We start from the raw sequence: 72,089 nt of genomic DNA, 5'->3' as shown, positions 1-72,089 counted from the left end.
GCCTCTGCTGTCCCTCATTCCAAACCCTGGGTAAGTGCCTGAAAACCCTGGAATCTGGCACCGCTTGGAGTTTGGGGTGGCAAGCGACATTACAGAAATGGAAACCAGTTGCCACAAAACACACCCTCCGCCGCTCGTTAATTTGCTGCATGCTTGGTGATTTTACACATCCAAAAAGTTGTACTTCAGGGTTTTTTTTCCCCCTGTACTGGGATAATTGCATATCTGTAACTGGGAAGCCACTTCAGAATCTGTAGAGAAATCAAACTCTTCCCTAAAGAATGTAGATAAACCGGAAAATGCATCTTCCTTGCCATCTCCCGCTATTTAAACCACCAGGAGCACAGCTTTCCTCGCCATCGTGTGCACACACATATTATTGGGTGTCTTTCTGATCCTACTTATCCCCGGGAATTTCTTTTAAAGCTTGCGTTTGGAAAGCCATAAATATGAAGTAACTGAGTGGATTTTATGTCTGGCACAGTACTTAGCAATGGTGTCATCACACGAGGTGCAGCCTAGTTGAAGGGAGAGAGAAAACACACACACACACACACACGAAATAAGATACTGAAACCTGAAAACCAAGTGTAACTAAGAAAGAATAAAGACAAATCCTTACTTACTTATCAAACCTTTACTAGGGATTTTACAAATAAAACCATAAAAGAGAAAATCACATATAAGAGCCTTGAAATATATATAAAAAGGCAGCAGTTAGCTACATAGACTGATTGTGTGTGTGTGTGTGTGTGTGTGTGTGTGTGTATATATATATATATATATATATATATATATATATATATATATATATAGTGTTAACCTGTAAAGACAAATCCAACCGCACAAGGTGCCACTGAAATTTGAGACCCCAAGATCCACCACTGACTAGATGATAGATCTATAGCCATAAGTGCTGTGATCCAATGGCTGCCCTACGTATACAGTGGACGCCTAAAATGTACAGAATATATTTTATTGGTGAACCGGAAACAGCATCCACACCTCTCTTGAAGAACCCTGAGTTTTCTTCTACAGTTCCCCATGACATATTGTTGTGAACAGGGATTTTAAACTCTGACAAATATGAAAGATCAGGAAAGGGGGCTTCTTTGAGTTGATAAGGAGATGAGAGTTTGGTTGTCTCAAATTAGACCTATTATAAATGGGGTTACCCAGTAAAAGCAAGCACACACCTCTCATTGAGTTTGTATACATATTTAAGGTGCATATGTAAGAGGCTCGTTTATATTTTGGGAATGCTTCATGTTCTTAAAAAGGTAAAGGACCCCTGACAGTTAAGTCCAGTCGCGAAGGACTCTGGGGTTGCAGAGCTCATCTCGCTTTACTGGCCAAGGGAACTGTCTGCAGACAGTTTTCCGGGTCATGTGGCCAGCGGTTGAGCAAAAAAAAATGCAACATGTGAATTGATCCTAGATAGCACTGAATAAATGATTAAATGGCAAAGAAATAGGAGTGTGCTTAATTTCCCAAAATACAAATAAAGCCCAGCAGGATGAGCACAATATAAAGGCCCATAGCTGATCTAATTTGCACCCTGTTGAAGTACAGTAGAAACTCTCAATGCAGAAGCCAGCTTTTCCTATAGTGAGACAGATCCTCTTGCCCCAAGAGAGGGATAAGGACTGATCCATTGACTATGAATTTAATTTATCTCAACACCTTTCACTAGTTAAACAGCTAGGAAGACAGCTTTGTCCAGTATGTGTGCATACACATATTAGTGTGCGCTATTTCCCGTACCACTTATCCCCGGGAATTTACTTGGAAGGTAGCTTGTGGAAATTCATAAGTATGATGTGATTCTTTGGATTTTTACCTCCCGGTCAATGTTTAGCAATGTAGTCCTTCTGTAAGCCGTGACACCGAGGGTTAGGCAGAAGGACGGCGAAAGAATACGTAACAACATTCAGAGAGGGGAGGGGGAGATGGATGAAAAGCTCATCCGAATCATAGCAGGTCAGACCACTGACCAAATTAGGTGCTGCAAATGCACAGCAAATGTGATAAAACACTGTGTCTGCTCTGACTTCTTCTCCTCTGGATCAGGCCAGTGTCTCATCTAGCCCAGCATCCTGTTCTCACAGATGCCCAAGGGAAGGAGGACCTGAGCACCACAATAGCCTCCTCTCCCTCTGTTTCCGGCAACTGGTGTTCAGAAATGTACTGCTTCTGACAGTGGAGGTGGAACATAACTGTCAAAATGGACATGCTAGGGATCTGTGGTCCTGAGAGGTACAGTGGTACCTCGACTTACGAACGACTCGACAACTGAATTTTTCCACTTACGAATGGGGCAAATGGCGCTTACGATTTTTTCGCCATCCGAATGGAAACCGCGGCAGTTTTAGATAGGTTTTTTCGACTTACGAATTTTTAGATGGGGTTGCTTCGACTTATTAATTTTTCCATTTCCAATGCATTCCTATGGGAAATCACGTTTCCAATGGCGCTTTTCGACTTACGAATTTCTCGACCTACGGAGGTGCCTTTGGAACGGATTAAATTCGTAAGTTGAGGCACCACTGTATTGTGCTTGGGATTTCTTGATAAATACTTTTCCGTGTTTAAGACTCCCCCCGTGTATTTTGGGGGACTCAAATTTAAGAAAATGGGGAGAGATGGCCCACAGTTGTACAGCTTTCTTTTGGGGGGGGTTGCCAAAAATCGCTCACCCGCCGTACTGACCCTGACAATCGCAGCCGTCCACTTGCCACAGCCAATCTCCAACAGACCCTTCACCAGCAGAAAATCACTAACCAAACTGAGAAAAGCTGTTTGTTGACAATCGCGCGCGTCCCAGAAGATCCGCCGCCAATGGCACGCCCAGTTGCCGCAGCAACAGCCAATCCAAAGCAGCCCTTGTAGCAGGCCAACAATCATCCACCAAATCATCACTGACAAGCTCCCGCTCACGGCTGCAGCCAATTACCCGTCCCCGTCCCCCGTCCACTATCCGTGTATAAGACGAGGCACGTTTTTAAACATTATTTTAGAGTAAAAAAAAAAATTGTCTTATACACAAAAAAGTCCGGTAAATGCTTTGAACATGGCGTTTCAGGGCAGAGTTTTAAATGTGAAGCTACCAATTTGGACCGTGACTAGGTATGCGGGTGTAGCCTCCCTTGCATCATGTTTAAACTGCTGGCATCCGTCTGTCTCGAGAGACAATGGCGTGTGCCTAGGTTTGTTTGTTTTTTGTTTGCAAGCCTGGGTAGTGTGAATGGAGGTCCTGGACTGCCCAGATGACAAGACCCTGCCCAGCCTCGCTGATGTGGTCCAAAGGAAAGTAGGTCCAAAGGAAAGTGAGCTTCCTTGAGTCTTGCACTGGGAGAAAGGAAAAAATAACATAAATTTTAAAATTCCATAAAAAAATTCCTTCAGTAGCACCTTAAAGACCAACTAAGTGTTTATTTTGGTATGAGCTTTCGTGTGCATGCACACTTCTTCAGATACACTGAAACAGAAGTAACCAGACCCTTATGTATATTCAGAGGGTGGGGGGTGAGGTGATGGGAATGGGTGATGGGCTGATAGTAGTAAACCTGTTGATGACTGTTAACAACTGTTAATGAGTGCAATTGGTCTTGCGGGGGGGGAGCAAGGACTGAGGTGCTAAGGAAAACTTGATCATGTATAATGAGATAAGAATCCTATGTCTCTGTTCATTCCAGGTGGCTCCATGGTTTTAAGCTTGCTAATAAGTTGCAATTCAGCAACTTCTCTTTCCAGTCTGTTTCTGAATTTTTTCTGTAATAAAACAGCTGCCCCCACCCTCTGAATATACATAAGGGTCTGGTTACTTCTGTTTCAGTGTATCTGATGAAGTGTGCATGCACACGAAAGCTCATACCAAAATAAAAACTTAGTTGGTCTTTAAGGTGCTACTGAAGGAATTTTTTTATTTTGTTTCGACTCAGACCAACATGGCTACCTACCTGTATTTAAAATTCCAGACATCTTCATGTAAAACAACAACAACAACTCCTCACATACTGTCTTCACCTGGGTTCTTAGAAAATGGTCTCCAGTCCAAGTAGATAAAACTATGAATAGATGGGTCCAAGTTCTGACTCAGAATAAAGCAGTTCCTTGTGTGATCCTTCGTACACATCATACATGTATTTTATTTTATTTTAAATTAATTTTCAATATCACATCAAATAAAATAAACATTAAAAAATAAAAAATAAAAATAAATTAAAAACCTTACAATACTGTTTATGCATTAAAAAAACCATCCAAATGTTGGATTTCTCAAATCCCTTGACTTCCCTCTGCCCCTTCCCATGGTTCCATTATTTCATCATTAATTCATGAATGTCTGTGTAATATTATTCATCTTATTGTATCCAATTCTATCTTTTATCATCATATTGCAAATGTTTCTTAAAATCCTGCCAATGTGTTAACTTGTACACATTGCTTTAATATATATGCAATAAAAACTTCCCATTCATTTTTAAATTTGTTACTGTCTTGATTTCAAATTTTCTCCATTAATTTAGCCATTTCCACATATTCCATTCATTTATTTTGCCAGTCTTCTTTTGTGGGGAGCACACAGCATACATTTAAAGGACATGAGTGCCTCAAAGAATCCTGGGAATTGTAGTTTGCTAAGGGTGCTAGGAACTTTATCTATTTGAAGGGTAAACTAAAGCTCCCAAGATTCTTTGGAGGAATCCATGTGTTTTGAAAATGCATGGTATATACACAGCCAGAGACTGGGCATATTGTGAGTTTTTGAGGGATGTTGTTGTTGTTTAGTCGTTTAGTCGTGTCCGACTCTTCGTGACCCCATGGACCATAGCACGCCAGGCACTCCTGTCTTCCACTGCCTCCCGCAGTTTGGTCAAACTCATGTTCGTAGCTTCGAGAACACTATCCAACCATCTTGTCCTCTGTCGTCCCCTTCTCCTAGTGCCCTCAATCTTTCCCAACATCAGGGTCTTTTCCAAGGATTCTTCTCTTCTCATGAGGTGGCCAAAGTATTGGAGCCTCAGCTTCACGATCTGTCCTTCCAGGGACCACTCAGGGCTGATTTCCTTAAGAATGGATAGGTTTGATCTTCTAGCAGTCCATGGGACTCTCAAGAGTCTCCTCCAGCACCATAATTCAAAAGCATCAATTCTTCGGCGATCAGCCTTCTTTATGGTCCAGCTCTCACTTCCATACATCACTACTGGGAAAACCATAGCTTTAACTATACGGACCTTTGTCGGCAAGGTGATGTCTCTGCTTTTTAAGATGCTGTCTAGGTTTGTCATTGCTTTTCTCCCAAGAAGCAGGCGTCTTTTAATTTCGTGACTGCTGTCACCATCTGCAGTGATCAAGGAGCCCAAGAAGGTAAAATCTCTCACTGCCTCCATTTCTTCCCCTTCTATTTGCCAGGAGGTGATGGGACCGGTGGCCATGATCTTGGTTTTTTTGATGTTGAGCTTCAGACCATATTTTGCGCTCTCCTCTTTCACCCTCATTAAAAGGTTCTTTAATTCCTCCTCGCTTTCTGCCATCAAGGTTGTGTCATCTGCATATCTGAGGTTGTTGATATTTCTTCCGGCAATCTTAATTCCGGCTTGGGATTCATCTAGTCCAGCCTTTTGCATGATGAATTCTGCATATAAGTTAAATAAGCAGGGAGACAATATACAACCTTGTCGTACTCCTTTCGCAATTTTGAACCAATCAGTTGTTCCATATCCAGTTCTAACTGTAGCTTCTTGTCCCACATAGAGATTTCTCAGGAGACAGATGAGGTGATCAGGCACTCCCATTTCTTTAAGAACTTGCCATAGTTTGCTGTGGTCGACACAGTCAAAGGCTTTTGCATAGTCAATGAAGCAGAAGTAGACGTTTTTCTGGAACTCTCTAGCTTTCTCCATAATCCAGCGCATGTTTGCTATTTGGTCTCTGGTTCCTCTGCCCTTTCGAAATCCAGCTTGCACTTCTGGGAGTTCTCGGTCCACATACTGCCTAAGCCTGCCTTGTAGAATTTTGAGCATAACCTTGCTAGCGTGTGAAATGAGCGCAATTGTGCGGTAGTTGGAGCATTCTTTGGCACTGCCCTTCTTTGGAATTGGGATGTAGACTGATCTTCTCCAATCCTCTGGCCATTGCTGAGTTTTCCAAACTTGCTGGCATATTGGGTGTAGCACCTTAACAGCATCATCTTTTAAAATTTTAAATAGTTCAGCTGGATGAGGGATGAGTGAGATATAAATTCTACAAACAAATAAAATAACATATTCCCTCTCCTTACACACACATGAGAGAGAGAGGTTCTTTCTGCAGTTGTTCAAATAACTGTTGTAGAGTAGGAGTGGTGTCAGATGTCTGCAAGCTTCTATCTACTTTTTTTACTTTGCCTTTAGAAATATTGTTCATTGCTATAATTAGATGTACAGACCCTTGCGCTTATTCCACAGATATTCTTCCTTGGAAATTATGTGCAATGCTCTCACATCTGTACCAAGTCAACCATGAGGGATAGAAACTTGTGGATTTAAAAGAAAACCCTGAAAGCAGAGATCTGGGGCATTCGAAACATCTCTTGCCACACAAACACAAAAACTCCTTCAGGGACTGAATCACACACACCTCCTTCGTGTTAAGGTCACAAAAAGCGGGTGCGTCTCATCAACGCATTAACACAAAATATCTAATTGGCTTAATTTTTTAGTCTTAAGGCAGACAATCAAAACAACCCCACATGTACACTCGTATTTACAACTCCTTCTAGCGGTTGATAAAAAAAAAAACACCAGCGGCGAAGCAGTTAAGCTATTGGCAACAAGCAGTTCCTAATAAACACTCAGCTAATTCTGTAGGAAAAGCACTAATTAGAAAAGCAATAATAATCGGTGTAATTGCTCTAAATTACCCTCCAAACAGAGAAGTGTGTTTGGGTACCATAAACGCAGCTGCTGGAGGCCAAAGCCAGCTCCACTTCTCACGACTGCCCTCTAGAGGTGTTTGGGAGGGGGGAAAAACCTGGGAGCCCTTAGACGTGGAACAAAATATTCCGACACGAGGGCATCCGGTGGGTGTATCAGGTAGTTGGGTTTTCAAGTGGTTTGGAAGGGGAGGGAAAGAGGTCACATTAAAAACAATACAACAACACCAGCAGCAGCCAGTGATTAGTCACACAATTCACCAGCCGTATTGAGAACGATTTGGAAGCATCAGAATTCAACTAGGAGAGTTCTGACTCAGAATAAAGCCGTTCCTTATGTGATCCTTCGTGCAAAGCACACAATTGAAGGACATGGCTGCCTCAAAGAATCCTAAAAAAATTCCTTCAGTAGCACCTTAAAGACCAACTAAGTTTTTATTTTGGTATGAGCTTTCGTGTGCATGCACACTTCTTCAGATACAGTGAAATAGAAGTCCCCAGGCACTTATGTAGAGAAGTGCCTGTATCTGTATTTCACTGTATTTCACTGTATCTGTATTTCACTGTATCTGAAGAAGTGTGCATGCACACGAAAGCTCATACCAAAATAAAAACTTAGTTGGTCTTTAAGGTGCTGCTGAAGGAATTTTTTTATTTTACTTCGACCCAGACCAACACGGCTACCTACCTGTAACCAGAATCAAAGACTCCTGGGAATTGTAGTTTGTTAAGGGTACTGGGAACACTTTGAAGGGTGAACTAGAGTTCCCAAAATTCTTTGGAGGAAACCATGTGTTTCAAATGCATGATGGCCTCCAGTCCCCCCCGGCCCCCCGGCATGTGGCGCTATGAGTTCATGCAATGCCCCTGCTTTCACCATAGACCCCTGACCAGCAACTGTGTTCCTCTGATGGGACATCGCTAGGAGAACCATTTGCCTACAGATATGTGTGACCCACTAAAAACTGGCCCCCTTTAGCATTGCAGTTCCGGATTTCTGGAATGAAATTAGGCAAGCGCTTAGCATTCTTACCTTTAGGAGGCTACAAGAAGACATCTTTTTAAAGGGAGCCTTCCCTGAAGTATGACTCAGGCATTTTATAATGAAGGAACGTGATTTGATGTTTGTAAGGTATGTTTGCTGGGTATATATAATTTGCATATAGTTATACACTCTGTTTTCTAATAACTTTGTAGCATACCTCATCGGAAACGTTCCTTTAGAAGCTGTTTATGCATTCTTAAATAAACAAGCCTTTGCTGATAAAAGAATCCAGAGAGGAAGACCAAACATATGTCTGTCCACGCGAGATCTTGGCCCAAAGCTGAATGATGGAGCATATCCTTTCCCTATAGAAAGTCCCAGGGTGAGTTTGTGTGACTTCAGTTTGCAGGGTGGGGGGGATTACCCTCCAACTCACATCAGCCCCAGCCAGCATGACTGATGGTCAGGGATGATGGGAGTTGTAGTCCAACAACTTCAGGAAGGACCAGTTGGCTATCCTGATTCTAAAGATCCAGGCCTGCGAAAGGCCTCTGTCCGAGATGTTGCTTGTCAGAGGAGACAACACCGGAATAGGTGAGCAGTAGTCTGTCAGGTTCTGATGTTAACAGGCTCAAATGTGCTCCAATAATTCTTCTGCTCTGCTCTTAGGCCAATGGCAGCTCAGTTAGCAGCGGAAGCCTTCTGCCAATCTCCACAACACGGTCAAGATTACCCTCTCCTTGTGTAATTATAAGCCTCCGATGCACCTATCTATGCAGCAGGGTTATTTATCATGGCTTAACGACCCATTAAACACATACTGTACTTCATGAAGTGCCAAGACCGCTTACAAACAATTACAGCCTCGCTACGAGAGAGCAAAGAAGAAATGCGAGTGAAAAATCAACCGGCCTCTGCATTCAACCACCAGTTGCAGGAAATTTTGAGCTATGGGCCTCCAGAGGGTGGCATCTTCTGAAACGCCACCTCTTTGGAAGTCATTTATTAAGTAGTAGTAGTATTTCTACTACAGTGGTACCTCGGTTTATGAACACAATTGGTTCCAGAAGTCTGTTCATAAACTGAAGCGTTCATAAACTGAAGCGAACTTTCCCATTGAAAGTAATGGAAAGTGAATTAATCCGTTCCAGATGGGTCCGCGGTGTTCGTAAACCGAAAATTCGTAAACCGAGGTGTTCGTAAACCGAGGTTCCACTGTACTCTTTTGTTGCTCTTTGTTTTTACTATTATTTTTACATTTATATCCCATTCAGGCCTCCCAGTGGTTTACAGCCTTCTGGCAATATGCAAGATAAATTTTACAGCACTGACGTGAGCTCTCCGGGGTGCAAACTTGGGCAGTGTGTTTGGAATGCCCTGGGTTGCCCAGATGATGACACACACACACACACACACACACACACACACACACACACACACACGTCTCACTGATGTGGTCCAAAGGAAAGCAGAGCAATAGGTTGGGCACCAGCTTGGTGCCAGGTGTTGCCGCAAGGAAGCGTACAAGGTGCCACCCAACCAGATTTATTTTTTTGTAGGGTTTATTCCTTGGATTTCACTTGCTTTATTGACCGGGGGCTACCGTGGGTGGTAGCTGACCAGTGAGACACAGTGATCCCCTCCCAGCAATGAAGACAACCCGCAGTGCTCTGAAATATTATAAACAATTGAAATCTGCACATAGAACCATCTAAATGCTACCAAAAACACAGCAGCACAAAGTCAGTATTAAAACCACCCTAATGCCAGTAAGGGGGAAGGAATTTGGTGCAAGTATAGATCAGGGCTTTTGGTACCATCAACCACAGTCACCATGAAACAAAATTTGAAAAATTCCTTCCAGTAGCACCTTAGAGACCAACTAAGTTTGTCATTGGTATGAGCTTTCGTGTGCATGCCAAACGTAGCTGTGGGTTAAACCACAGAGCCTAGGGCTTGCCGATCAGAAGGTCGGCGGTTCGAATCCCCGCGACGGGGTGAGCTCCCGTTGCTCGGTCCCAGCTCCTGCCAACCTAGCAGTTCGAAAGCACATCAAAGTGCAATTAGATAAATAGCTACAGCGCAAAGGTAAATGGCGTTTCCATGCACTGCTCTGGTTCGCCAGAAGCGGCTTTGTCATGCTGGCCACATGACCCGGAAGCTGTACATGACCCGGAAGTGAGATGACAACCGCAACCCTAGAGTCGTCCGCAACTGGACCTAATGGTCAGGGGTCCCTTTACCTTTACCTTTAATGCCAATAAGGGGAAAGGAATTTGGTGCAAGTATAGATCAGGGCTTTTGGTACCATCAACCACAGTCACCATGGATATTGTAGGGCTGGGAAATATTCAGAGAAGGGCAGCCCCTTATCTGGGGGGTTGTGCGGCTCCCCTGTAAGGAGAAGGTTGCCAATTTCGGGTGAGTGAGAAGAGATATGTATGAGGTATATATAATTATTCATGGGGTGGAGAAATTGGATAGAGTTTTCCTCCCTGTCTCATAACACTAGAACTTGTGGGCATCCAATGTAACTGAATACAGAGTCCAGGATGGACCAAAGGAAGTACTGTATGGTATTTCTTCACACAGCACAGAGTTAGACCATGACATTGACTTATGTTAGATGTAGTAAGGACAGCCACCATCTTCCTGCAGGGTCCAGGGTCAGGAAGTTAAGGGGTAAAGGAATGTGATACAAAAGAATGGGTTTCTCTGCTAGGGCCGCCATATTTCAAAAAGTAAAAACTTCTTTTAGGAAACCACCGAAATTGTTGGGCTTTTTTTTTTTTAGACAAATGCCAAAGTTGTTGAGCTTTTTAAAATTATTATTACAAAGATAACCATGATTTTTCGATTGCTTGCTTAAGATCCAGGACAAAGCGCACCGCCTTTTGGAAAATTCCCCCTGGACATCAATTCTGCCTTTGAAATCCCAGTACTGTAAAGTCCTGGAAAATCTGGACGTATGGCAGCCCTTCTCTCTGCAGAACATGTAAGAGGCTGCTGCTCTCTGAACACACCAATGAGGGAGTAAGCCCCTTGAACACAGCGGGGCTTACTTCTGAGTAAATATGCCACAGACCGCACACCCTCCAGGCATGAAAGTGGCTTGCATTTTTATTTGGGGACTGGGTTTTTCTTTCGGCTGAAAAGGTTTCCTCCCTTTCATTTTATACGACCATCACAAAATTAAACCAATAATATTGACGGTAAAAAGAAAAGGGGGAAACGAAAGAGTCAAGACGGCAGCAGGGTGATTCCCTCTTCCCCTATTCATCCCTGACAATAAAGAGGAACATTTGAGAGAGTGGGTGATGCAGGTTGCCGTCACTCCATTGAGACAGCAGCTCCCAAGAACCTAAGAGATACTTCTTCTGTTTTTTATTTTCTCCGCAATTAGTCCTCGTAGATACATATTAAATGCCTGCTGTTTCTTTTACACACACTTTCTCTTTGCCCTCCTCTCTCCCCCCCCCTTTTCCAGACGCCCTCTTGTGTCTTGAGATCTCTCTTATTGTGCCTGGCCTGGCAGAGTGGAAAATTTAATTTGAAACTAATTAGCTTTGAAGTTGGTGAACATCCTCAAGTTACGAGGCTTCACCTTTCCCAAAGCACGAGAAGGCCCAGGCTCACCTGTAGCCAACATTTGACAATGCCGGAATCAGGGGGCAGAGAACAAAAGACTCGGGATGGGCTATTGTGTCGGCTGAGAGGTCGAGGGTAGTTTATGACAATGCTCTAATTAATAGTTTATTACCCGTAAATGACCGAAGGGGTCGCTTTTGTAAGCATTTAGTATTGTTAGCTAAAGGTTTGGTTAGCATGCCAAAAGATCTTTATCCGCACAATCAGCTTGTTCCGCTTTTCTTTGACTTTCAAACAACATGGGCCTTCGAGGTCCTTACTTTTGAGCTTCTCTGCACAGCCGGTTCTATTTGTGTCAACAACATTTCAGGTGAAACCTAAGGAGGACCCGGGCGCTCAATGGCGTCTCGGTCACGGAAAGGTCACTCCTGAATGGAAGCGGTTCGGGCTCCCTGGCTTGGCGGCCTCGCCAACACAAAGGGACTAATTCTCCCCACACGCTATCGGCAGGACCTTCACCTCTGACCCAATGCCCCTTCGGAAACCAGAGTCCTGAGCTGTGGTGGCGGACAGGCCGGACAGAGCCGCTCAAAGCCAAAACGATGGGGTACCTTCTCTTCAGTATTATTTACGCACCTGCTTCCTTTATTCGGAGCAAACCTGTTGATGCCCTCAAGGGAAGGGACGGTATGAAATAGTTCCAAAAATATACACGGTTCTTGTGGGGCTTCCGTAACATCTGCGCACTGAGGGCAGCTATGCACCAAGCATTTCAAAAAGAGAGGTTTACATGCACACACCGAAATCGTACGGCGACCAGAAGACACGGCTCAATTGGCAACGGATGAGAAACTGAGCTTCCCTGCTCACAAGAAAGCGGGGAAATTCTCTGATATATGGACTCCTTGCGTGACATACGTCTCACGTGTGACATCACAGGTGTGCAATGCACATCACGCGTGTGACGCAACGCTGCCCTCCCTCCCCCCCCCAATCTTGGGTCCAAGCCAGTGCCTCTGGATCTACAGATGGAGGGTGGTATACAAATTTAACTAATAATAATAATAAATCACTCAGAACACACGGTTTGGAAACATTATGGCCTATTGTTGTGGAGTTCTTTGGTGATCTTCCGTTATCGATTCTCCTATTGCAGACCCTCCAAGTGTCCCTATTTTCCAGGGGCGTCCCTGATTTAGAGAAGCCATCCCAGTTTCCGATTTGATTCCGGAATGTCCCGGTTTTCCTGAGGATGTCCCTATAATCATCGGAGAAATGTTGGAGGGTATGGAGTTATCAGACTCCTGAGCCGTTTGAAGGCAATCCTGTATTGGGAAGTTTTTTTAAAAAAAAGTTTAATGTTGTATTATGTTTTTATATGCGTTGTGCAGCTGCCCAGAGCTATTTTCATTGGAGAAATGTTGGAGGGCATGCTATTGCAGTTCTGCCGCCTGAGGCAGCTGCCTCAGCCCACTTCATGGGCCCTGCCCATCACACCAGTATTGAATATAATAATAATAATAATAATAATAATAATAATAATAATAATAATAATAATAATAATTTATTTATATAAACCCTGCCCATCTAACTGGGTTTCCCCAGCCACTTGACAGTCAAGTTGGCTTTTATACGTGGAATGGGGAAACCGCCATCTTGCCTTTTCACCTCAGGCTGGCTAAAGAAGGGGGTGGGTTCAAATTCCCATTTGACCATGAAGCCCATCGAGTGACCATGGGCCAGTAACTCTCTCTTTCTCGGCCTCACCTACCTAGCAGGGCTGTTTTGAGGACAACATGGAGTCAGATCCTGATACGGGCGATTGTGTTGAGACCTGGCACTCTTTTTATAAAATACTCAAATGACTGGCACCCATTAGCTATAACACCCTGTATCGTCTTTTGAATGTGTTTGTGGGAATGGGCAGGGGGGGGTTATTGGTTTGTGGTGGAGAGCTGTTGTTTTGTTTTTATTATGTATGTTGTGTTTTTGTCTTTTCTTATTATTTTGTGAACCACCCTGATATCTATGGATGAAGGGCAACATGTAAATTCAATAACTACCGTGAGTAAACAACAAAGGTTTCTGGGGGAATTTAAATATTCATGTTTATATTCTTTTTTTCTTAAAAATTAATCAAATATTTTAAATAAAAATTTAAAAATTGAGTCAGGTCACCATAAGAAATTCTTTTTTTCTGGTATTACTGCAACTTGCTTGTTTGTTGTTTACACAATTTCCATTCACCTTACTGAGAAGCATAGGCCAGGCATCCCCAAACTGCGGCCCTCCAGATGTTTTGGCCTACAATTCCCATCATCCCTAGCTAACAGGACCAGTGGTCAGGGATGATGGGAATTGTAGTCCCAAAACAGCTGGAGGGCCAAGTTTGGGGATGCCTGCTCTAACTGCTACATCACACTGACCAGGGATCAGAGATAACATATGTCCAGCAACAATAGGAGGGCCACAGATTAACCACTCATTGTCTAGAATCTGGGGTGTTCCTAACACCGGGGGGGGGGTAGCTATCAGATCAGGTTAACCCAGAATAGCGAAAGCCCAGCATGGTTGCCCAATGCCCTTTTCAACGATTTGCTCAGGACTGGGGCATCTTCCCTCTGCTTTGATGCGAATATAGATTTGTATACATATACAAGAGTGTAATAACCTTGAAACAGATTCTTCTTATTTTTCTCCTCTCCATCTAGCAGAATACAGCCCCATGCAATAATGGGGTTTGTAATATAATGATACAGAATCAATACCGAGATTGGTATGCAACTGTCAAGCTCCTCGTATAAATCCCAGCTTAGTTTTCCTTCCGTTCTGTTGTTCATATTTATGGATTGATTTGCAAGAAATATTGCAAATTATAAGAGATCAGGTCTGCCTTTATCATGCATGGACGCAATGGTGGGGAAGACTGTTGCAAATACAGAGGAGGAGAGAGAGATTTCAAAGAATTCAGCACCACCTATTGTTAGAGGTTGGTAGTGTACGGCTCCTTTCCCATACCACCTGTTTTCTTTTGTATGTACACTTAGGAAACTGCAATACCTTAGAACTGTAGAGTTGGAAGGGACTCTGAGGGTCATCTAGTCCAACCCCCTGCAAGCAGGAATCTCAACTAAAGCAACCACAACAGGAGGCCATCCACCTTCTTCTTAAAAACCTCCAAGGGAAGGAGAGTTCACCACCTTCTGAGAGAAGACACAGAATTAAATATGGACCAGCCTTTGCAACCAGGTGCCCTCCAGATATGCTGGACTACAAGTCCCATCAGGTGTGCTGGCTGTGGTTGATGGGATTTGTAGTCCAGCACAGCTGAAGGACACCAGGTTCCCAAAGCCTGGATTGCACAGTGAATGGTCCTGGCAGCGGGGGAAGCAAACCAGGGTGGATTTAATGATTTAAATCACTAGTCAGTAAGACTTGGTTTAAATCATTATTTTTTATACAAAGACTCATTCTTGCTCGTATAATCTTAATATTTACAACCAGATGAAGGTTTCATTTTCGGAATAATAAATTTTCAGAGTAGTTTTTACAGTTATATCAAAAAATTACTGATTTGGTTATACTATTAGAAATACATAGACAGATAATTATGAAATTTTTGTGAGGTTTGATAAGTTAACTGTTTATATTTGGACAACTTTTCTGCTGTACTTTATTGGAAGGAGAAAAATAACCATCTCCTTAATAACAATTTAAACAATTCATTTAACTAAGACAATAACATTATAGCATATGTATCCATGTTTGTTAACTGATGTGGCTAAACAAAACAAAACAAAACTTAGACTGAGTTTTAGCACACATGGAAAACTTATAACAAATATTTATTTCCTGATGAATAGGCCTTTGGCAGTGAGAGATTTTACTTTCTTGGGCTCCTTGATCACTGCAGATGGTGACAGCAGTCACGAAATTAAAAGACGCCTGCTTCTTGGGAGAAAAGCAATGACAAACCTAGACAGCATCTTAAAAAGCAGAGACATCACCTTGCCGACAAAGGTCCGTATAGTTAAAGCTATGGTTTTCCCAGTAGTGATGTATGGAAGTGAGAGCTGGACCATAAAGAAGGCTGATCGCCGAAGAATTGATGCTTTTGAATTATGGTGCTGGAGGAGACTCTTGAGAGTCCCATGGACTGCAAGAAGATCAAACCTATCCATTCTTAAGGAAATCAGCCCTGAGTGCTCCCTGGAAGGACAGATCGTGAAGCTGAGGCTCCAATACTTTGGCCACCTCATGAGAAGAGAAGAATCCTTGGAAAAGACCCTGATGTTGGGAAAGATTGAGGGCACTAGGAGAAGGGGACGTCAGAGGACAAGATGGTTGGACAGTGTTCTCGAAGCTACGAACATGAGTTTGACCAAACTGCGGGAGGCAGTGCAAGACAGGAGTGCCTGGAGGGCTATGGTCCATGGGGTCACGAAGAGTTGGACACGACTAAACGACTAAAGAACAACAACAACAAAGGCCTTTGGACTATAATGTGACTTAAATAGAAAACTATTTTTAGAAAGATTTCCCCCCCCAAAAGCATTTTATTCTAAAAATCCAATTTAAATTTCAAAAAATGTGATATAATTAAAAATCACTGGTTTTTATCCACCCTGAAGCAAACACAGAGAAAGAATTGGGTTTTGGACCATTCAGTTGCTAGCAGGTGGATTAGTTTGAAGAGTACAAACACGACAGCCGACTAAGAACATAAGATGAGCCTGCTGGATGTCCCATCAATGGTCCATCTACTCCAACATCCTGCTCTCACAATGGCCAATCAGATGCTTGTGAAAAGCCAGCAGGCAGGACAACCCATTCCAAGGCAAATGGGATGTGTTGAATCTTAATGGACTTCATCCCTCTCATTGTATGGGCTGGTAACAGGCAAAGCAATCTTAGAAGTGATTAAGTGGCAGAGCGCAAAATATGGTCTGAAGCTCAACATCAAAAAAAACCAAGATCATGGCCACTGGTCCCATCACCTCCTGGCAAATAGAAGGGGAAGAAATGGAGGCAGTGAGAGATTTCACCTTCTTGGGCTCCTTGATCACTGCAGATGGTGACAACAGTCACAAAATTAAAAGACGCCTGCTTCTTGGGAGAAAAGCAATGACAAACCTAGACAGCATCTTAAAAAGCAGAGACATCACCTTGCCGACAAAGGTCCGTATAGTTAAAGCTATGGTTTCCCCAGTAGTGGTGTATGGAAGTGAGAGCTGGACCATAAAGAAGGCTGATCGCCGAAGAATTGATGCTTTTGAATTATGGTGCTGGAGGAGACTCTTGAGAGTCCCATGGACTGCAAGAAGATCAAACCTATCCATTCTGAAGGAAATCAGCCCTGAGTGCTCACTGGAAGGACAGATCCTGAAGCTGAGGCTCCAATACTTTGGCCACCTCATGAGAAGAGAAGAATCCTTGGAAAAGACCCTGATGTTGGGAAAGATTGAGGGCACTAGGAGAAGGGGACGTCAGAGGACGAGATGGTTGGACGGTGTTCTCGAGGCTGCGGACATGGGTTTGACCAGGCTGCGGGAGGCGGTGCGGGACAGGAGTGCCTGGCGTGCTGTGGTCCATGGGGTCACGAAGAGTCGGACACGACTAAATGACTAAACAACAACAAAGTGGCAGATCTAAAACCTCGCCCTGCTCTCATCAGCGTGGGAGAAGGTGGGCTGAGTGTTCTACTCTAAGGAGGATGTCAATGGTGCCTTCTTACCTGTGGTTTCCTATTCTCTGCTACCATCATGTGGTCGCTTTGTGAAATGCAATGCAATTGGTGCTGAAGTCATGCTGGGATCAGAATTTGTAGGACCTGCAAAAGGGTGGTTTTCGCCCCGCTGCAAAAAAATTATCTTTTAGACAGAGATGCTTTCGCACAAATTTATATTCCAAGGGAAGACTACAGGGGTAGCTTCTGTCTCAGGCACTGGGTGAGGATAAGAGACTTAATTTCTTTTTTTGTGGGGAGGGGTAATTTCAGTTTCGCCAACTTAATGGATCACCTAGAAGGATGAATATTTTTTGGCCTCTTATTTCAATTTCAGTTGACTTTGTTTCAGCAGCTGCTCCGCTGACAGTGTCAAAGCCCTTGGCTTCAACTGAAGATGCGCTTTGTGCATGCATGTGAATGGGTTTCACACGCAGAAACACTGCACCATGGGCTCAGTAGTCATCAGGTTGCATAAGCAGTGCATCTCGGTCTCATACATGTATTTTGCTCATAAGAAAGGGGGGGAGGAATATTTCATAGGCCAGACTTAGCGCATCATCCCAGCTGGTTCAACTCCGAGGCTTGAGTATCTCATATAGATGATTGTAAAACAGCAAGGCAGAGGGGTTTGGAGACTTATTTTGCAACCGCAAACATTGGCACCTGCCTTACCTTTTTTTTCTGCCTACAAGAGCCATTTAGTGCTGGCACCCACAGCACTTTTATCAATATATGACTACCAGCACCTCTCTTTTTTTTAACAAGATAAAAAAATAAAAAAGCACTACTAGATTAAGACCTTTAGAGGCCATAGGCACTTACAAGGTTATTGTGTCCCACCCATATGCAATTCAAAATAAAAGCAATACTAAACCATAATTATCTTTTTTTTCCAAAATGTTACAAAATGTACATGCCTGCTGAAATTTTAAAAAGCTTCTTTCTAGATCTTCTGATCGCAAGAGTCCGAATATGTTCATCGAAACTGACTCAGTGAAGCATGTCTGCTTCCATACACAGCAGAGAAAGTGAATCAAGTTTCAAATTTAGCGGTAATTCCTGCATTTCAGGGGATTGGACTAGATGACCCTCAGGGTTCCTTCCAACTCGAGAAGTCTATGAATATATGATTCTATATGGGGCCACAGCTCAGGGGCAGAGTATCTGCTCCACATGCAGGAGGTCTCAGGCTCAATCACCAGCATCTCCAGGTATGACCAGGAATGATCCTTGCCTAAAATGAAAGGCACAAATACAGGATGGGAGACACCTGGCTTGAGAGCAGTACATGTGAAAAGGATCTAGGAGTCTTGGTAGACCACAAACTTGACATGAGCCAACAGTGTGATGCAGCAGCTAAAAAAGCCAATGCAATTCTGGGCTGCATCAATAGGAGTATAGCATCTAGACCAAGGGAAGTAATAGTACCACTGTATTCTGCTCTGGTCAGACCTCACCTGGAGTACTGTGTCCAGTTCTGGGCACCACAGTTCAAGAAGGATACTGACAAGCTGGAACGTGTCCAGAAGAGGGCAACCAAAATGGTCAAAGGCCTGGAAATGATGCCTTATGAGGAACGACTTAGAGAGCTTGGCATGTTTAGCCTGGAGAAGAGAAGGTTAAGGGGTGATATGACAGCCATGTTCAAATATATGAAAGGATGTCATATGGAGGAGGGAGAAAGATTGTTTTCTGCTGCTCCAGAGAAGCAGACACGGAGCAATGGATTCAAACTTCAAGAAAGAAGATTCCACCTAAACATTAGGAAGAACTTCCTGACAGTAAGAGCTGTTCGGCAGTGGAATTTGCTCCCAAGGAGTGTGGTGGAGTCTCCTTCTTTGGAGGTCTTTAAGCGGAGGCTTGGCAGGCATATGTCAAGAATGCTTTGATGGTGTTTCCTGCTTGGCAGGGGGTTGGACTGGATGGCCCTTGTGGTCTCTTCCAATTCTATGATTCTACGAAATCCTGGAGAGCAGCTGCCAGTCAGTGCAGACATTACTGAGCTAGATGGCCCAATGATCTCAGTATAAGGCAGCTTCCTGTGGCCCAAAGGGCAGCAAAACTGAAATGCTGAGTAGAAGGCTGGGTGAATTAGAAGGGGTTGTGTCCTTAAACAGACAGCATTTCAGTATCCCAATGGAGAATGGGAGGACAAGGTGAAAAGAGCAATAATTTTGCCCGTTGACTGCCTTCAGAGCTCTTTATCTTGGCATTCTTGATAAATTCATAACTAGATTTTTATTGCGCAGTTGCCTGGAGCAGTCCATTAGCTCCCCCAGTTGAATCGCAACCCCAACTATACCTTATCATTCCATCTCCTTTGCATTTGGCATGATGCAAGTGTGCTAATTATCCAGCCTCTTTCAGTAGCTTCACTTTGCCCCCACCCTGTGCAAGGGGCTTTAAAAGATAAAGACTTCCAAGGCTGCCGGATTCTATTTTATTTAAAGGCACAGTCACATGTGAATTTGCACTCGGAGCTGTGACGTGGTATATCAAGGCCATCAGAAGCCCATCAGACATAACTTTACCTCTGCAGGCAAGGCTATTTTAAAATTCAGTTCCCAAAAGCTGGTTTTTAAGTCACGTTTGACGTCTTCCACTATCTTCTAAGCCAACATGGTGTTTGTTCCTTTAGAAGCTTTATCACCCTGCTCTGTAGTAAACTATCCAGGCAGTTGCTGGGAATGTTTTGCTTCCCCTGTGAAATGAAAGAAAACATCCAACAGAAACCTAAATAAGTGGGATGCTAGCAGAGAGGAGCATTTTTCTAATCCTGACCTGGTAAAAAATATTCAGTGCTGTCCATCCAAACAGACCCAGAACCTGGAGAATGCCCTGGAGCAGATTTGGGGACCTGTGGGGACCTGCAAGGAGAAGGATCTGGCACATTCAGTGGAGATTCATTCACAAAACGCTGGATGTTGCCAATAATGCTTAAAGGGACCCCTGACCATTAGGTCCAGTCGTGACCGACTCTGGGGTTGCGGCGCTCATCTCGTGTTATTGGCCAAGGGAGCCGGTGTACAGCTTCCAGGTCATGTGGTCAGCATGACAAAGCCACTTCTGGCGAACCAGAGCAGCACACGGAAACGCCATTTACCTTCCCGCAGTAGCAGTTCCTATTTATCTACTTGCATTTTGACGTGCTTTTGAACTGCTAGGTGGGCAGGAGCTGGGACCAAGCAATGGGAGCTCACCCCGTCGCGGGGATTTGAACTGCCGACCTTCTGATCGGCAAGCCCTAGGCTCAGTGGTTTAACCCGCGTATGCTTAAAGGTAAAGGTAAAGGGACCCCTGACCATTAGGTCCAGTCGTGACCGACTCTGGGGTTGCGCGCTCATCTCGCATTATTGGCCGAGGGAGCCGGCGTATAGTTTCCAGATCATGTGGCCAGCATGACAAAGCCACTTCTGGCAAACCAGAGCAGCACACGGAAACGCCGTTTACCTTCCCGCTATAGCGGTTCCTATTTATCTACTTGCATTTTGATGTGCTTTCGAACTGCTAGGTTGGCAGGAGCTGGGACCGAGCAATGCTTAACCGTAGTCAAAAGGTTCTGAAGAAGTGTGCATGCACACGAAAGCTCATACCAATGACAAACTTAGTTGGTCTCTAAGGTGCTTCTGGAAGGAATTTTTTAATTTTGTTTCATAGTCAAAACGGATGGTGGTTTCTTGCCTTCAACTGGGCTAAAGTTCCCTGGGTTAAAACAGAGAAAGGCATGGTTTAGGAAAGGCCAAGATACCCATTGGGTGTATATAGGGAGAAACCAATGGGTGTGGGTGTAAGTGAAACTCTTAAGCATGTCTTGCGCATAAGAACCAACTGCTGGATCCAGTCCATGGCCCATCTAAGCCAGCATCCTGTTCTCACAGTGGGAAACCCACAAGCATGTGGGAAACTCACAAGCAGAACCTGAGCACAAGAGCACTCTCCCCTCTTGTGGTTTCTAGCAACTGGCATTCAGAAACATTACTGCATGGAAGCAGAACATAGCGATCATGGCAGATAGCCACTGATAGCCTTATCCTTCATGAATTTGTCCTTTGTTGGCATCCATGTGTCTCAGAAGACAATGGAATAGTGTGCCTTCGAGGTTGAAGTCAAATTGTTGGAGAGTTACAGCGCCTGCTGTGGCTGTAAAGAGACATGCTTTGTTGCAGCTGGGGCAGATGAAGGCCTCTGTTTGTGCTGTTGCAGATGCACCACGGAATTTCTTCTCTCTGCGCTCCTCCCAGTGGTCATTCCTCCACTGGTCACTGCTACGGAGGTACAACCTGCCTGTTTTGTCACCAGGCGCTGTGGTCACCTGCAGGGGATCCCCACAGAGCCGGCATCTCCAGGTATGGCCAGGAACGGTCCTTGCCTGAAATCGGTCCTTGCCTGGTCGGTGCAGACATTACTGAGCTAGATGGGCCAATGATCTCAGTATAAGGCAGGAGGCGGCAACCTGCGGCCCATGGGCCACAAGTGGCCCACGGGGGTCGTTTAAACGGTCCACAAACTGCCCCTGAACTGAGCCACCCGCTCTGCGAGTCCCTGCGTGCTGCGCTAAACTTGTGCAGTGCGGAGCAGGGACTCGCTTCTGCGGCACTGCAAATCACATATGCGCAGGTGCAGACACCACAAATCACGTCTGCGCAGATGCAATCCAGCCTACACAGCAATCTTCACTGAAGTGAACCGGCCCAGGCGAGGTAAACTTTGCCAACCCCTGGTATAAGGCAGCTTCCTGTGGCCCAAGGGACAGCAAAACTGAAATGCTGAATAGAAGGCTGGGTGAATTAGAAGGAGGTTGTGTCCTTAAACAGATAGCGTTTCAGTATCCCAATGGAGAATGGGAGGACGAGGTGAAAAAAGCTATAACCTCATAGTGGGATTAATGTTGCCAGCCGCCACGTCTCATTTAGTCTGCCAGTGGGCCTGGTGCCTGAAACCAGCTCTCCCCAAAAGATCCTGCCATCTTCCATTCTGTGGGCATGGCCACCCCAGTGTAGAAAAGCTACCCAAGTTCATGGCCATTGCTGACTCCTGTGGCAGCAGAGTTTAACTATGCACCACATGATGAAGCACTTTCTTCTGTCTCTCCTAGATCTTCCAGTGTTCAGCTTCGTTCGATGTCCGTGAATTCTAGTGTTATGAGAGGGAAGAGAAAAACTTTTCTCTATGCCTTGCATTATTTTATAAATTCCCAGTCACTTCATAACCTTGTAGCTGCAGGGCAGATAGAATACCCGTATATAATAATAATACAGTAATAATAATAATAATAATAATAATAATAATAATAATAATAATAATACATTATTTATACCCTTCCCATCTGGCTGAGCTATCCCAGCCACTCTGGGCAGCTCCCAATCGAGTGTTAAAAACAATACAGCATTAAATATTAAAAAAACTTCCCTAAACAGGGCTGCCTTCAGAGGTCTTTTAAAAACAGGATAGCTGCTTATTTCCTTGACATCTGATGGGAGGGCATTCCACAGGGTGGGCCGCCACCAATACCGAGAAGGCCCTCTGCCTGTTTCCCTGTAACCTCACTTCTCGCAATGAGGGAACCGGCAGAAGGCCCTCAGCATTGGATCTCAGTATCCGGGCTGAATGATGGGGGTGGAGACGCTCCTTTCAAACAGTTCTCCAAAGCGACTAACAGATATAAAATCAAAGTCCACACTTTGTCCAGCGCCTTTTTAGCACCTACTAAAAACATTTCTACCCAGATGTGTAGAATGACATGTTTCAGTTAGTTAGTTTAGTTCAGTTTTAATTTAAATAGTTGCTTTTAACTGTTTTTACAAATAGTTGTATCGCTTTACACTTTTGTATTTGCTTTACACTTTTTGAGTTCTGTTTTGTTTTTACAATCAAGCAACACATCGGTTTCATGAAAGGAAGAAATAAAATCACAGCAGTGAAAAGAATAAAACACCGCAACAGAACCGGAAGCCAACAGATTATCCCCTGGAAAACCACATTGTCTACTTACTGTCTGAACACCAAAGATGTTGCAGAGGAGGCCCCTTGGGATTCTTTCCTCTGCCGAAAAGTTCTTGCTCCCAGTTAAAAGTTAACCCTCCCCTGTATTACAGATGGGCTTCCAAGGATGATATTTATGAAGGGGAATAAGCAGATCTCAAGGCAAAACAGGCTCAGATATCCACAGCAATCTGGCACTTCTCGTCCTGGTTTCAAGGTCACTGTTTATCCCATGGGTTTAACTGTTCTAGCTGCACAAAGGGACACAGGCAAAGGCCTAATCCAGGCCCTCAGCAGCAGGTAACAGCTCAGCTGCAGAACACGCTTGGCACAGAGAACATTCCAGGGTTAACTCCCAGCATCTCCATCAAGCAATAGTACAGAACCCCTCACCACATCTGGGGGCAGGAGGCTGGCTTAGGGGTACAGAGAAGGCCCTGTGATGTTCAGTTCTGTCCTCCAACACGAGTTGATCGCCCTACCCACCCACCCACCGCTGTAACAAATATTCCAGTGCAGCAGTGGTATCACCAGCGGCAGCAGCTACACTTTGGAACTCCCTGCCTATTGACACAAGGCCTTTGCTGTGCCTTTTCATTATCTGCTTGCAAGCCTCTCTAGAAATGGAGCTGCAGAGGATGGCAACGTGAAATGGGCCTTTTCTGCAGTGGCTCCCCATTTGTAGCATGCTCTCCCCAGGGAGGCTTGCCTGGTGCCTTCCTTATACACCTTTTGGTGCCAAGTGAAAACATTGCTCTTCAACCAGGTTAACATCCTATACCCTTTTAAATGTGTTTTGGGGGGGGGTGTTTATTGGTTTGTTTTTGCTCTAGTTTTTATTATGCATCTTGTCCTTTTCATATTGTATTTTCATGTTGTGAACTGCTCTAAGATCTAAAAATGAAGGGTGGTATACAAATCTAAAAAATAATAAAATAATAAAAGTTACCATACAAGTTGCTGGGAATCTCAAGTGGGGAGGGTGCTGTTGTGCTCAGGACCTGCTTGTGGGCTTCACATAGACATCTAGGTTGACCACTGTGGGAAAAGGACACTTCAGTAATGGGTTTTTGGGGTCTTCTTATGGAGGCAGACACATCACTTTACCTAATGATAGGGCCGGTCCTCCATTAATTGCTGACTGCTACTGTAGGGCATAAGGAACGCGGGTGGCGCTGTGGGTTAAACCACAGAGCCTAGGGCTTGCTGATCAGAAGGTTGGCAGTTCGAATACCCACGATGGGGTGAGCTCCCATTGCTCAGTCCCTGCTCTTGCCAACCTAGCAGTTTGAAAGCACGTCAAAGTGCAAGTAGATATATAGGTACTGCTCCAGCGGAAAGCTAAACGGCGTTTCCATGCACTGCTCTGGTTCGCCAGAAGCGGCTTAGTCATGCTGGCCACATGACCCAGAAGCTGTACACCGGCTCCCCCGGCCAGTAAAGCAAGATGAGCGCCACAACCCCAGAGTCTTCCGCGACTGGACCTTATTGTAGAGCATGCTAGCTGTAGGAGCACTTCCAACAGTGGTTGAAAGCAGAAAAGAAGTGGCATAGTGCTTTGTGTAGATACACAGTTACATCATTTGACAGATCACTTAGCTGCCAACCATGTGGTTTGACTAAAGGAAGAATTCCATCCTTCCTAAATGAGCTGTGGCTCCCTTATAAATATCTCCTTTCATGATTTCAACATGCATCTTTCATGAAATATGGATTTCATTTTCTTCCCTCTCTCATTTTAAGGCCAGTAATATGCTCGTGTTTTAAAAATAATTCCCAGTTCTAGGTTTCTGTGACCAGGGGCTACAACTGCATTTCTTTTTATTTTTTACAATCCAATTTAAAAATGGCAAGGGAGAGGGATTTCAAATGCACCATAAAAATTAGCAGTTCATGGTCAAGAGGGAGGCCTTTGATGTATAGAAGCCTTCCATTCAAGTCCAGAAATCATGGTGGCCTCTAGTAACATTTTTTAAAAAGCACCTTAAAAATACAATGCAAGTAATTTCCTGTGCAACTTCTCTTTCAAGTTCAGTGGAATCATGGCTTTTTTTGTGTGGGAGCAGCAGAAACAAATAAAAGCGATTCTGGTTTTGATCACCAAAAGAGAGAGAGTATGTCTCTCCCAGTGAGTTTTTTAGAACATTCTATCTCCCCAACGGAGACGCGGGTGGCACTGTGGGTTAAACCACAGAGCCTATGGCTTGGTGATCAGAGCTCCCATTGCTCGGTCCCAGCTCCTGCCAACCTAGCAGTTCAAAAGCGGTGTGCTAGTTGCACTAGCAGAATGGCTTGCGCGAGAAAAGGCACAGGAAGCCAGCACAGTTTTCGTGTCTTGTTGTTCAGCGATCTGGTATCACCCCAATACCCCCATTTGTACAACAAACTTCCCACTGGTGCAACTGTCGCGCTGGATTTTTAGACTGCAAACCGCTCTGTGATCCTCAGATGAAGGGCGCTATATACAAAAAATAGTAATGATTTCATATTGTGTCATTACCCCCACATTAGCCCAACAAGCCTTTTGCTGGCAGTAAAGGAACGTTGACTCCAGACCATAATTTCCTGAACCATGTAGGAAGATCTACAAATGAGACAATAAACGAATTAATTAAGGTTCCAGGATTTTTGACACGAGGAGGCTCTCAACCCATAATCTGTTACCTGGTCCATTTAACTGAACATGCCAAGGCTTGAACCTGCGACATATTTTCGTGCCAAACGGAGGCTCTGCCACCAAATGACTGGTGCAACTGTTAGGATCTCCTACTCATGAGTAGGACCCTGGCAGAGACACATGCCCGACTGGCATGTTCCCTCCCTCCTGGTCGATCGTTCGGTAGCTTCAAAAGCTTTCTCCAGCCTGAACATCACAGCAACTGATCCCAACCGACATCAGCACACTTACGGATCCGCAGAGTTTGCGCAATTGCGTAACAGACCTCAGCAACTCAGCATTTTGGCTAATCTACTTTTATTTACGTATAAACATACAAGGAGCACTGCAACATGGTTCCCTCTCTCTCTAGCATCAGACAGCAAAGAAAGTGAACAAAGGACAATAGTCCCACTTCACGAAACACAAACATCCTGTCTCCGTCACTTCCCACTCTGTGGAATGTAAACATATATCATCATGTGATAGACAACAATCCCATGACAGCAGACACAGGGAATGAATCTCCAACAGCAACTCCACTCTGGTCAGAACACATTCAGGCTCTACCGCCCCAGAGGACAAAATGTGCCCATCCAAGGTCTTCCTTTGTGGCCCTGGGGACTCTGAAAAGGCCAAACTCTCCACCACCCTTCCTTTGTGCCCTCCATGAATGCCTTTGCCTGGCTCAAATGGGTCCTCCTACAGCAGGTATGCCTCATCCTTCTCTAATTGGGATGCCTGCAGAAACATAGCTGCCAAGTCTCCCGTATTCCCCAGGAAACCCTCGTTTTTCCAGCCGTTTCCCGCTGGCAGCCCGGATTTTTTTTAAAAAACGTAAATCCCCCGGATTACCGGCCCAGGGAGACTCCTTCTGCGCATGTCTGGAGTCTCTGGACATGCGCAGAAGCGATTTCTGGCGCTGCACCCATTTTGGAAATGGGCACAGCATGCGTAGAAGCAACTTCTGGTGCTGCTCTGCCCAGTTCCAAAGTGGCCGCAGCGCAACTTCTGGTGCCGCACTGCTGCCAATCCCGGATTTTTCATTCTGGGAGTTGGCACCTATGTGCAGAAACTTGCCTCTGACCCCAAACACCTTTGGCAAGAGACCCCTGTTCCTTTCTTTGTCTCCTTTCTTGTTACTTGAAGAGGTGCAGGCTATCACAGCAAAAGCTGGGTATTTTTAGGGGTGCTTCATAACAAGGGCAGGTGAGAAAAAGGAAGATGGCATAAAGAGAGTCGGAGGCTGGCACAAAAATTTAAGTACAGTGGTACCTCGGTTTTTGAACACCTCCGCTGATGAACATTTCAGTTTTCGAGCGCCATAAACCTGGAAGTAAATGCATCGGTTCTTGAACACGCCTCGGAAGTCAAACATGCCACATGGCTTCTGTATTGAGTTTTCCGTAGAGTTTTCGGTTTTCGAACATTTCGTAACTCAAACAGTCTTCCGGAATGGATTACGTTTGAAAACCCAAGGTGCCACTGTATTCATATAGTGCCCTTCAATTGTTCTCAGGGCAGTTTTCAAAAAGAGTAAAAGCAATACAAAAACCAATTAAGCAAAAAATAAAAAATAAAGTCTCGAGACCAGCATTGCACAGTCAGCAGAATTAAAACTGCACCACAGAAACAAACAAAAAGGTCTTCATAACAATCAAGGACAACAGCAGGCGAAGATTTCTGGGGACAATGTTCCACCAACTGGGATGTCATCAAGAAGTCCCATTCTGTCAGAGTCATCTCCTTTACCTAAAATGGTGAGACACACACCGGGGACCCTCGATTGCAAATTGCAACAGACAGTGAGACACACAGGCAGGACATACTGAGTATCTCACACGTGCATTTATGTCCACATTACTAAAAAGACTCAAAACCTGAGAGGTTTGCAACGCTAAGCAATGCTTCCTGACTTCACAAAATGTCAAAGCAGTCTGCTCCATTCTTTTATTGGTGAAGTGATCCTTGACTTGGGTTCTGTTTCTGCCGTTTCACTCCAAAACTTACCTTTCTGTAAGGTCTGGATCAGCGTTAGAAACTCCTTAAGCCAAGGCTCCTTAAGCCAAGGGTTAAAGGTAAAGGTAAAGGGACCCCTGACCATTAGGTCCAGTCGTGACCGACTCTGGGGTTGCGCGCTCATCTCGCATTATTGGCCGAGGGAGCCGGCGTATAGCTTCCAGGTCATGTGGCCAGCATGACAAAGCCACTTCTGGCAAACCAGAGCAGCACATGTTGCCAAAATGGAATGCCTACTTGCCACTTGGGGGCAAGGTGGCTCTAAAGTCTTATTTTTCAAATGATGGACTGACTGTGGTTGATTATCAGTTAAACATCTGGTGAGTTCAGATGACAACATTGAGCTAGGTTTAGAGCTTTGAGAACTTAAAGAAAAGTCACTTGATCGAGGGACAGTCCACATATACCGTATATTGGTCTATTCCGACCTCTTTCTCTTAGTGGTGACTGCTCTTGCTCCGGCTACACAGAAAAAAGCATTTTGGTTCCAGAATACTGTAAAATATAACTGATAGAATTTGGTGGTGTCAGGCACTATCCTGGCACTCAGGCATCTTCACTTGTTCGCAACTGGACAAAAGCCAAGTGCAAAATGCACCTAACTAATTTCGAACACTGGTCCTGATGAAGGGAGCCAAGGCACTGACAGAGGACCATTTACTCAAAGTTTCCTTTTGCAGAGTTTAGTTTTCGAGACCTCTCACCCCCCCCCTTTTCCTCTTCCTGGACCCAATGTATACATGTAAACTGTGGCCTGGCTGTCTTTTATTACACAACACCTGGAAGGCCACAAGATCCACATCCCCCTGCAACAAGAGTAATGCCAAGGAAAATGTTATATAGCCCTGATCTTTGTCCACTGGGAATCTTATTTAAAACCTCTTGTTTTATCAGGTTTTTAAATGGCTTCTAAGTAGCACACCACCAACTTCGCTTTTAGCTATCATAATTGAACCCAGGCCACTGTTCAGGAGGAACAGCTGAGAGCCAAGAATTTCCATCCATTTTTGCAAGTTTTGCATTGTTCCATGTCTTTAGGCATCTTCCTTTGGACAGTTCCGCCCTGCCTGTGCAAGTTTTGCATTAACAAGCTCTATATTTATCATTGGCAGTTCAATGAACTTGAGCACCTGCCAGGAAGGGGACAGTGGCTTCGAACTAAACTGGAATAAATGAGCAGGGCGCCATCGGAACAAAATTCAGCATACTGTTTTGCAGGGTATCGTATGAGACAAGCTGGCTATAAAGACTCTCTGACACAATGCATAGAGCGCAGGCCCTGACCACAGCTCAGCAGATTACACAATTCCCCTTTAATATGATTGGAAATAAAAGCTGTCACTGAAACACAAATTCCCATCCCTCAGATTTTAACAGCTTTTCAAGGGAACAGCAACCCGCAAAGCGCTTGTGCCATACACTTGTTTCTCTAAAAAAAAGAAAAAAAGACTACCAACCAGGCATGGATGATCACAATGTTTACCAACTTTAATAGGTTATTGCCACTAAACACAACAGTGTAAAGCCCTTTAGCCTGATCAAATGCCAACAGCTGGGATTTTGTAGGGTTTTGTCATTTTTGCCAAGGAGCAATGTGATGGCAAGAGGGAAGGAAGGAAGGAAGGAAGGAAGGAAGGAAGGAAGGAAGGGATAAGAGAGTAGCCCAAGTAGGACAAAGGCATTCTGAGGAAATGAGAAACGCCCAAGCATAGTTGCTCCACTTTTCACAACAACTGACAATTTGGCTAGCTTGCTTTCGAACTTGCTACGGTACTATGGCACTGAGGGTCAGAAACTGGTTTTTCCTTTAACTTAAGTTCTGTGAAAGACACTTTCCACAAATGTTGTGTGATTACTGCCTGACAGCAGCCATGTCTTCTTCTATACTGATGAATCAAGATCCTGGAAATCACTCCAGCAATACACATAAGACATTGTGCTTTCACACTTGCTAGACAATGAAAGCATTTTGTCCCCCCCCCCCCCAAGGAAGCAAAAGATACTCAAAAGATTTCTGCTTTCGAATGGCAGGCCCGCTCCCATCAAACCATGCCATTTTGCAAATCCCATCCCCGTCTCCAGTTTCAAGAGAGCTTTACAATCTCTTGGGGATGTCGTTCCACAAGTTCAATCAGACTCCCTCAGGCAGGCAAAACAAGTCACGGAGTTTTGGATCCTGGATCAGTTATATTCACAGATAGTATATAAAGCAGCTCTCTAAGCAGAGGGTGTTTGCACAGTGTTGCTGCTTAACCATTCAAACAAGCCATGGTGAGAATTAATTTTTTTTATTAGTGTATTCACATATTAGGCAAATGCAACACACATGAAAGCTTATTTCTTAGGTTCACAAGTTCTACCAATACATTAGGCTACTGGTAAAACTACACAAATTGGTAATGGCTTCGCCAATTCTTTTAAAGTTGTCTGACCCACTTTGATTGCCCACCCTCAGGCTCGATATTTGGTATTGCTCCTATGCCCTATTTCTTAAGGCATTAAAAAATCCATCATTTATCTTCCGTTCAGTCAGCTGATTGCAAAGCTTAACACTGGCCACATTTGTTCTCAAAGCTGAAAGTTGTCACTAGGTGTACTTACAAAGTACAATACTAGTGCAAATAAACGATTTGGGGTGGGGCGTGGGAGGGGGGGGAGAAAACAGACAAAAAAGGCAATCCCGCTACTGCCACAACAACAAGAGAATGACAGACAGCTAGATCACAAGATTGTTAGTAAGATGTATACTTTTCAAGTCAGAATAACCCTGCTATACAGTTTCCCAACCCTTACCCAACCCAGACTTATCTGTAGAATATAATTCAAAATATTTCTTAAAGCAAGGTTCAGATGTAGTGTCCAAGGGTTCTCAATAACATGTACTAGGGAATCTTCTCTTTTTATGGCTGGTCGCAACACCCAGCCTAGGGAGTCTGCAGAAGCAGTGACTTCGGCAAAATCCACTCCTTCTGCAATGGATACTCATTAAGCAAAGCCATACAATTTTGTTCGGACCAGCCCAGTAAACCTTCAAAGAAATGTTAAGTTTTATGTTCAAACCCTTGTGGAAGTTACATTTCACTGTGTGGGAGAGAGGGAAAAACTTGTAGGACAGCCAGATTAAATCTGATTTAGACTTTTATCTTTAAAAAACTACAAGTGAAGCAGGAGATAATTGATGGTGCGGCTGCTCCCACCCGTTCCTTTCCATCTGCAACCCCCAAAACTGTTGCCTGGAGTCCCACCACACCTTGGGAAGGGAGAGGAGCTGGAGTTTGTCTCTCCTGCATTTTAGCAATGGATTTAAGAGCAAAGTAGACAAGACTCTGGGTTGCATCCTGGCAACCTGTTTTGTTTTTTTAAAAAAACAACAACAACAACAAACCCTGCTGAGTGCAAAGGGATAGAGTTCAACTCCTGGATTTCACATACTCATCTCTGCTGTGTGAATAAGGGAGGGTTTTGAGATACAAAAGGACCAGCAACATCTTACAGCTGCTCGCTTGTCACTTCTGAAAAACAAGGGTGCTGCTTTGAATGTGCACACTCACAAATCTGAAGGCGGTGAACAAGTCTTTCTTGGAGGAAAAAATATGGATTATTCTCTGTCAAAAAAACTTAATTTTGCAACAACTGCATGTGCGCATGTACTGCAGACCTATCATTTAAGGGTTTGCAACACTTCAGGCAAAGGGCTGATGCCGACAGTTAAGAGATTCCTTACTTCCACCCAGGTCTGAACCCCTACGCTCCCTTGCTTGATCTCAGCTAAGCATGATCCCAGTAGCATGTTAGCCATGGTCAAGATTAAGAACCTTAATGTTGATTCCATGGTAATTAACCATGGCTAACGGCAGAAGGGAGGAGAAGGCAGGAAAGCATAACCCTCCTTGTCATCTCTTAACCCTAGTCAGAAGACCACACACAGTTACAGCTGCAGTGGCCTGTTGGTGCAGTGGCCTGTTGGTCCCGCCATATTTTCGAAGTGAGGTGCAAGCTGGACCTCAGGGCCAGCAGCACCCATTGCCGGCAACAGATGCCACTACTTTAGGTGGGCAATGGAAGGATCTATTTTTTAAAAGAATGTTTTGGCCCGGGGAAGGTGGGCGTGGGGGCAAGGAGTGAAAGGTTGAACGTGGCATTGCCTATTTCAGGCCCACTAAGCATACTCAACACACAAGATTTCAAGAGATGGAACCCAAGAATCGCTCCCGCTCCAAAGAGGGGTTTTTAAGGTGACAGCTAGTACACTTGGAAAAGGTTTGGGGGGGGGAGGAGATTTTCTGCATAAAGTCTGTTATAGGGCAGCGGAAAGCCTGCATATATATTTATATATAAAAATATAAAAAAATATAGAGAAGCAAGAACTTGGGCTTTTTACGAGATGGCTGCCTAAGTCAAAGAGCTCCACACATCTATCAATGGGAATTTAAACTCAGGACAGCAAAATGGTGTCAAAATTGGGGGGGGGGGCATCCCCGTGATACATTAACTGAACCACTCATGTTATTGGTAAACCTTTAGGACACTCAATTTATATATACCCAATAAAAAAAACACCATTAAAGTATTTAATATGTCCCTCCCTCCTTCGGCAGAAGGCGTTTCTATACACTAACTTTTCATCTAGAGCATCAGAGTATAGGAAACAAAACCCACAAGGTGCTTAGAAACTGATGAGACCCTCAAGTGCTTTTCTGTCTCTGTCTCTCTCTCTCTGAACTTTTTGGATAGGAAACAGTTCATGGAGACCACACACGAGTTACTACGACAGACGAGCTGTTAATATTTAAGTCTGTTGCCTGGACTTCGCATTTCAAGCGCGCTAGTGGAGACGAGGAGCATTACGACATGCTGGAGCAGCGCACTGAGGGAGAGCCCATCTGAGTCAATACTTTGTCCAGCCACTGTAAAGGCCCGTTCAGGTGAAGCTCGATCCAACATGGAGTGCTTGTTACCGTCTGCCGCCTGAAGAAGGGAGAAAGAGTTGGGGGGTGAAATACACTGGGAAGCCAGCGTACAAGCCAAGGCTTTAGGCAAGCTAAGGCCCGGGGGCCAGATCCGGCCCAATCGCCTTCTCAATCCGGCCCGTGGACGGTCCGGGAATCAGCATGTTTTTACATGAGTAGTTTGTGTCCTTTTATTTAAAATGCATCTCTGGGTCATTTGTGGGGCATAGGAATTCATTCATATTTTCCCCCTTCAAAATACAGTCCAGCCCGCACAAGGTCTGAGGGACAGTGGACCAGCCCCCTGCTGAAAAAGTTTGCTGACCCCTGGTTAGAGTCCCCTGCTCAACTATCAACTTTTAAGACCACAAGGGGCAAAGAGCCAGTGCCTCAACCCAACCCCCAACCCCTGGAGCTGACCCAATAGCAAGTTCTGTCACCAATTTGGGGCTGGGCGATATCTGGTTTGCAACATTGTGATATATCACCGGAATGGTTTTAACTATAGAAAAGGTGGCATACAAATAAAATGAGGGCAATGATTTTATTTATTAAATTTCTATTTCACCCTTCATCTGAAGATGACAATAAGATAATACCGATTTGCTTAAATTGTAAAAGGGAACATCAGGCCTACATTAACATCCCTGCTGCAGGATGGTTCTACTAACAAGGAGAGGAATGCCACTCTGTACCTGTATTCAGCGCCCCATCCTTTAACAAAACTCATCCTTATGGTGCACATTCGGGTTAGCTGATACACTGCTTCAAAGCCCTGATTTACAGACTGAGCCAAAAGAGCAGCAAATTCCTGGTTATTAAAGATCTTTAGGTTGCAGCCTACAAAAAAGAAAAAAGAAAAAGAAAAACGGTAAAAGGATGAATGATCGGTACCACTACATTACACACGTTTAAGTGATTCAATTCCAACTTTTTTCAAAACGTCTTTTCCTTAGGCATCACAGCAAGGCAAATAAATACATTTCAATACGCTGAAATGATGGCTGATCTCTGCTGGTTTTACACCTCTTACCTGGCGGGATTTTGCACACGGTTGCAGGATGCCAGCCATATCTCTGATTACAATTGGGGCTCTGAACAAAGATTGCGCTATCGCTTAGGCACTCAGCAAAAACCTCTCCACCAATGTAATACAGGCGCACTCCCCTTCCTAAAAAAAGAAAAAGAAGCAGCTAAAATTAAACAAAGAGAAGCAGCTAAAATTTGCCAGATCCAACATACTGGCAAGTGCAAATGGTCTTGTTTAGCCAAACTCTACATATTTTCTGGGTGCTTGTGTTCTTCCAGTAAGCACCTGCTACTCTGCTGCTTAGTTAGTTTTGATTTACTGCTTGTTGGCTCATTCTTCATATATTTTAATAGATATCATTTGCAGATCTGAGGGGCCCCAAGATGTAGTGATATAAACATACCGTTCAACTACTGTACAAATGACCTACTGTGCTGCCATTACTTAGATGAAGAAATAACAAACGGTGTTCAATTTAAAAAGAAGAATGCAATGGAAGTAACTTTTTTCCAGCAGATCAAAGGAAGGAGGTTAGAGGAAGCAGGAGAGCAGCTGGAATACGTGGTGAGAAGTACATACCTATGTGCCGTCTTGTCATCTCCACAGTGGCATTTCTATTAACGTTGGAGAGCAAGCCTAGGCAGAATCTTTCAGAGTTTGATGGATCCGTAAAGCCATCTACAGTAAGTGAAGGCTGTGATGCATGGAAGGTTTCTCCCACCCTCTGATTTAATTCATAATATGCTATAGAACACCAGAAAGCAGGCTCTGAGTAGGTAACTGGCTGCAGGTCTGGAAGGGAAAGAGGAAGAATTCTTGTGGTTAACATGTATTAATGCTGCACAATCATTTGGCAATAGTAAGCTAGTCAAGGCTATACTCCCCAAATCCACCTCTAGTTGTGCTCCTTAAACAAGGCTATTCCCTTGACTTCTGTTAGACTGCTCAAATAATTCTTAGCTGCACATTGTGTTTGATGCAGTTTCCTTCACTGGCTTAAATAAACATTTAATTGACTATTGTTTGAGCAGAAAAGACGTAATATACTTTCTTTGAAACCTCTGCATTCTGCATTTCCTCTTTCACTTTGTGCGACAGATCAAACAAGCTTAACATATTTTTAATGCTAATTTACAAGTCTCCAAAACCTCTAGTTCTCTCCAAGTTGCCTCAACACTGTGTGTGTGTGTGTGTGTGTGTGTGTGCGCGTGCGTACACACACACACACACACACACACACACACAAGCAAGCAAGCATGTTCTTGTCTGGAATGCTTGATTTGTCCAAATGCTCCACATCCAGAACATCTTGTACTATACAAGACAAGCTTTGTGACATACCATCAACCACCTCTACGTTTCCCATGATCAAAAGAAGGAAGCGATTGCATTATGTACTGTGGAACCTACCACAGCAATATTAAAGTTTAAAGGTGCCCAAAACACAGTGTCAACCCTCAGAAAATATTACTAGAATATGCTGAGTTAAATAGATATCAGTTCAGCAGTGTCTAGTTTTCAGGCGATTCTAAGGGCAATCTTAATCATAGGTCATAGAACTGCAGGGACCCCGAGGGTCATCTAGTCCAACCCCCTGCAATGTAGGAATCTCAACTAAAGCATCCAAGACAGATGGCCATCCAATTTCTGCTTTAAAACCTTCAAGGAAGGAGAGTGCACTACCTTTCATGGGAGTCTGCTTCACAAACAGCTCTTACAGGACAATATGATATAACTGTAACCACAAAGTATGTTCCTTTAATAGACCAACTACCAGCCAAAATCGACTGCCAACAAATATTTCTTTGCTCCTCTCCTCCCCAAACCACTCCACATTGCCAACTAGGACAAAAAATTAAATCAGGCAATTCTTCCCTTTCCATTTATGCCAAATAGCCAGCCTGCCTGAATATTTCTATTAGAAAGTGGCTGGCTACTGCACAGTCCAGTAACCTCTCACAAGGGTTGCAGTAACGGAATATGCTTTTTTAAAAATATCACCCCAGAGATACAGAAAGGGAATTTTTTTTGGGGGGGGGAGTCAATGTAGCAGAGTGGCCAAATGACCAAGCTATGAACAACAAAAGCCCCGGGGTCAAATCCCCCCCCCAACCTTGCTCACCCCATCAGGAAATGCCCTCTAAGCCTTAGCTTTCCCATATAGGATATAGCTGACATTACAAATCTACCTCGGATGACTTTTCAAAGGACTGCCGAGGAAGAGTACAAAACAGCTACAACACTAAAAAAGCACTGTTCTGATGCTTTGAATATTGTAGTTACTTTAGCCTGCAAGTATGTGTGTCCAGAAGATATTCCATGTACTCCATATTCCATGTACTCCATATTCCATATTTATGCATAACACAAAACCCAGTGTGTCTACTCAGCAGGTTACAAAAAAAGCCACCTGCACAACATTGTTCAAGCATAGAATACACCTTGATTAAAACATGCAAAAACAGCAATGCCATTAAACTATAGGTGCCCGTACTAAAAGCATGGCACAAAAATAAAATAAAAAAGATTGTCCCTGCTAATCCCTGCACCCCAATAAACCACTTCTCCCCATACTCCGCAAGTTAATTCCACCTGCAATGGATTCTAATATCATCAACTGATGCCTCCTGCCACTGAGTCCTCCTTGGATAGTTACCTTTTCCTAAACAGGGGCTCGTTTCGAATGCAAGCACATTTACTCCATTTATTATACAGAAGTGTTTACAACTTACCCAGGCTGTGATTGACAGGAGAGAGTGTACTGGGAGACAGCTCTGCTGGAGATCCTGAGGAATTAATCAAAAAATGTTAGTTCACAACAAAAATTCACTTTAGTAATTAGGACTGAGTGCAGGGGGCCATGTTTCCCCACATGCTAACATCACATTTGGAGGCTGTGCCAGCAGCAGTTTTGAGGTCCTGGGACCAGTTTCCACTAGCACAATCCCATGTTAGATTTACTCTGAATATGCTACAATATTGCTACTGTTCAGCAAAAGCATATTTTGGAAAGTGAGCCAAATATAAGTTTTTTTCTAACTTAACAAATGCCAGTAACCTCATGCCATATGCACAGCACATATTGTCCCTGTATTACAAAGACTGAGAAATACCCATGTTTGCAGCCTGGGACGAGGCGTCTGCCATAACTGAATGGGAGCAGAAACTCAACCGTTTCCTTGGTTAACTTCGTTTGGCTTACTACTTAAGCCTGCCCCTATCAGGAGTAGCAAAACAAAACAAAAACCCAAGGTTATGGGATCAGGGTGGGGAGACACACACACACACACACACCATACACATCATACACATAACACCATCAAACAAGCTGATAACCTCTGCTTTCGCCACTACATAATTGCCCCGCAAAGAAAAAAAACTTTGCAAGGTTAGTCTTACGAGAACCACTGCTCTTTGATCTGCACACAATACAATTCCTGCCTCTTGACACATTTCAAGACTTCCAAGCAATGACCCACATTCAGTGCAGAGTATCTTTGCAGACATTTATCTCCACAACACTTCAACCTCTCACCAACCACAGCGTCCCCATTTTGACCCTGGACACTGAAGGCCACGTTGCCCCTTGCTTACATGAAATAACTCAGGCACAGTATTAAAGAGGATTTGGACTAAACTCAAATGCTTGCCTAGCCACTTGCAGAAACTAAAGGTATGGTTTAGACACAACAACTGCTTGTTGGACTAGGGCTAGTTCACAGTTTAAAATGGATTGCCCCCCTTTTTTGCTGCATCCAAACTTGGCAAAGTGGGGTTCACTCAAACTACAGCCTGTTAACAAATTGGGGTATCAAAAGCCAGGCTTGTTTCTAGTTCGTACTTGTAACAACCGGGGTTTTTTATATCGGAGCTGGGCCCCAAGATCTGCCTCTTTCCTGCTGTGAAGAGGTGTGCAACTGCCTCACTCCCTTCTTTTCTTAATAGAGCTACTGGTTCTATCGTGAGAAAGGAGACAAAGGTAGCCTGCATATGTTACACTGATCCCACTTCTTGCCTTCTAGCATACCTTGGGGCTGAAAAGAGGAAATGCGGTGTGGTAAATCTCCTTTACCAACCACAGTTACTGCCAAAGCTTCACACCTTTAGAGGGAAAGGGATCTTGAGACACGGACCCATGCTTTCATAACCTCGATTAACTACTACAAGGGACACAACTCAAAACAACCCACAAAGGCAACTTGGAAGCTGCAGCTAGTGCAAAATGTACCTATCAATTGATACAATTGGAAGTGGAGTCATATTCCAAGGCGTGCACTGCCCATCAGCCTGAATTAAGGCTGAACCTCAGGTTGAAACACAAGTAGATTTCATTTTGTTAATGTAAGCCACCTTGAACTGTGGGAAGGTGGCACAGAAATGTTTTAATAAATCTTCATCAGTACAAAGAGAGGTTTGCTAAGCCCCCTTACATATTTAAAGTCTTCAGTAAGAATTAAGACCATTACCTGTATCCATGCTTTGGTTCAACTGCTGGTCACTGGTTTCTCCATCTTCACTGATATAGCCGGGTGGTGGTGTTTCTACCAAAAGTACAATCAACGAGCCATTAAATGAAAGGGTACTCTCAGTGTCATGTACAACCTGAACACGTTAAAGCTTTTACGTTTGCAGAAGAGTGCACACAGCCTTTATTTTATAAACGGCAGTGGATCTCATTTTTGTCACTGTCTATGTTACGTGAGGAAAGAGGAATAAAACCCACCAGCCATCTGCCATTTCCCCTGCTCTCTACGCTACACGCCCCTCTACACTGTGGATGGATGGATTTCTAGCACAGTTGATTGAAAAACAGGCCAAGCACGGTGCACCACAAACAGGACTAGATTATAACCAGTCCGAAGCAAGCCAAATACCAGCTGATTTGCCAATGGGCTCTAGTCTTCCAGGGAGAAAACAAAAACACCCCTCATCTCCCCTCCTCCCTTGGGAACAGGTACTGTAGAACATGAAGTATATGACAACCTACACAGCTTTTTAAAAAAATGTTAAGAAAAATGAATCAATGTGTATCCAATCATATCTAAAGCATACGGGATCTGTTTCCATAGTGTAGGTCCTTTCTGCCTGCCACAATACTGCAGGTGGCTTATATGTAAAATATAAGAGACTAGAACAATCACAAAGCCAAATCAATGTAGAGCATGGGTAGGCAAACTAAGGCCCGGGGGGTGGGGCGGATCCGGCCCAATCGCCTTCTAAAACCAGCCCGTGGATGGTCTGGGAATCAGCGTGTTTTTACATGAGTAGAATGTGTGCTTTTATTTAAAATGCATCTCTGGGTTATTTGTGGGGCATAGGAATTTGTTCTCCCCTCCCTCCCCAATATAGTCTGGCCCCCACAAGGTCTGAGGGACAGTGGACCGGCCCCCTGCTGAAAAAGTTTGCAGACCCCTGATGCAGGGGAACAAATTGTGGATAAACAGGGTTAGAGGCATATCAGAAGTTACATAGATTAAAGCCTGGAAAAAGAAGACACAACACTTATTTGGTCTACAAATCTTCAAGAAGAGGATTGAGATGTGTCTCTAGGCAGAAAATGCTGGGCCAGAGCGCTCTCACATCCCATAGGCAAGAGAGCAAGCAGGAGTCAATCTGCAGATCTTAAAGGACAAGAGGGCTTTTAAGATGTTTTTTAAGTTGCTTTTAATTAATGTTTCATATCTGCTGTTAGCCGCCCTGAGCCCGGTTTCTCAAATCGGGAAGGGCGGGGTATAAATAAAAAATTATTATTTATTAATTAATTATGTAAGAAGTACTCTCAAAAATATCCTGGACTCAGCCTATACAGATTGGAACCTATAAAGCCACCTTGAATTAGGCTTTGAAGAACAGAACAAGGAAGCAGAACATAGTACATGTTTACTGCCTACACATTAAAATCTTAATAGAAGCCCAAGTGGACTGTGCCTCTTATCCCAAATCCAGGATGTCAGAAGATGATCAAATGTAAAGTCCATTCCCAACAATCCATTCATGCCAAATTCAATTGTGAGTTGGGCGCGCTATCAATCCTGATAAAGATTCTGTTGAAAGCTGAACAGGCTTCTAAAGGGTCAGAGATGCTACCACCAACACAGCTGCTGCAAAGAAACTCAAATCCTGGGGTGCCCTACCCTCTTCTCCCTGCATTATTTGCTTTTTTCTTTGGTTGTTATACTTGAAATTAGTCCTTCAGATGGCAGGAGGCCACTCGTCGCGCTATTTGCTTTCACATAAATACCTGGTATGTAATTGCTCTGTGGTTCAATTCCTGCTGGAAAGTTAGTGTTTTCGGGAATGGAATGAGTATAGTCATCAAGTTGTGGAAGTTCAGTCAGAATCTCTGTATGTCGTGGTACGAGGACAGGAGGCAGAACTGGGGGAGGAGAAACAAATTCCCAAAAAAAATGTTAAGAGACTGCCTAGATTTGCTATAAAGCTAGGAACGTGCAGACACTAAGTTGCATCAATCCTATCTGTGGGACTAGCTGCAGTTCTATGGATGTTTACTTGGAAATAACTCCCACTTTGGGAATTACTTCAACAGACAACCATAGAATTGCACAGCTACTGACTTGGGTAAATAGGTCTTACTGAAAGGTAAGCATGCATAGGATTGCAAACCAACACCAAACCTTGGTTACGTGAAACACATTCACAAACACACACAATGTAACCAGCTGCACATAAATGATACTCTTCAATGTGTATCTCACAATATCAAAAGTTTTTCTCATACATAATCAGCATGTAAAGATCGATGGAGTAAATAAAAGTCCCAATAAAGCAGTTCATTCATAAAGTTCCAAATTAGAGCTGTTTCTAATCCACATATGCCTCTGTGTAGTCAAAAGGCCCAAAGAGTCCCAATGGGAGCTTGCTGCAGTTCCACGACAAGGATTTCCGGGATAATCATCCTGTTTCGCCCACCTGGGCTTCGTCAGTGGTACATGTTTCTACATGATATAAATGAATATGGCATTTTAACACCTTTTTAACAAATATTACAAACAATATGGACAATAGCACCAAAGTGCACATACCATATAATGTATATCGAGATCATGGCTCTCATGACATAGTGGTTGCTTACAATGCTGTAGTGTCAGGTTATATAGACAGGTACAGCACTGATTTTAGTACAGGTGATGGCAATATACAGATCCAAAGTTGCCTTCTTAAAGTGACTCATTCAGCACAACTGATATAAAACAAACTTTATCCATGCACAAGTATTAAACATTTGAACATTAATGATAACTCATAAAAAACAACTAATCAATTTCGGTATTCAAACCTGAGGGATGTAGGGAATCAAGTAGGAAAATTTATCTAGTTTCTTTCTGAATGAGGATTCTTTTATTCTTACTTTGATTGAATATCAGAACACCGATTGAGAATTAGGAATAATGTAATATGTGGTCCTCTAGTACACCATTTCATTCACGCATCTCATTCAGATGAGGACATGACATTTTTTGTTATTTGGGTATATCTAGCTGTACGCTGGCTCCCTCGGCCAATAACGCAAGATGAGCGCCGCAACCCCAGAGTCAGTCATGACTGGACCTAATGGTCAGGGGTCCCTTTACTTTTACTTAGGTCCTACAGAACAGGCTAAAAGAATCCTCATTGGGACTCTTTGGGCCTTTTGACTACACAGAGGCCTGTGTGGATTAGAAACAGCTCTAATTTGGAACTTTATGAATGAACTGGTTTATTGGGACTTTTATTTACCTCATTGATCTTTACATCCTGATGTATGAGAAAAACTTTTGATATTGTGAAATATAAATTGAAGAGTATCATTTATGTGCAGCCAGTTACATTCTGTGTGTTTGTGAATGCATAGGATTGCAGCCTCAGTATGTTAGGTAATACAGATTTCAATTAGCTATAATGACAAAGTACTAAATGATCAGTTTTGTTTCAAGAAAAAAAGACAAGATAATTATTAGGTAGGAGAGAGGCCACAAGTATCCAGTATGGACAACATGCCAAGTGGTATCTCCACTGGAATCAAGCAGGATGTATTTATTTTTTAATTCATTTTATTTAATAAATTTTATGAGCAACTTTTGAAAACAAAACATAGTTAAAACCGTGCTCAAGGTGGTTTACAACATGAAAAAACACATAATGACAAAGATAACAAAAGTAGTCATAAACAATAAACAAAAAAATTCACAACCAAATTAAACAATTTTGACATAAATTGTGGTAAGCTCTAAAATAAGGGTACAAAAATTAGTATCAAAAAGAGCAACAACCCACCCATCCCCCAGCAAACAATACCCCAACCCAAAAGGCTGTTCAGCAGCCTCAGCTTTTGTAGCTGGAGTCAATCCAGGCCAGGTGGGAAAGGCCTGCAAAAAGCTATTTCCTTAAATGAATAAAAAAAGATCTGGGTTCAAATCCCCTATTCATTCAGGAAGCTCCTTGGGGGTGACCTCCAAGCCACTGCATTCTGCACCAGCTGAAGCTTCCAGTCTTCAAAATGTAGCCCAAGAAAGAGGAGACTCCAGCTTTCCAGACTGGATTTAAGCTGCACTGTATCTAGATAGGCTGATTGCTAGCTGCGACCCGAAGTTGATAAAAGACACTACTAGTCAACAACAAATGTGCTTCCACCCCCCAAACTATGAACCTGACCTTTCAGAAAGAATGCAACCCCATCCACAACAGATATACGAAGGGTCTTTGGCTCAGCCTTCATCTCTTAGCACTCAGGTCCCTAGGTGCTTTCTCAAGCAGAAAAGTTTAAGATGGGCAGTCCCATTTATTTATTTACTCCCTCCACAGAGTTTTGGATATCATGGGCATTCCCTGTTTTTAGTCATAACCACTTTGTGAAGTAGGTTTAAGACTGGAAGACAGAGGCTGGCCCAAGGCCAATCCATGAGTTCTACAGTCAACATCTGCACCCTGGTTTTCTCAGCTTTGTCCAACATTCTGTTAAAGAACATAAATCAACTAGGACAACCAGGGTGCAAATCCCAACGCAGCAACAAAGGTCACTGGGCTGCCTTGAGCCAGACATTATTTCCCAGCATACGGCTGGGTTGTGAAGATGAAGCAGGAGTGGAGATGCATCATTCTAAGCTCCCTGTACAATGCCAGTAAAAGAAGTAAATATGCATGCAGCTCTTTTTGGTACTGATGCTTGAACTTTTACTGGTGGAAGCCAAAAGGGAGAGACACTCCAGGGAGTAGCTGCTTACCTATGGAGTCCATTCCCCAGATACAAAGAAAGGCTGAGCACACAAGTCAGCTTAGTGGCTACGACTAAGAAAGTAGGGGGGGGGGGAGACCCTTTAAGCCAGGCATCCCCAAACTTCGGCCCTCCAGATGTTTTGGACTACAATTTCCATCATCCCTGACCACTGGTCCTGTTAGCTAGGGATCATGGGAGTTGTAGGCCAAAACATCTGGAGAGCCGCAGTTTGGGGATGCCTGCTTTAAGCCGTATGTGCATTTATTGAACTTATGTTAAACAGTACTGTGATTTGCTCTGAGTCTCTGCAACTGAACCGACAACAAATGGTTTTGAAAGAGACGCTCTGCTGCCCTAGCTGCAAGCATTTATGTTAACATTTTGCAATTCCAAACAATTCTGGGAAGCGCCAAACACATGCATTCAATACAACAACAATGCATTTCAACATTTAAGCACCATTGTCCGATTAAATTTTGGATTAGCTCTCACTCAAGCTCTTGGAATTCCAAAACAATAACATGGACTCCTTTCAGTTCAGCTTTGCACACATTGTTAGTAAGATTCTTAGTAGAAGAAGCCAGGGCAGCAGACACAGATACGCCAACAGCAGCTTGCCATCTTCCTACCTGGAGTCTCCACTCTCTGGTAATGGTAAGGGTTTACGCATACTTCGTCCTTTTTAAGATTAAAAGCATATTCACAGTTTTCAATTGCCTTAAGTTCATGGTGACTGTGAAGGTCAGGCCAGCGCCACAAACGGCAGTAAATAACATGTGGCAATCCTTTACGGTGGGATACTTGCAGGCGGCCATCAAGAGACCTAAAAGGAGGAAAAGTATTCCAGAACATTTAGGGAAGTTCTCAGGAAGCACATATAAGCCAAGATATTCCGTATCATTAGGCATATACAGCACCTCTCATTGCCACCACCCCTTTAAACCGGAGAGTCACAACAGACATTTATGATGTTCTCAGGTAAGAGGTAGTGTTATCGTTAAAGCATACACTACTATTATTAGCACTTGAAATCAAGGAGTCCCTGGGTGACAGGGTACACTGGTGACAACTACTGCACATCTAAGCAAAGAGTACATTACACCTAAGCCTGCTCACCATGAATACTATGCTACACTTTAGTTGACACTGCTCCTTGCTTTAAGCACATCTCTGTCATACAAGACTGCGCGTAAGGTTACAGCAGTCAGATCTCCAAGCAATCCAAATCACTTGCCAGCCTGAAGCTTGCGTTCGGCATACATTGGGCTTCCTTGTGGTTTCACGGTCGGTTCCTCGCGTCCCTTGCTGCTACCAGTTGAAAAGTTTTGCTAGTTTTAAGATAGACTGCCTAGGCCTACACAAATGCAGATGGTTTATGACTCATGGGATGGGAAAGACAAACCTCAGTACACAATGCGAGTAAGGGTGACATGGAAAAAAAACCATCAAAAACCTAAACAAGCTGCTCACTCCCCAAGTTGTGTCCCCCACCTTCCATAAGTCTCTGAATGCACATACCTGGTCAGCTACCCCCACGCCCCGCCAAAAAAAAAACCCAGTGTGCAATCTGTTTTAAACACACACACACTTGCCCCCAATTCTTGTTAAACAAGTACAGACCATATGGTTGAGTCCCCCACCCCACCCCAAGTTTTCCCCTTTTCAGAACGGCACTGATGTGGAGAGGTGTTTTTTTCTTTTCCAAAATTAGAATTTCATTGGTTAAAACATCAGCTGAGAACACTTAAGGCAAAATCCGTTTGTTTAAAAAAATGCTTTGCTGACTAGGAAGCATTTCCACTAGACAAGACCCTTGAAAGCCAACCCACCCACAAGATCTCTACAATGAGACACAGGGCAGAATATTCACCTGGTTTGTTCAGAGAAGCTGTATAGGCCTGTGGTATCCCACTGATCTATCGTGTTTGGTGTACTCAGTCCCCAAATTTCAGAGCAAGTGCTGTGCATAAAATTGAAAAAAAACAAAAACAAAAAAGTTGATGTGAATATGGAAGCATGGTTATTCAAACTACCATGATGTAAAGACATGGGGGGAATGTACAGAAAGCTTCCTTTCACATAGAAGATGCAGCTTTTCTTAAGCCTCAAATGCTGTATATTCTATATGAAGAAGGCCAATAAAATGGAACATGTGATTCAAGGTAAAATGATGTTTCCAAAAAGGTGAACAAGTTCGCTGGGTTTAAGCAAACAGCATACTTTTAATATACCTTAAAACAGGCAAAACCTCCTCAACGTGGCAGTACACAATAGTATCTTCTAGCTTTAGGGAGTATATTTGCAATCATATGAAAAGTCACAGACTAAGCCATGTCAGTATGATGGTAGATTTCCAAAAGTTGTTAACACAGCAATCAGGAACCACAAGAGCGATGTAGATCTATTACTAGCTTGAATGTGCAGGCTTTTTTTCTGTGTAGTGGAAAGGCCTTATGACAATCCTCTCCCATTTTCTTCAGTGCCATATAAGAAAAAGGATACGTCCAATGTTATGCTGTTGCAAAGTACACATTTATGCAGGCTGAAATCCAACAGGAGAAGTTCAAACAGCTCAACTTAAGGTACAAGAAATGCCATTTGTTAACTCAAAAAAACCTTTAAGTTGCCAAACGAAGGTGGCAGTCATTTCACAAAAGACAAAGTTTTAATGGATGTCCCAGCAACCAATGTCATCAATATGGGTACAATATTACAACAAACCTGATTTATACCAGTGACAGAATGCCCACATGGAATATCACTATTTATTCTATACCGTTTTGTATTCTTCAGGAACCAGCCGCTGCACTTTGCTTTCCACCTATTGGAAGAGTTCTCAGTTATGCACCTTACTCTCTTGGCAATAATGCCCTATTTCTGGATGGCAAAATGTCACAAGTCAAAAGAAGCAAGCCAGTTTACATGCTTAGTGGTATAAACTTTTGTTTGCTTGGACTTTCCTTCACTCTAGCACAGGGGTCAGCAACCTTTTTCAGCCATGGGCCAGTCCACCATCCCTCAGACCATGTGGTGGGCTGGAATATATTGGGGGGGGGGGTAATGAATTCCTATGCCCCACAAATAACCCAGAGATGCATTTTAAATAAAAACACACATTCTACTCATGTAAAAACACCAGGCAGGCCCCACAAATAACCCAGATGCATTTTAAATAAAAGGACACATTCTATTCATGTAAAAACAAGCTGATTCCCGGACCGTCTATGAGCCAGATTTAGAAGGCGAATGGGCCGGATCCGGCCCATGGGCCTTAGGTTGCCTACCCCTGCTCTAGCGGTTACCCAACAGTGACCGGTCAACACATCCCTTTTTATTTTCTCAATTCACTTTCCAAGTACAATGAATAAACAACCTCTTTGAATGTATTTGAGTTACCCCTTAACTTGGGTTCTCTGGGTGACACAGTTTAAAATGGATACACAGTCATAAAACATAATTATGGCACGGCACTGAAATCCATCAGGACTACAACGCAGGAGACTTAACCCACCTCTTCGCTGTCATGTAACACAGCAATCTGGACAGCAGATACTCAATATCAATACAAGATGTTAGCACTATATTAAAGTGACTCTCTTTTTGTAAACTAGAGGCTTTTTGTTTGTTTGTTTTTACCATCAGCTGCCTATTAATTTTGCTAAGTAAATAAATAACCAATTAAAACACTAAAAACCTTTAGTGAATAAAATGACTTTTCTAGCACCAAAAAGACATTAATGTAGGTGCTAGGCAAGCCTTTCCAAGCAGTGTGTTCCAAAACTGAGAGGTGGGAAGGCACTGCTGAGAAAGCCTTCTCTGTAGCTTTCTGCACTTCAGAATAAGGAAGAACTTGGAGCAGTGCCTCTGCAGATGTTACGAGGTCAGGTAGAGATTTATGGGGAAACGGTGGTCCTTCGGGTATTGAGGTTCTAAGCCCAAATGTATGCATGCTATATAACACTAGCCCAATTTGCTAGTGTCAGTCTTCTGTAGCTAAAATGCAGAAGAATGAAAAACTTCTGCAATTCTTTCCTGATTGGTCAATCAGCATGCAATTCTGACCAGCAAGTGTCTTCAAAATACACACATTTCTTGAAAATATCGTACATTTCTGGTCTTACTTCCCATCACCCCCCAATGGCTCAGGCTGCTGGAAATATCAGGCAATTTTTTTTCTTAGAGAGACCTCAATTAATTAGCTGGAAACAGAGCCAATTCCCATGCATGGTTTTTCTTCCAGCCACCACTGCATGTGAAAAGATAACTCAGTACTCAACCTATGAAGGTTTTGCAGCAAAGATCTATCAACTGGAAACTGCTCCTGCTAATAAATTGTAATCGCACAAGTGTTATGGGTGTTTCAACTGAGGTTTTCCTCAGGTGTTCAACAGATATAAATAATAACCCTGATCAACACTCGTTTATTGCAAATTAAAGATATCCTAAGTGGTGCAGAACAATTAACCATAGTTGAGGAACCAGGACTTGGCCACAGAGGATTGCATATTCCCCCATGGAAGTTCCCACCAAGTGCTGCTTGGTGCTATGCATATACCATTCACAAACTGAATAAAAGGGGTGTTAAACTCCAATAATAATAATAATAATAATTTATTATTTATACCCCACCCATCTGGCCGGGTTCCCCCAGCCACTCTGGGCGGCTTCCAAAAAAACAGAAATTCTAAAATACAGAAATCCATCAAACATTAAAAGCTTCCCTAAACAGGGAATGAAGAACCTGTTAAAGGAGGCCAGAAGGGAAAATCCATACAGCCAAGTAACCCAAGCAGCAGCTGCTGTCCCTCCATAATTCCTAAATTATGGTTGAATTCTAGATGGCACTGGCTCACCCTAGTATTGACAGCAGCCACAAATGACCTTTTAAAACTTAGAAAATCATATTTTAGCTGCTATCACTAGGACCTATAGATGTTCCATTCACCAGATTCCAAGGAGGTCCCACAAAACAGTCCCGTGTGTGTGGTTTTGTCTGTTGCTCACATGCCTAATCTACACCCTTGCAGTCCCAGGGTGTGGGCTGAAGGCCCATGAAAAAAACCAATTTGTTGAAGCTAAGCAATTCTGGATTTAGTTAGTGCCTGGATATGCGATGACCAGGAAACAGCATGCAGATCACCACTGGTTCCGTGACAGAAGAAAAGAATAATATAGATGTAAGAAAATTAAATATTTACGCATAGGACTGAAACTGCCTTGGTCGCACTGGTCGATGATCTCCGGCGGGCTAGGGACAAAGGTAAGAGCTGTTTCCTTGTTCTGCTGGATCTCTCAGCGGCTTTTGACACCATCGACCATAACATCCTTCTGGACCGTCTAGAGGGCTTGGGAGCTGGGGGCACTGTCATGCAGTGGTTCCGCTCCTTCCTCCTGGGCCGTGTTCAGAAAGTGGTGGTGGGGGATGAGTGTTCAGACCCCTGGGCTCTCACTTGTGGGGTGCCTCAGGGTTCTGTCCTCTCCCCCATGCTTTTTAACATCTATATGCAGCCGCTGGGAGAGATCATCAGGGGGTTTGGGCTGGGTGTCCATCAGTATGCTGATGATACCCAGCTCTACCTCTCTTTTAAATCAGAACCAGTGAAGGCGGTGAAGGTCCTGTGTGAGTGCTTGGAGGCGGTTGGAGGATGGATGGCGGCTAACAGATTGAGATTGAATCCTGACAAGACAGAAGTACTGTTTGTGGGGGACAGGAGGCGGGCGGGTGTGGAGGACTCCCTGGTCCTGAATGGGGTAACTGTGCCCCTGAAAGACCAGGTGCGCAGCCTGGGAGTCATCTTAGACTCACAGCTGTCCATGGAGGCACAGGTCAACTCCGTGTCCAGGGCAGCTGTTTATCAGCTCCATCTGGTACGCAGGCTGAGTCCCTACCTGCCCACTGACTGTCTCTCCAGAGTGGTGCATGCTCTAGTTATCTCTCGCTTGGACTACTGCAATGCGCTCTACGTGGGGCTACCTTTGAAGGTGACCCGGAAACTACAACTAATCCAGAATGCGGCAGCTAGACTGGTGACTGGGAGCGGCCGCCGAGACCACATAACACCGGTCCTGAAAGACCTACATTGGCTCCCAGTACGTTTCCGAGCACAATTCAAAGTGTTGGTGTTGACCTTTAAAGCCCTAAACGGCCTCGGTCCGGTATACCTGAAGGAGCGTCTCCACCTCCATCGTTCTGCCCGGACACTGAGGTCCAGCTCCGAGGGCCTTCTGGCGGTTCCCTCACTACGAGAAGCCAAGTTACAGGGAACCAGGCAGAGGGCCTTCTCGGTAGTGGCACCCACCCTGTGGAATGCCCTCCCACTAGAGGTCAAAGAGAACAACAATTACCAGACCTTTAGAAGGCATCTCAAGGCAGCCCTGTTTAGGGAAGCTTTTAATGTTTAATGGATTTCTGTATTTTAATGTTTGATGGATTTCTGTATTTTAGAATTTCTGTTTTGTTGGAAGCCGCCCAGAGTGGCTGGGGGAACCCGGCCAGATGGGCGGGGTATAAATAATAAATTATTATTATTATTATTATTATAGTACTTGACTCCAACCTCATTGAAGCCCCCTGGAAATAAAATGAGGCTGTTGCGCTTTATTCCTGCATTTCATTCATTTTCTGTATTTCATTAAGTTAACTTTCTGGGAAAGTCTTGTACTCAGACCACAAGGACACTTCTGAAAAACAGTCTCTGAAGTGTCTCAAGCCCAAAACACCATTTTCTCCCTTTGGAAGAAGCTTCCAAAACAGCTTTTTGTTTGGCACGCACAGTTTAGAGGAATGGTTTTGGAAATTAGTACTGCTAAGGTTGACTAGAACTTCCTATTGACTCAGTAACAGTTTTTAGAAAGCCCCTCACCCAGTTAAAAGAAAACTTAGCAAAGGTTCCAGATGCAAGAAATCACTATATGTTTTTGCTATTCTGACGCTACCTGGCTAATGGAAAATTTAACGTTCAAGTAATACAATTTCATTGCCAAAACAACAACTTAACCAAACATTTGTTTCATAAGTATTTACTAAAAGCTCTCATAAGGCTATTTATGCTGGTACCCTGAATCAGAAATACTATATTAGAAAAGACAAGACATCTTCCCCGAGAGTAGGCTGATACTGAAAAGCTTGTTTATATGTACATCCTTACGATGGCAGGTCCAAATATGTAATCTAATATTTGGGGGGGGGTCTATATGTGCACTCTTTGTGAGTAAGCCTTTAATAGCCACTTATCTCTGCTTCAAATGGTTTCCACAATCTCCTGACTCCACTGCGAAAGTTAAGCGGTCAAAGGCAGTGTTTCCTTCTACCATAAAACTATAGGGGAAATGTCTCAGGAAACAAAACACAAATTCAGTTGTGATCCTATGCTTCTGATTCTAGTATGAGCACACAAAGGCCCTAATGATGGAGAATGGCACATGTTTCAGTTCTACCCATAATGCTTGGAAGGTCTATTACATATATATCTGGGGTCTAAGAATTCACTGTTCTAGGAGCCTGTCATCACTTCCCCAGAAAACCAAGGGAGATTTGCATGGGGGAGAACAAGCAGGATGTGTGCTTAACCCTTCTCACACAATTTTTCTCCACTTGATGTGGCAAATATGAAGCAGCTGTGGGATTGCAGAGGCAACCATCTTTTTTTCCTTGCTGTACACTGAAGCAGCAATAACAGGTTTCCAGGCGTGTGTTCTACAGAAAACTGCAGACCTAAAACAAAAGATAGGAACAGAAGTGTATGCATCCCTCCCTATCTTAGCCCAAACAGGTCCTGTTGTATTTCAAGACTAACATTTACTGTAGAATGAGCCACAACAGCGAGAACAAGACTGGAAGTCTTGTGTGGTCTCCTTTATTAGAATTCCCAGTCTACCAATGTGTTTTACATTTACAACCCTGAGTGTGCATACTCAGGATTTATTAATTAAGACATAACTCATCTATGCTAAGTGACCTTCAGTAAACACTCTTGTTTAGACATAAGAAATACTTTTGCATGATCAGACCTAAGCCCACTTAGTCCAGCATTCATAGAATTGTAGTTAGAAGGGATTCTGAAGATCATCTAGTCCAACCCTCTGCAATGCAGGAATATGTAGTTGTCCCATATGGGGATCGAACCTGCAACCCTGGCATTATCAGCACCACACTCTAACCAACTGAGCTATCCAGGCATTCTTTGTAAGGATGCCATCACTAAGCCAAAATTAGCCAGCAGTCCAAGATTATGGACAAAAGTCTACTTCATCATATGAAGTTTCAGAATGTCTGCTCATACAGAAATGCTTCCAGATGAGGGAGGGGGGGTTAACTATTAAGATTATTATTATTTATTAAATTTGTATACTACCCTTCATCCAAAGATCACAGGCCGGTTCCCAACATAAAAATACAAAATGAGAATGCAAAATGCATAATAAAACAAGAACAAACCAATAACCCCCCTCCCACAAACACATTTAAATGTTAACAGAATGCTAATCAGTCCCTAAAAGTAGATCCATTACCAAAGGGGCATAAAAGCCAACTGCATTTGTATCTCACCTTTCCTCCAAAGAGATAGAAGAAGCAAACTATGATTTTCTCTCCATGTTATCCTCACAAGGACACTGTGAAGTTATGTCAAGAGATAAGGACTGGCCCAAGCTCACACAGTGAACTTCATAGTCAAGTGGGGGATTTGAGCCTGTGTCTCCCCAATCCTACTCCAACACTCTAACCACTACACCACACTGGTGCTCTCTAGTGGTTCAGCACACTAAACCATTACTGGTTGTCGCTCTGCTTAACAAACACCTACTTCAAATGGGGTACTACAAACTTAGCCTACTCAGGGATAAGAATGGTTAAATCTCTACTCCAAATGTCCCTCGTATAAACCATCAAGGAGGAGTACAACAAATTATGCATAGAAGAACAATGAAGGGCAACAGAAGACCACAAAGTAATTTGAGAGACCCACCTTTTGTGACTATCCAGAAACCATGTTGTAAATTACTAACCAGATAGAGTCAAGAGTAGCTCTGCACTCAGCCTTCACTTTCATTCATTCATTCATTCATTCATTCAATTTGCATGCCTTAAAGGTAAAGAGACCCCTGACCATTAGGTCCAGTCGTGAGCGACTCTGGGGTTGCGCGCTCATCTTGCGTTATTGGCCAAGGGAGCCGGCGTACAGCTTCCAGGTCATGTGGCCAGCAAGACAAAGCCGCTACTGGCGAACCAGAGCAGCACACGGAAACACCGTTTACCTTCCCACTGTAGCTTTGTATTTATCTACTTGCACTTTGACGTGCTTTCAAACTGCTAGGTTGGCAGGAGCTGGGACCGAGCAACAGGAGCTCACCCCCTCGCAGGGATTCGAACCGCTGACCTTCTGATCAGCAAGCCCTAAGCTCTGTAGTTTAACCCACAGTGCCACCTGCATGCCTTACTGACCCAGTAATCCACTTACACATTTCTCAAACTAGTAACCTGTGTGGTTACTAAAGGTGCTTTCCCTGGATATGGTGTATCACAAAAAGACACAAAGTATTTCTATGTACCAACATAACACTATACACTTAAAGTGATAAAGTACCTAATATCACCTTACTTTTGCCGCTGTGCCATAGTTTGTCCAATGATTTACGGCTCATTATTTGTCCATGACAGCTAACCCTTGACAAAGTTCTGACAATGTACTAAGACAAACTATGCTTTAGCTCAGTGTAGTGCAACAAAAAATGACCAGTTGCAAGCTTCAGTTGCATCGCATTGCAATGGGGGTGGGGTGGGGCGTAGGGCTTCACTTCCTTCCATGACTGTCAGTTTGCATGGGTGAGTCGTGCCAGAGGCTCTCAGGAAAGCAGCCAGGACATCTTAGGATACCTCTTTTCATGGACAGGACTGCTTTCCGGCGATCTAAGGCTATTACTTACAAGAGAAAGCAGAGAGCATCCAGTTTACTAGTCTGTCACTAGAGGCCGAGACAGCTTGCTTTTCTTTGAGAAACCGCAGTTATACCTACACACACAAACACACACAGCATGAACCATGTTGATTCACAAATGAGAAGGGGAAACTTCCTTCAACTCTGGTGCAAATGCACCCAAGACCCCAATAGCTTTATGAAGGTTATTCAAAGTTTATTATTTGCAGTGTTCGAAACTCCCATTGTTCTAGGCGCATTTTGCTACAGGGAGTTTCTGAGCTCTGCGCACAGTACTGCACCTAAGATTTCAGATTAAAACTGCAGTGGAAGGAAATAGGATCTTTTTCTGCCTCCCCACTTCCAGCTACTCTCGGAAGACTGGAGAAGAGACCCTCTTAAGAATATTAGGGGGGTGGGCAGGGGAAGCACTAAACCATGTGAAAAATAAACATAATATTTTAGCTGTAGTTCATTCATTTTCAGCTTTGTATTCTTCTTATTAAAAAGGCACGCCTAGACGTTCTGTTGTTGCACTCATAACCTAGGTTTAAGGTGCCATTTAGCTCCTAGCTTTCATATCTCAGTTTCCTGCATTGATTATTTGGAGTGGTCAGTGGGAGATGCCAAAGCAAAACTGTTAAGAAATGGGGATGAGAGTTTGGAAATATTTAATGCATTCCTAAAAGCAAATTTAGACCAGACTAACAGAAAAAAACATATCCAGAAATAAATTAAAAGGAAATTAAATTAAATTAAAACAGGATTGCCAAGTTTACAGGAATTTCAGATGAACAATGAAAGAATATTTTTTGCAGCAGGGTGTTAACGTAAAAGAAGATTTCTACATGATTTCGTACAGCTGACATTACTCCTGAAAATATAAACTCTGAAGTCAGTAGTGCCTGTGGGAAACTTGCATCGCTTTTGCTTTTCCTTCACACATGGAGCTATACAAACAGTGTACATGGAAGAAGTCTGTAGCTCAGACAAGATGATTTGATACTCTATACTACCAACCCTTTATATCAGGCATAGGCAACCTCGGCCATCCAGATGTTTTGGCACTACAACTCCCATGATCCCTAGCTAACAGGACCAGTGGTCAGGGATGATGGTAATGGTAGTCCCAAAACATCTGGAGGGCCGAGGTTGCCCATGCCTGCTATATACTTTACTTTGGCATTTTAAAGGAGATATAAGATGTGAACACCTGGAGTTGGTAAGAAACTTCCCAAAAGCAACAAATATAATTATACCTACTAAGTGGAGACCATACAGCCTCAGTGGTTAAGTTAACAACTTTTGTTCATTTGAACAACTCTGGATACCAATTATTTATATGAAAATATAATGCTGATAACAAGCATCTGCCTCTCTCGTGTGAAATATTGTTAAGATTCAGATTAACAATATCTCTCTCTATATATGTATATAGTTACTATGCTTGACTTATATATTATGGATTTATTATTTTCTTGGTATAGTTTAATTTGTTTTGTATCTTTATAATTCATTAAAAATCAAGATTAGCTGGCTCAGCTATGAAATCAAGGTAATGATGGTCAGTTCAAGCAATTAGTTCAGAGTACAGTTTGGCAGAATCTGAGCTGTTGATGAAACATCCTGTATTATCTGATCTTTCCCCTTTAAATTTAAATGCAGTTATTTTAAAACTTATTTTCTGTTCTTCATAGGCTCTCGATAGGGGTTTCCGTCCAAGTTTAAAGTGAAAAGGGGGCGGGGTGGGGGGCAATTTGCAAGAACTCTGGAAACAGTTTTCCAATAAACAGCTTGGACCTTCAGGAGATAAATAAGCAACTGCGTGTTTTATCTTCACTGAGCAACAGCATATGACTTGTTTGTGACCAAGTTTGAAACCCTTGGTTTGTTTTCCATGTTAGACTGAAGTTCTCCAATTGGCTTGATGTGAACCATATGACTGATTGCTAATTATGTACCATAAATGTGTCTTTTAAATTTAGAAATGGAAAACCAAGAATAGGATTAAATTTCCAACTGCAACTACCAAATGATCCACTAGTGTCAACAGGAGTGCAAAACATGGAAGAAGGTGACACAGAGAAATTCCATAGAAGCAAGCAAATGAGCCAGCAGCTTTATTGACTTTGTGATGTTTGGGTTACTTGCTTGCAAAGGAATTAGACTAAGATCTCAACCATAGAGCTGTCAAACATATGGTCCAAGGACTGAATCCAGTTTGTTTTACACCATGGACTTTGGAGACTTTGCCAACTGTAACTTTAAATAAGCAAGATCACTCCCATATGTTAAATTGGGAGTCTTAAGACCACATAAAAATGAAAGCTCAAAGAACATGCCACCCTACAGGATTATATTAGTCTTTTGAAAACGGAGTTGGTGGTTATTATTGTACTTGTCTACATTCAGAACAAAAGAACTGACTTGGGATAGTCATAGGGCTATAGTACAGACATAGGCAAAGTCAGCCCCCCAGATGTTTTGGGACTACAGTTCCCATCCCCCTGACCACTGGTTCTGTTAGCTAGGGATCATGGGAGTTGTAGTCCCAAAACATCTGGAGGGCCGAGGTTGCCTATGCCTGGGCTAGTGTCTCTTCATGGAAGCCATGCTTCTGGTTTACCACCTCTAGTGGCCAACAAACCTGTGCCCAACATAGATAATTACTATTGAAAAGCTACTTATGGCAAGATGTCATAACATCCCATGGCATGGAATTCCATAAACTAGGATGTTTTAAAGTTAATTTCTTTGTCACTCATCATGATTTTACCATACTCCAGTATCATCCACTCCACTTATTTATAAAATGTTAAAGCTTAAAATTATTATTTAAATAATTTGTCCAGTAAATAACAGTTGTAATAAATCGCATCAAAATGCAAAATATTGTGCGTCCGGATTTAACAGTCTTATGAGCATCTGTGCTTATTGAACCCCCTAATGTGCTATTTACATCCTGAGTGGGTCGCTAGAAGAAGAATACACCTTCTGATATACAGGCTACCCTCGCTTTGCATGTGTTATGTTCCGGACCCCCACGCAATGTTGGTAGGGCCCGAGTAAAGCGTTCCACTCTTTTAGTGACATTTTCAGGTTCAGTGCTGTGTGCACATGCGCAAGCACACATCAATCAGACGCGCATAAGTCATTGCCTGCACATTAACCTTCAACTATGAAGAATACTTGCCACTTGTTTCTATATTTCTAACCTTTTAACAAAAAGGGCACCAATGTTTCTAAAGAGCTTTTTATATATCCAATAACATCGTTTCAATGAATTAATCTTGCCTACATTTTTAACAGCCATAAATAATTTGTGATATAAAAGAAGAAACAATTCCTTTGCAGAATCAATGGTGCCTCTTCCTCAGTAATACCTGATAAATATGTAGATGAACAATTCTCTAAACAAAATTGTATACCAATTTACTCAATCTGGGCTAACACAGTTCCTTCTCTTCTACTTTCTTTCTACTACCAGCTTCTATAACTGCCTTTTATAATGGACTTTGCATTCTAACAATGCTAGGACCTTAGTTATACTTATGACCTTCGATTACTGTGAATGTGTGAAGTCATGAAGGAATCCGATCCTGGTGGATACCTGTGCTGCAAAGAATACTTTCCACTTTCACCATACATGAAGCCTTCCTTTCTTATGCTGAGAGCACCAGAAGGATGTTCCAGAAATCCAAACAGAGGACAAGCAGACATTCTGGAACCGAAACAGGCAAACTAAGACCCATTCATATCGTGAACACATAGTTTTGTACCGCTGAAGCAAGGCCAGTGCATAAAACTGTAGGATGGCATTTACACATGGCTAGCGAACTGAAGCGTTGACCAAGGAAAGAGTCAGTTAATATGTCTTTCTAGGAATACACACATCAGTAGAGCAAGAAATCTAGGCAACACAATTTAACTATCCCAGATACTTTGTAATGCATTTTAAAACAAAATGTAGTTAGCTTAAAATACAAGTAAAATAAGGAAAGTAAACCCATGTAAAAAGGTATTTGTGCCATTAAATACCTTGCTGAAGGACTTTTTATTTAGTTTCAGACTTAAATTGCTGTTTGCTTTGGCACTGAATTGTTTCTGATCTATAGAGTTCTTACCTTGGTATTGTGACACATTTTGTATTGCAGTTTTGAGTGGTGATTGCTTTTTCAAGCTCATCCAGTTGTCCTGTCTTCTTGAGCTTCTTCACCAAACTTTTCACTGCTTTCTCACACCATTTTTCTTCCTGACCATTCTGCTCACCCCCGCCAGCACCTCCTGAACCAGTGGCAGACTTCTTCCATCCCAAAAGTCTCTTCACAACAGGTGGAGTAAACGGTAATATAGACGACATGGCCCAGATGTGGCTCAACTTATGCAATGGTTTAGCTGCCCTTTAGAACCTATGGAAAGAAGAAATCTATTAGAAGGTTTAAGGAAGAACATTGTCTAATCTTTCACCTAAACGTTCTGACTACAGTATTTCTCTTTTAAAAATGAGCACTCACATTCCCATTTGTACCAAGAATGAAGTCCTGGCACCTACTTGCTGAGGCTTAACTTCAACTGAAACCAGAAGGATATGTGCAAGAGAGCCCTATGTATCCTTTAGTCTACGCAGGTCTTACTCCACAGTAAATGGGCATAGAATTGTAGCATTAATTAGGCAAAAGTCATCATTCAGTTGTGCCTAGAAAATGTATGCATGATTTGCTACAATTCACCAATCCTTGTAAACAAGTTCCCAAGCAACATCCTATGCATCACTGCAAGCAACAGATTTAAGCACAAATAAATAAAATACTTTCCCTGAATTTCAGCTTATCACAACTATTTTGCAACTAGGGGAGACAGATTTTTCCTTTGGTGTTAAAAATACTAGAATGGCATGGCAAGGGTGTCCTTCTGGTCATCCCAATACATGTTGGGAAGTTCTTTTTATACATTTTAAATAAATTCTAAAACTCAAGAGTAACAGGGGGAAAGGTTGCACATTTCTGTGTCAAGGCCAGCTACAAGAGTGCTGAATGTGTGCATAATGCTTTGTCACAGCAAAATGTGCTAGCCACTCTCAGCAAAGTCCATTATCAGAGTCTCTGTATTCATTTTACTGATTACAAAGCTCAATCAATGAGGATAAGTCTGAAAACAAGTTTCTGGTTTTCATGACTGCAGTTACATTTGATTATGTGTAATCTTTACAAACCGTTGCAGTGTCAAGACACCACAAGCTTTTACACCTTCCTCACACATTTCTCCTGCTCAGAGTTTATTAGTTGTTTGCCAAAAAAATTCAGGAGAAACCTCAGCTATTGGATTTAAATAGAGCATGGAGATCTGGTTTATTCACACAAAAATAGAATGCATAATTCAGTCCCAAGGACTAAGGTTTAATTAACTGCAGAATATGAACTCTGCTGTATAGCACTGAGAATTATGCAATTGCTCATTCCTCTTCACCACTCCTTTGGCGGCAATTCCCTGTTTTCCTCCTCCTCTTGAAATGGGGGCGGGGGGGGGGTTTGCCCCGGGGACTTTGCCTCTATGTCTCCCAAGCTCAGTGTAAGGAGAGGTACAAAATCCCACCTCTCCCACAATGCAGGGGCGGTGGAGGGTCATCAAGACCACATGTTTTTGTTATATCTGATTTTGTGAATGTCTGATCTGTGGCGACATCTCTATTCTTCCTGCCATTGGGGTCCAGCATGCCCACTCTAGTGGATTGCAGAAAACATTTGTATCATGAAACCTCCTGTCATCACCCCAAACTACACAGCGGCAGGGGCATTCAGACTAAAAATGATGTTTACACTTTAGTAAAAGAAAGCAATGCTTTAAATAATAGATTTCTAATAAGTTTGTTTTATTTTCCCTTTAAAAAGGGGTGGTGGTGGAAGGAAATCTGTTTTTCTAACGTTGAGGAAGAAATGGACTCTTTCTACTCGGCTGCTGCAGCTGATTTTAGAAAAGCTTGAACTTGGTATTAGACAAAACAGTGCCAAATTAAGCTTGTGCCCTATTTCTCCTGCAAGTGCTCCAGTAATTGGGCGAAAGACAAAGACAGAAGCACAAGCAAGGCCTCAGCTTGCACTTCTCTACACAAGTTGGGAGAAACCGGCAGCATGCTGAACGTGGACCTCAGTTCCATAGAATCGTAGAACTGCAGAGTTGGAAAGGATCCCGAGGGTCATCTAGTCCAACCTTCTTTGTTCAGGAATCTCAGCTAAAGCATCCATACCAGATGGCCTTCCAACCTCTGCTTAAAAAGTTCCAAAGGGGAGTCTACAACCTCCCAAGGGAGTCCATTCCACTGTCGAACAGCTCTTACTGTCAAGGGAGTTCTTCCTGACGTCTAGTTGGAAACTCGTTTCTTGTAACCAGTTCTTTTGCCAACTACATCCACTGTACTAAGTTCTATCCAACTACTCAACTGGCTACAAATGGGGCAAAAAAGTCCAAGCAGCAAAACCAGCTCAGCTCTGACACTACTACTTAGCAAAATTAAAAGGGACAGCTTTCCTGTTTGAAGAAATGCTCTCATGCAAAGCATCTAAACACCCTGCAGTTAAAATTCCAACATAAAATCAAAATGTTTATAAAGGCCTTAACACAGCTTTAATGAACACCATATACAGTACGAGATTTATAAAGCATCTGAGAACATGCAAGACCATAGAGGCTCACTTTAAAGTGAGATGCAACTTGCTAATGCTACAAAGCACCTCATTTCTTCAAGGGAACTGCACTTTGCATTCATTCTTTAAGAAGATGAGGATGAAGTTTAACAGCACCATAACATTGGGAAATATATGGTTATCTTTCCAGTCAAGACTAATTTAGGGGTTCTGTTCGGGAATTAATTCTCAAAGAACCTATTTTCAATTCATCCCTGTGCTGTGGAAGTGAAGATTCCATCGATAAGTTGGATCTTAATAGGAACACACAGTGGTACCTTGGGGTGAAGTACCTAATCCATTCCGGGGTGCCATTCGCACCCCAAAAGTACTTAACCCAAGCTTCTGCATATGCGCACGCGGCGGAACCTGGAAGTATAAACTTCCGGGTCCGCCAAGTATGCAACCTGAAAGTACACAACCCGCAGCGTACTCAACCCGAGGTATGACTGTATATATAAAATGGAAAAGCATTTCAGACTCTCCATGAGTCTATGGCTTGAACTGGGATAATGGAACCTTTGTCTGATTCAAAGACTAAATCGTTCCTCCGCCATCAGTTTGGTCACATACAGACTTCACATATGCTGTATGCTTCTAAATGACTATACAAAGGTAAGAGTCACATCCATTACTTCACCTACTTTCCGCTTCTGGAGCAGCTTGTCACTCTCATGTGGCCCCCAGAAGCTTACTCATAAGGAAACGTGGCTCTCTGGCTAAAAAAGGGGGTCCCTTCCTCCCCCCAGCCCCAGTTTAGAAAAAAAAGGCAATTGGAGAGTGGACATCAAAGAGGTTTAAGAAATTGTGCATGGTGTAGGGAAAGACACCTTTTCACCTCTTATTACTACTTGAACACAAAACACTTCTTCACAAAGCGCTCCCATTTATGAAATTTGCTGCCACACAATGTGCTGATTGCCATATACTTAAGATTACTTTTTAAAGGGGTTTAGATGAATTGGAGGATGTGCATCAATGGTTAAAGTCATGAGAATGATATGCGAACTCCAGGCCCTGGGTCCTTCAGATCCTGTTTATAGACTTTCCACAAGAGTGAAACAGGATGCTGGCCAAGCTGGATTCAGTGTTGAGTCCTCATGTTCTGAAGCAGTCTCTCCCCCCCCCCCCCAACCGCAGCCATCATCTGACCTCTGTCATTGCCAACAAGGGTTTTGCCACCAAGTACTAAGTCCATCTTTTGCAAAGGGATCAAATACTTATTTCACTCATTATAATGTACATCAATCTCTGACTTTTGTCTTCTGGGTTTCTGGGGGTTTTCTTGTTATTCTGTCTCTCACAGCTACAATAAACCTACCATTAAAATTATGGACTGGTCACTTCTTCGCCAGAGGGCAAATGGGCAAATTTAGCAGGGGATCAAGTACGGTACTTTCCTCCCTCACTGTACATATTCCAATTAACAGCCAACAATGGAATATAAGCAGAAATAGCAAGACCACAGATATTGCATATCCACTAATAACCCCAAAAGTCTAAAGGGTCTTTAATGCTCTCTCACATGTATAGCTGTATTTTTTCATTATTTGAGCTAAGGGCACTGTAAATGAGGGTTACTCTCTTTTTCTCTCTCATCCTTACACAACAACCGTCTGAGACACATTAGGCTGAGAGTGTGACCCAGTGTGTCAGAGAATGAATTCAGGTGAGGTCCACGAACAAGGAGAACTGGAATTCAGGTTCCCTAGCCCACATAGCTGCCAAGTCCGGATCGTAAAGATCCGGGATCGGCAGCGCGCCCATGACCGGTGGCGCTTAGCCCTTCTATGGGCACCAGAAAATGGCGGTGCCAGCACCGGAAGTCGCTTCCGCGCATGACCGGAAACACGTAAAAGCGACTTCCAACGCCGGCGCCGCCATTTTCTGATGCCCATAGAAGGGCAAACCGCAACCGGAAGTCGCGTCACGCAACTTCCGGTCATGCACGGAAGCGACTTCCGGCGCCATTTTCTGGTGCCCATAGAAGGGCAAAGCGGCACCAGAAAAATGGCCGCCAGGAAGAAGCGAATTTAAGGGACATTGCCGGGATTTTCCGCCAAACGGGAGACCGCCGGGAAACGGTAAGAAAAAAGGGGTTTTCCCGGCGGATACGGGATACTTGGCAGCTGTGCTAGCCCAACTCCAGAACCAAAAGTTAACCCATGAAGGTCCAATTAGAAAGTAAAATTTGGTATCTTGGGAAATAAGGGAAGCACACAATGGTTTGGAGAACATCTCAAATGGAACAAAAAAAACTTCATGCTGTAGGATGGATAGCAAGATATGAATAGTAGGAGCCCTTGACCACATGGGCATTCTACCAGTGTAAGTCGCATTTCCTCCCTGCTGAATATAGTGCCAGAGCATTCTCTTTTAGCAGACTCAGCAGCTCAGAAATACCCTTCAGCTGCTAAGCAGATACAAAATTCTTCAATCATTCAAGCTGCCAGAACATGAGGGCTCCCAACTCTGAAGAGCAAATAGAACATTCTTGGATTATTATAGACCAGTGTTTCCCAACCTTCTTCCTTTTGACCGTGGCCCCCTTTCTACCTTGTTTCCTTCCTGTGGCCTCCCACCCTGTCCTACCAGTAGAAAGGTAGCTATATAAATGTTGTGTTTGTAAATAGAACATTTTTTATCTAGAAGTTTTATAATTTATACAAAATACAATTGAATAAAATGATAGGAACATAAAGAAATATTGTTGAAGCAGGAAAACATAGAATCATAGAGCTGGAAGGGATTCCAAGGGTCATCTTTCTAGTGCAACCCCCTGCAACGTAGAATACTCAGCTAAAGCATTCATGACAGACGGCCATCCAACCACTGCTTAGAAGCCTCCAAGAAAGGTGAGTCCAGAACCTCCCCGGGGAGTTCCATCTTCTATGTATTATAAAAATTAAACACTTATTTGACCCCCATTATTTGACACCAAATAAAATTGCCTCTTTCCACATACCAACCTGAAGGCAATCAAAAATTCATTGGGGAGGCCCACCACCAAATAAAGTCCAGGCTGCAAGACTCATAACAGGACTTCTCAGTGGTGGAGCCCTGATTGTGGATTCCTCTCCCTCCTTCCCCAACTTTAGGCAGGCACTGACAACAGTTAGTTTTTGGCACCAGGAGTTTTGAACTTTGAATACTGGAGAAGGACAGATGGAGGAATGTTAGATACAGAATTAAATTCTGAATGTTGGCTGATAATTTTTTTTTAATATACCATTTTATGTACTTTTATATGTTGAGACCTGACCTACAATGTAAATTTTACAAATAAATAAAATTAAAATTAACACCTGAAGGGTCACATGTTAGCTACCTCTGGCTTATACAATAAAGCAAATATAATTTCTGATGTACTTCGAAGCTGGCCTTAAACTATCATGCAGCTCTTCAGACCACAGCAAGGGGCCTGGCCACAAAATGTAGAAAGAGAAGGGTATAAATAGAAAGTAGCATGAAAAGAGAACTGGTTTCACTAGTGCTCTCAAAGCGTTCAAACTGCCTTTGTTATAGTAGTCACAATGTACGTCAAAAAGAGAAGCCATTTTTTCACTTTTACTTCTTGGTCATTTATGGGGCAGAACGACATTCTTATCAAGTATCTATAAACCAGAACAAACCAACAACTGAATTCAACAATTTGCCTCATCAAGCCACAGACTTCAAAGAATATTATTTTAACTTTCAGGCACCTCTATTTCTTGTAGTCGACCAGAGATCACAAATACCACAACTACTTTCTACTTCATGGAACAACTAATCCTATCTCATGACTTGCAGCAATTCAATTTAACAGATCAACAATTACAAATATTCTAACAAAGTAAGCTTAGGTATTGTCTTGTGGATTTAGAATAGAAGTAATTAAATCCAATTTGGAAAGCAGAATTTACAGCTCACTTAGCAAGTCAAATCCCTAAAGGGACTATATTTTGGCTACCGTATATTGATTTATAATGTATTTTGTTAAAGCTGCTTAATAAAATTAATTTTTTAAAAAGGAAAAAAACATAAAAATAACGTGACATTAAAACAGCTGCAGGTAAAGAAACACAGAGTACCACATATTAAAATGCAGTTTGGTGTTTGGGGGAAAAAGGGGGGGGCTTCCAATTACAGAATTTACATGCATGGTCCAATAAGGTAATACAATGTACAGTCAAACCTGTTTATGACTACCTAGGGGAGCGACCGCTTCAGTGAGCAACCGTCGCGGACCCGGAAGTGATTACATCCGGGTTCTGCAGCATCGGATGCGCAGACGCGATCTGCACAGCCTGTGCGCAGAAGCGCTGTATTGGTCTTCGTGCATGCGCAGAAGCGTGCCTTTGGCGAGTGACTGACTCCGCGGAACGGATTGCGGTCGCAAACAGAGGTACCACTGTACATCTGAAAACCCTTAAATTGTTTATACAATAGCCCAATGTACAAAACCCGGTATAAACTTTTCTGCATTCATCTACAGTAGGCATAGGCAAACTTGGCCCTCCAGATGTTTTAGGACTATGACTCCCATCATCCTTAGCTAACAGGACCTTAGCTAACAGGGATGATGAGAATTGTAGTCCCAAAACATCTGGAGGGCCGAGTTTGCCTATGCCTGATCTACAGGCACTGTAAGCCTGTTGTTCACATGATTAAACGACAATACTGGATCCAGATGCCACTTTTCCAGAAATAAGAGAAGGAACCTAGACATGGTTGTAGATTTCGATACTGCCATTAATGTTTTTAATAATAATATTGTTTATACCTTACCCATCTGGCTGGTTTCCCTAGCCATCCTGGGCAGCTTACAGCACATATAAAAACAAAGTAAAAGCATATCATAATTATTGTATCATTCACAACACTATAACAGTAAAACGTTATAGTGGATATAGAATATCCACTTACACTACACTGCATTATCGATTTCAGAATACTATCACCACTTTGTGTCTATTTCCCATATTTCTCAGTACCTCTTACCAAAGCGAAGAATTCCAAGATGGCCATTAACCAGTTATCGCAGAAGTGGGGAAACAAAGCAAACTAGGAGTGCAATAGTGGGGAAAACAGAAGCAGACAAGTCATAGCTGGTGTACTCAAGTCACTTCTCTGTGGTAATAGGGGAGAGGGAGGTTAGGGTGCATATTGGAAACTTGGCTCAAACTAATGAGCATCACTCTAAGGTGCAAGGGGTCAGCATTCTATAACTCCAGACACTCACACTGTAAAGAAACTATATTTTTGGTATTTCAAGATCATTTGTATGCAGACCTCTTACAGTTTAAAATACTTTTTTCTCTGTGAACCAGAGCGCTATAATAAAGTGTTTGTTAGTTTTTTAAAGAGCACTGACCATGCTATTCACAGGGCAATAGATGGCCCCACTCATCCACATTTATTCCTCACTCTCCTCCCTTCAGCATGAATGACAATTCACAGGCACTGCTGCATCCTATCCTCTTTCCATACTATTAACACATCCTGGCCCCTTAGTGTGACAATACACAAGAGGATGCCCCCCCCCATCATCACAAGGCTCAAATGTTCATTGTCATTTGCAAGAAGGGTGAGGGTTTTCACCCCTGAAATTCAGTATTTATCAACTGCTGCTAAGATGGCAAATATAAATGCAGCCCAACACAGCCTCCATCTTCCTCTGAACCCCTCAAATAACTGGAATAGAGAGGCCCGCTACACGTACTTGTAGTCACAGGATAGCCCTGGAACAGCTCAGTAAGGCCCAGAGTTCATAATAGGGATAGCGAACTTGGTGTCCTGCAGCTGTTGTTGGATTACCAACTCTCTTCGTAACTGCTTATTGGTCATGCCGGGTGGGTAGATGGGAATTACTGTCCCTACATCTGCAGGTCACCACATTGGCTAACCTCAACGCACAGCAAGTCTGACCTTTTGTACTGCGTTTTTGTTGTCTACACTGCCTACATTTAATGCACGTAAAGAGAACACTTGTAAGATATATACAGTGCAGTCATACCTTGGATCCCAAACGCCTTGCGAGTAGAACATTTTGGCTCCTGAACGCCACAAACCCAGAAGTGAGTGTTCCAGTTTGCAAACATTCTTTGGAACCCAAATGTCCACTGGGGCTTCTATTTAAGTATTGAGCTACTGAAAGACTAACTCTTAATCCTCGTAGAAGTCACGTAAATCAAGGACCACCACTACATCCTGTGGTACAGAACTCAATGATTTAATGATCTGTCTGAAAAAGTGCTTCCTAAAACTAATTCAAATTATTCTCCTTGGTGATCTGAACTTCTAGTATTATGTGAGGGGTGGCCTAAGTGTGTGAACACTTAACACTGTGGGTAGTGAACACACCTTGCTGTCTGCTGCAATTGTGAAACTACACTAAACACATGATTAAAGCAGTTATCAGATGTTCAGGGATGTCATTACTCACAGAGGAAGCCTCATTTAACATGACAAAGGCAAGGACAACCACCACCTCCTCTAGACCAGGCATCCCTAAACTGCGGCCCTCCAGATGTTTCGGACTACAATTCCCACCTTCCCCAACCACTGGTCCTGTTAGCTAGGGATCATGGGAGTTGTAGGCCAAAACATCTGGAGGGCCGCAGTTTGGGGATGCCTGCTCTAGACTCTACACTGCACAGGTTGCACAGGTGTTCTGTCCTTCCAAAAGAAAATGTGGCAAAATATCCCCTTTAAAAGCCCAACTCTACTCAGATGACAAGTTTGCTTAGTGATATCCAGGACCACTGCTTCCCTTCTTCCCAAAGTGATCCATCCAGTAAATCAGGCATCCCCAAACTGCGGCCCTCCAGATGTTTTGGCCTACAACTCCCATGATCCCCTAGCTAACAGGACCAGTGGTCAGGGATGATGGGAATTGTAGTCCAAAACATCTGGAGGGCCGAAGTTTGGGGGTGCCTGCAGTAGATCATAACAGTCCTAATTTCTATTCCCGTATACAGCCTCTTTGCAGCCAAGTGAATACTTACAGCAGCATAAATTGCACCTTATGTGATGTAAGGAGCTTTCATCTCAAAAGAGTGCATCCACATGCATAAGCAATTACTTGATAAACTATAGATAAGGGATAAGCAGATGGCAACAGCTTGGTTGGGACAGAATATTCTTTTTAGCCTCCTCCTTTCCTACCCCACTTCACAGCCACCCCTTCAGGCAGGAAATGAAAGGAGAGGTCTCATTTCCTGCTTGAAGTAGTGCCTACCAGGTGTGAAGCCACCTCTCTGCCACAGCTTTTGACAAGGTCCAACCACCATATTAACAAAATTTCATTGAGGAAACAGCATAGGCTGAGCCAGGCAAAAATTAGTTCAAGCTAACTTCAATTCTTCTCTGGCTTTCTGCCAGTGGGAGATCCAGATTCTCTTCATCTGAAATCTGGGACTGGGTGGCAGTGATAGGCATCACAACAAAGTCTTGGATCACCAAAGAGCTTAACTGGGCAAAATCAGCTCTGCATGTGAAGAACTTTGCCATTCTTGCCTTGGGCTGTTGTTTCCCAACAAGAGATAGGCACAACAGATGCCCCCTCTTGATACTGGTGATACATCAATTTGCTACTGTGTCAGGGCAACAGCCACTCCCTTGATTTATTTGTAACTGTACACAGTGCCAACTTTTGCCGGAGGGGGGGGGAGTAATAAGAAAACGTACCATCACCTCTAGCGCAGGGATCAGCAAACTTTTTCAGCAGGGGGGCGGTCCACTGTCCCTCAGACCTTGTGGGGGGCTGGACTATATTGGGGGGGGTGAACAAATTCCTATGCCCCACAAATAACCCAAGATGCATTTTTAAATAAAAGCACACATTCTACTCATGTAAAAACACGCTGACATCCACGGTCCGCATTTAGAAAGCGATTGGGCCGCATCCGACCCCAGGGCCTTAGTTTGCCTACCCATGCTCTAGCGTTTGGCTACATTACTAAACTACGACTACATTTCCAAAGTTGGACATGCCAAAAGTCCTACAAAAAAACACTTTGATACTTGGTAATGTGAACTATCCTATTAAACAAGACTAGTGGCAAATATGCAACACAGTAACTACCAATACAGATTGTTCAGTATTGTGCCTAAAAGCACCATAGATGCAGACAGTAATGCTCAATTACTGGTTTTATGTCCACTGTAATACAACATCTTTAAAGAAATGTGGCCAATCTCACAGTATCAGTAAGAACAAATTATTGTCTCTTAATGGTTCTCTCTCATTTAGAACCAAATAATCTCTTCTAATAATATTGATTATATGCATGGGTTTGTAATATCTTAAGAATGTCACATTGAAGCAGCTCTCTGAAAAGACAACTGCCATCTGAGGAATTCAAGCTTACCAACAACACATCACTGGTAAGATTGCAAATTTAGACTTCCTATCAAGTGCAGAGTAAGAAGTCTAGTCTAATAACCTCTTCTTTCCACAGCACTTTTTAAAATATACAGGTGTCAAATACTGAAGTGAGAGTCAGTTTAGCTAAGCTCTTGCAAGTATCTGCTTGGAGGAGGTGCAATTTCACACATGCCCCCTTCTCCGACATTATACTGCTCTGCCAAATAGGCCTCTCACATGAGCATTTACTTGTGAGAGTGAGTCAGTGAAGATGAAACTTGCAAAAGTCTAGGTAGCTCAGTATTTCTCTTGAATCAAGATATGCAGAATATATCTCTGTAGTTAGAACAAAAGCAAGCACAAGAATTATTTTTTCCACATTATTTTACTAAATCCATTATTTGCTACTGAAGAGAGCAGTAATCAGCTCCTTAGGTTGCAAGCTCTGACCCAATCCATTTGTAAAAGCATCAAATATGAACATGCAGTATAATCCTTTTGACACTCATAAGGACATCCTGAAAAAACATCTCCAACAATCCTGAATACAAGTCAATCTAGACTAATAGGTGAACATAGGCATATACAGTAGATTGAAACTAGAATCTTACACATTTTGACAGCTAAGAAAGAGCACCCCAAAATTTCAACAGAACACCTGCCTCCTGCAACTCAGGATTAGGTAGGGTGCTGACACCTGGTCTCAATTCCCAAATTAACAACAGATTAAAAACAGATTCTCCTCATGGCCTGGGGCAAGTCTACTAAGGCTTCAACTACCAGCAATCTACCTTAACAGGGTTATTGCAAGGTCAAGCAAGCATTTGTCAAACACTTTTAATGTCTGAAATACTATTTTAAAAATGTTATCCTGCCCTTCAGAGTGCACAAAGCCAATACTCTTGTGAGAAAAATTTCCAGAGGAAATTATGAAAATTTACAGATTGAGGGGAAAGCAGTTCACCATCTTCAGACAATGCTGTCTTGCAAATACACCTAGGAAAATTAGAGCTCAAAGGAAGATTTACTAGCCCACATTACCTACCGGTAATAGGCCTAGGTAGTCCGTTTCTATGCATGTTGGCTCAAAGTCGGTCTCACCAAGTTCAGTACTTCCGAATTAACTAATGTAAAGCTTCACAGCTTAGTGAGTACTTGTAACAAGACAAATAGCAACTTACAAATAACATTAAGGCAACCTTGTAAAACCACAATACATCACCTGCTTTTTGCTATTAGAACTCATTTTAAACAACAGAGGACTTTCAAAAGATTACTTCCACTCCACTGAAAGTCATTCAGTTCTTCTGTATGTCCCTCACTCCTTTGCCCAGCATGCCTATTTAAATTAAATTCTTTCAAACAGATGTTTGCTGCTTGCCACATGAGCACATAACATGTTCACAACCTTGATCACAGCAGGTGCTCATAAGTGTTTTTTTCCTAATGCATACACTTCTGTATTTTATTTACAGGATTTATTTATATCCTGCCCTTCACCACACAGCAATTCCAAGGCAGGTTACAGTAAAAGTAAAACCACAACAGCCGTTAAATAACAAAAATAAAAATTTAAAATTCACAGCACATAATACTCAAGCTGTTCCTGCAACAATACACGGCCACAACCTCACCTCTAATCTCATACTTAGTATGATAATCAAGACTTTGTACTGCACAAGGCAGACAAATTACTCTGGAGCACAACTCAACTCAACATAAATGCACTTCAAGTACATTACGTTTTACAATCAGAATCAGCCTTTCCTGTATTACAAGAACAAATCTAACACACTCAGCAGTAAGTTAGCCTGAAGAAACTCACTAGTGTATGACCCAGCATCCTTGACAAGAATACCAACAATTCCCAGAAGCAACACATGTTGACTATTATGGCATAGACTGGGTGCATCCCAGTCCCAACCTTTTACCTTTTACACAACGAATCATGTACACTGCCTTTTACAATATGGTGTGCCTGCAGATGTGACCAGCATTATATTGTTGGTTTTTTAACACACCTTGTTTCAGAAAACCTCAGCTTTCAATTTTACAACTTGCGATTAGTGCAAATGGCTTGTTGCAAAGTGCTCAATTTCTGTGTTTGCAGAATGTATAAACACTTTTCCTAATGTTTGTTTTTAATGGAACCCTTGAGATAAAAGCCCTAGAACTCAATTTCTCTATTTAGGAAGAGATGTTAGAAATACAGTTCTCAGTCCTATTGCTGGTTTGCTAGAAGGGTGCAGGGAACAGAGAAACACCAACATTAAGAAAGGTCCCTAATATTGCTGCTTTTTGTAGCACAAGTTTGAACAGTTGGACATTTCCTGCCTAATATTGCTGCTTTTTGTAGCACAAGTTTGAAGTAAATATTTTATTCTCAGCTGCTTCTCTACTAAGAAGAATTGTGGGAAGGGGAGTTTCACCTTTTTCACCCCCATAACTGCTAAAAAAAATGTTGACGGGATTTTACTGACTCTTCCCGCATCCCTCCATTCCAACAACAGAAAGTTTATGCACATATATGCACACACAGCGATCCTTGGCACATTGATAAGTCAATCTGTGCAACCTTTTAAAATACGCACATGGTTGTAAGGAAACACAGAATTCTGCAGACGCTTGAATTTGCTTGCCTTTTACCCAAATAACAGCATCTAAGGAAGAGAGATAAAGAATAAGTGGGTAATCCTACCCATGTTTACTCAGAGGTAAAACCCATCAACCTGCGGCGGAACCGACTCCTTAGTAACTGCGCCTAGGGCTGTAATCCTTCCGTGCACATTACTCAGGGGGTGGGGAGGGGAAGCCTGAAGTCGCAACAGGGGGCTTACTTCCGAGCAAACACGCCTTCCGAGGTCGGCGCTCGCACAAACTACCCGCGTCCACCAACTCCCAGGCACGTCCGCTCAGCTGCTGCTGCTTTGCTTTGCTTTGCTTTCAAAGTGGTGGGTCTCGAAGACTTGTTAACCCCGCTCCTCCAGAAAGTTAAAAGCACACACACACACCCCTCACTTGCGCTGGAAGAGGACCCCGTCGGGTACTGGCTCCAACGCCGAAGCGCACGCGCGCAACGGGGAAGGGAGCGGAGCAGAGAAGGGGCGGCGATCCCACGCGCGTTCCCCACCTTGGGAGTAATGAAAAATAATGGGGGGAGGAGTTGATTGAATTCAGTAGAAGGTGGTGCGTGCGGGCTGACTGGCTTTCTTCTTACCAAAGGATCAAGCTTGGGGAGAGGAGGGTGGATTGGGGGGGGCGCAGAGTACCAGCAAACAATCCTCCCTTAAAAAGCCCAGATGCACACCCGAGCCTCCCCACCCAAGAAAGAAAGTGGGATCTTTGAGGGGCTGTGGGGCAACACCATCCCCTTCCTCATCCTCCTCCCCTCCCCCACCCACCCGGAGGAGGCCTCCCCTCCCCCCGCCGCAGCACCGCCTACTCCCACCACAACAAAGCGAGGGAGCCACCCCCCTCGCGCAGCCCAGGCCGCGGGGCCTAGGCCGCTGGGTGCCCCCCGCCCGCCCTTCCGGGACCCCCGGCCTGGGCGCCCCTTTCCCTCCCGCCGCCGCCCCTCGGCCCGCCGCCGCCCCGCGTCCCCCTCAGAGACCAACCTCCTCGCCCCCCGAGCTGCGCCTCTGCCACCCTCACTCCTTCTCTCGCTGGCAGGCCCCTCTCCCTCTTCTCCCCCCCCCTCCGCGTCCTCCCAGCGAGCTCGCCGCTCCGCGCCTGTTATTGGCTGCCGAGAAGAGGCCCCTCCCGCGGCGCACCGACGACGCGCTCATTGGCCACCCCCGCCGCCCGTCCGGGGGAAGCTGCTGCGCGGAGTGGGTAAGCGGGGAACAGGAGGGGAAGGGGTTTCGAGAGGCCACGCCTCCGCCTCCTCCTCCGCCTCCTCAGCCCCTCCTCCCCTCCCGCTTTCTCTTGCTGTCTCAGCTCTCATTGGAAAAGCGGCGAGTGGCGGCGCCGGCCAATCGCCTCGCACGCAGGTCGCGCGGCGTCGAAGGGGAGGAAGGAGGGGAGGGAAAGGCCCCGCCCTCGCTAGGGACGAGAGGCGCCGGCGCATTGGTCCAGGCGG

At 43.4% G+C, this 72,089-nt stretch overlaps 1 protein-coding gene across 4 annotated transcripts; it reads right to left on the bottom strand.

Annotated features, from left to right (window-relative positions):
* Positions 1–30,146: 30,146 nt before the first annotated feature.
* On the bottom strand, positions 30,147–71,710 carry SMAD2 (SMAD family member 2). 4 transcript variants are annotated; one of them, XM_035100435.3, is made up of 12 exons: positions 71,626–71,696; positions 70,603–70,671; positions 57,106–57,390; positions 44,938–45,027; positions 43,697–43,890; positions 40,095–40,229; positions 38,320–38,394; positions 36,586–36,639; positions 34,433–34,645; positions 33,857–33,994; positions 33,519–33,663; positions 30,147–32,842 (listed from the first exon to the last, which is right to left on the bottom strand). In XM_035100435.3, the coding sequence occupies exons 3-12, from the start codon at positions 57,339–57,341 to the stop codon at positions 32,719–32,721; spliced, it is 1,404 nt and encodes a 467-aa protein (XP_034956326.1). In that variant the 5' UTR covers positions 57,342–57,390; positions 70,603–70,671; positions 71,626–71,696; the 3' UTR covers positions 30,147–32,718. The 4 variants fall into 4 exon arrangements, with proteins under 4 accessions (XP_034956326.1, XP_034956325.1, XP_034956327.1 ...); XM_035100434.3 differs by lacking the exon at positions 70,603–70,671 and having other exon boundaries at positions 71,626–71,710; XM_035100436.3 differs by lacking the exons at positions 70,603–70,671; positions 71,626–71,696 and adding an exon at positions 70,849–71,141.
* Positions 71,711–72,089: the final 379 nt, after the last annotated feature.

The sequence above is a fragment of the Zootoca vivipara genome, chromosome 10, assembly GCF_965207765.1.
Source record: "Zootoca vivipara chromosome 10, rZooViv2.hap1.1, whole genome shotgun sequence".
Classification (NCBI taxonomy): domain Eukaryota; kingdom Metazoa; phylum Chordata; class Lepidosauria; order Squamata; family Lacertidae; genus Zootoca; species Zootoca vivipara.
The sequence above is the reverse complement of the archived record's forward strand: the minus strand, read 5'-3'. Positions and strand labels throughout refer to the sequence as shown.

Bases quoted from the DNA above. Each gene is read 5' to 3' on its own strand.
- SMAD2 (XM_035100434.3), bottom strand. From the start codon at position 57,341: ATGTCGTCTATATTACCGTTTACTCCACCTGTTGTGAAGAGACTTTTG. The intron at 45,028-57,105 runs GTAAGAACTCTA...TTTTATGCACAG, and splicing joins AAATGTGTCACAATACCAAG to CACTTGCTCTGAAATTTGGG. The intron at 43,891-44,937 runs GTGAATATTCTG...TCCTCCTTTTAG, and splicing joins AGCTTCTCTGAACAAACCAG to GTCTCTTGATGGCCGCCTGC.